The following is a 51,639-nucleotide window of genomic DNA, read 5'->3' on the forward strand; positions in this document are numbered from 1 at the left end:
TTGTTCACCTCCACCTTGTGGTGCCTTGACTCATTGGCAAAAAAGGCCATTGCTGTCTGCTGCTCCCCTAGGCAGATGCCAACTGCTTTGCCAGAAATATATACTCCTCCCATGTCTGGCTTCTTCAGGGACTGCTTCAAGGTAGATTGATGAGTAGTGGGTGAGTGAGTGGCTTAAAAAGAGCCACCACTAGCTGCTTTCCCTGCTCAACAGCAGGAGATTCTTGCAGTGGCAGTGGCTGCTTTCGCCCGCTCCACCTGCTCTGGGTAGTCCTAGCTGTTCTTTCCATCCCTCACCATCTACAGACTCATCAAGGAGAGGAGAAGGGCATTGCTTGGAGCCTGTGATAGCAGCTCCTACAGGGCGTCCTGGATGCCTGGATTCCAAGCAGCTCTGGGATGCTGGAGAAAAAATTGTGTCCCTGAGTTTGTCATGCCAAACAGGGGAAAAGGAAGAATATTCTCTGGATTACAATCCTTAGTTTATGTTCCCTCTAGCACAGAACCATTTGGGATTAGGGATGAGTCTGAACCAAAGCCCAGGATCCAGATGAGATGGGGTGAATAACCCCTGCACTAGAACTGACAGGGTTAAGGAGCAACTCGGGGCCCAAGTGATCCTGCCAATGACACCTGCAGTGCCTGTTCCAGCTGGACATGGATCTTAAAAGGGAGCCAGACAGCTCAGAGGGGGCCTGACAAAATGGGGAGAAGGATCTGTCCTTAGAATGCCTGAAGAAAGATGCTTCAGAAACCTTCTCTGGTAGAGGAAGAGGCCTGCTGAGCCCAGAGGGGCTGAAGGGGCAGTCGGTACCTTTTCTCTTATGACCTTGTGACTGGCTGCAAGACTTTGACAATGATGGTGGTAGGCAGCCTTAAGATACTCCTTGGTGCTAGACATTTGGTAACCCTTATAGGCTCTGGGCTGGAGGCTGATGGAATGGGAAGGCCTGGTCTCCCCACCAAACCCTCACTTTCTGGACTCCTCCCTGGAGGGAAGGAAGGAAAGGATTAATACCTCTTGCACCCCCCAGCTGCAATCAGACAGTCATGGATGGAAGGAGGGGGATCCATAGCCAAACCCTTTATCCCCCAGAAACCCTGTCACACAGGAGGAAGATAGGACTGAGTGATAACCTAACTGGAGGGTCAAGGCAACCCCCAATAAAAGACAGATTAGCACCAGGGGAAGAGTCCAGGGGAAGAGTTAAGATATGGTAGCCAGGGGCCTAAACCCCTAATCACCAGGCATTGCCACCTGCCCATCACACCAAACACTGTGAACTTTGGATCTAACCCCTAACTCTAAGGGTTGAACCAATATCCTGGATCTGAACATCACCAAACCTTGAGAAAGTTCAGCTCTAGCTCTGAACTTTGAAGGTCAGGCTTGTCTTGCTCAGGCTATCTTGATCCTGGGTAATATAAGGGAAGTGTGGAGTATGGAAATGGAAATGAAAATGTTCTCTGTGCTTCGTAATGGGATTATTGTCACAGTTTTGCTTTAGTGGAACAATTTGATGAATCTATAGAATTTATGAATTCTGTTAGATGTTATGAGCTCTCTGTATGTTTATGCCTTTATTACTCCTGGGGAAATTCTGCACCACTGTGCATGCACAGAATTAATGTTTTCTGAAGATGTTTTCCCCCTATAGAAAATAGATTCTGCTGGGCTTTCACCAGCAGGGGCTGCTGTGGCACCAGAAGAGAGGCAGCTGGCTCATGGACAGGAGCGGCTAGCTGCGGATAGGGAGGGAGCAGTAGCTGCATTCCTCACAGTGCCCTGTCCACAGGGCCAGGTGAGGAGGCATGGGATATGTGGGGGGGACACAGCAGAATGGGGCACACGGGGCTGCTGGGGGGGTCACACAGACTGGAGTTCAGAAGGACTAATGTGGGTGGACAGACTGGAGTGGGGGCACAGGAGCTAGTGGGGTGATGCATTGAGCCAAAGATTGAATGGGAGTGGGGGTGCAGGGTCACATAGGGATGGGATGAGGAGGGTGCTGGGACACATGGGGACAGGGCAGTTGTGCTTAACTGACTGGGAGAGGCTAAGGGTCAGCCAGTATCTGCATGGGGAAGGTTCCCAACTCCCTAACAATCCCCTCCACAAAAAAACCCCAATCTGTTTCATACTTCTCCCACCCAAACCCAACAATCCTCCAAGTTCATTCCCAGCAATTACTTCCTTCATCCTCTGCTCCTCAATTACTCCTGACACACCCAAGCCTTTGTTCCGTTTCTGAGGGGTATAGTTATATTGTATATATTGTAGTTTAAATGAATTACTCAAAGTTCTGTATTAATGTGCCTAGCAAGGAATCTGTTTGTCAAAAACGTTTCCTGACTCTTTCTTGTTGTCTGTATTGTTACAGACATACTATACTGTGGACAGAATGTTTAATTTTTTGGTGCAGAATTTCCCCCAGAAGTACCCTATGACTTTATTATTGCATCACATTTCTTGTGCTCAGATGATGGGGAGTGTTACCTGGGTTTCTGTCTCTGAATGGGATCATCAACAACTGCACAGAGCTTTCCCTAGCAGAACAATGTGCGGGCTACAACCTAAGCAAAACTAGTTCTCTCCAGATTGTCTACAGAGGACAGAGTGAAAATCCCCTCAAAAGGGGAAAAAGACAGGTGTGGGTACAGGCCTTTAAAACCCCAGCATAGAAGATGGTCAAGGATTGAGACAAAGGGGCATGCTTTCTGAGCAAGAGAGAACCTTCAGCTGCTGCAGGGTTAAGGAGAATCAGTGACCTAGAAGAGAAGCCTGAGCTGGAGGAGTGAGGACACTAAAGGATACTGCCAAAAGAACCCTCAAGAGTGGTGAGGAAACTGAGGCAGGGAATGGTGTACAGGTGTTCATTGTTTTGACTACAGGTATCTCTCTTGCTCTGTCTAAAAGAGAAGAGTGTTTGTTTTGTGGAAACCCCTCTGCAAAGGCTGAGCCTTTTTTGCTTCAACTATCATGTATCCCTGAAGGGTTAAACTATAAATCACAGCATCCATGAGGGTGGAGCTCTGAGGAAGGTGTGCTTAAGCTAGTGGTGGGGTCTCATGGAGGGAGGGGGGAGTTCAGCACTGGTCTGAGACTTAAGGCACCTGGACCACAGGGTCTCCTGAAAAGGGGTACAAGACAGAGTTTGTGCACCCAAAACGTATGCAAAGGGGCTGGAGCCTGCTCTGACCGAGGGAAGCTTAAAAGCACATGAATCCTGCATCTGGATCCAAGCACAGCAGCCTGGTGAGTGTCTAACAAGTGGGAGCTCAGCCATGTCTGTGACAAAAGAATAAAAGGTGACTTTGAACTGTGGGCCCTTTGAAAGGAAGAAAACACAGCAAAAGAAAAATACCCCCCCCCCAACTTGTTACAAAAAAGTAATCAGAAAATTGAGCTACATCTAATCTTGTAACTTCTATGGCTCTTGTGTATTGCCATAGCAAGTAACTTGGACTGAGGTGGAGATGGACATAGGAGACGGAAGGGTGGAGAGTCTCTGGGTTAGGCTAAAAGGGGTAAAAAACACAGGTGATGTCGTGCTGGGAGTCTACTACAGGCCACCTAATCAGGTGGAAGAGGTGGATGAGGCTTTTTTCAAACAACTAACAAAATCATCCAAAGCCCAAGATTTGGTGGTGATGGGGGACTTCAACTATCCAGATATATGTTGGGAAAATAGCACCGCGGGGCACAGACTATCCAATAAGTTCCTGGACTGCATTGCAGACAACTTTTTATTTCAGAAAGTTGAAAAAGCCACTAGGGGGGAAGCTGTTCTAGACTTGATTTTAACCAATAGGGAGGAACTTGTTGAGAATTTAAAAGTAGAAGGAAGCTTGGGCGAAAGTGATCATGAAATCATAGAATTTGCAATTCTAAGGAAGGGTAGAAAGGAGTACAGCAGAATAGAGACAATGGATTTCAGGAAGGCGGATTTTGGTAAGCTCAGAGAGCTGATAGGCAAGGTCCCATGGGAATTAAGACTGAGGGGAAAAACAACTGAGGAAAGTTGGCAGTTTTTCAAAGGGACGCTATTAAGGGCCCAAAAGCAAGTTATTCCGATGGTTAGGAAAGATAGAAAATGTGGCAAAAGACCACCTTGGCTTACCCTTGAGATCTTGCGTGACCTACAAAATAAAAAGGCGTCATATAAAAAATGGAAACTAGGTCAGATCACGAAGGATGAATATAGGCAAATAACACAGGAATGCAGAGGCAAGATTAGAAAAGCAAAGGCACAAAATGAACTCAAACTAGCTATGGGAATAAAGGGAAACAAGAAGACTTTTTATCAATACATTAGAAGCAAGAGGAAGACTAAGGACAGGGTAGGCCCACTGCTCAATGAGGAGGGGGTAACAGTAACGGGAGACTTGGAAATGGCAGAGATGCTTAATGACTTCTTTGTTTCGGTTTTCACTGAGAAGTCTGAAGGAATGTCTAGTATAGTGAATGCTTACGGGAAGAGGGTAGGTTTAGAAGATAAAATAAAAAAAGAGCAAGTAAAAAATCACTTAGAAAAGTTAGATGCCTGCAAGTCACCAGGGCCTGATGAAATGCATCCTAGAATACTCAAGGAGTTAATAGAGGAGGTATCTGAGCCTCTAGCTATTATCTTTGGGAAATCATGGGAGACGGGGGAGATTCCAGAAGACTGGAAGGGGGCAAATATAGTGCCCATCTATAAAAAGGGAAATAAAAACAACCCAGGAAACTACAGACCAGTTAGTTTAACTTCTGTGCCAGGGAAGATAATGGAGCAGGTAATCAAAGAAATCATCTGCAAACACTTGGAAGGTGGTAAGGTGATAGGGAATAGCCAGCATGGATTTGTAAAGAACAAATCCTGTCAAACTAATCTGATAGCATTCTTTGATAGGATAACGAGCCTTGTGGATAAGGGAGAAGCGGTGGATGTGATATACCTAGACTTTAGTAAGGCATTTGATACAGTTTCGCATGATATTCTTATAGATAAGCTAGGAAAGTACAATTTAGATGGGGCTACTATAAGGTGGGTGCATAACTGGCTGGATAACCATACTCAGAGAGTAGTTGTTAATGGCTCCCAATCCTGCTGGAAAGGTATAACAAGTGGGGTTCCGCAGGGGTCTGTTTTGGGACCGGTTCTGTTCAATATCTTCATCAACGATTTAGATGTTGGCATAGAAAGTACGCTTATTAAGTTTGCGGACGATACCAAACTGGGAGGGATTGCAACTGCTCTGGAGGACAGGGTCAAAATTCAAAATGATCTGGACAAATTGGAGAAATGGTCTGAGGTAAACAGGATGAAGTTCAATAAAGATAAATGCAAAGTGCTCCACTTAGGAAGGAACAATCAGTTTCACACATACAGAATGGGAAGAGACTGTCTAGGAAGGAGTAAGGCAGAAAGAGATCTAGGGGTCATAGTGGACCACAAGCTTAATATGAGTGAACAGTGTGATACTGTTGCAAAAAAAGCAAACATGATTCTGGGATGCATTAACAGGTGTGTTGTAAACAAGACACGAGAAGTCATTCTTCCGCTTTACTCTGCGCTGGTTAGGCCTCAACTGGAGTATTGTGTCCAGTTCTGGGCACCGCATTTCAAGAAAGATGTGGAGAAATTGGAGAGGGTCCAGAGAAGAGCAACAAGAATGATTAAAGGTCTTGAGAACATGACCTATGAAGGAAGGCTGAAGGAATTGGGTTGTTTAGTTTGGAAAAGAGAAGACTGAGAGGGGACCTGATATCAGTTTTCAGGTATCTAAAAGGGTGTCATCAGGAGGAGGGAGAAAACTTGTTCACCTTGGCCTCCAATGGTAGAACAAGAAGCAATGGGCTTAAACTGCAGCAAGGGAGATTTAGGTTGGACGTTAGGAAAAAGTTCCTAACTGTCAGGGTAGTTAAACACTGGAATAGATTGCCTAGGGAAGTTGTGGAATCTCCATCGCTGGAGATATTTAAGAGTAGGTTAGATAAATGTCTATCAGGGATGGTCTAGACGGTATTTGGTCCTGCCATGAGGGCAGGGGACTGGACTCGATGACCTCTCGAGGTCCCTTCCAGTCCTAGAGTCTATGAGTCTATGAGTCTATAACCATAGTCACCAATTTAACCTTTATTTGTGCACCATGGAGAACAGAATCCAGAACCTGATCCTCAAATTCGTAACAGCTAAGCTAGGAGTATCTTCATTCGTTATCACCAATATATTCTCTCTTAAGCTGATCCTGAATAAACGATGGCAAATCATTTAAAGCCACATCTGTATAGGCCAGATTGCTAAGGGTTTGAAAGATATTTGGATATGGTGTTACAATACATGGTATTTGTCCCTTTCATGCACATAGTTGCTGAAAGTTGTGCAGTTACCTATCCGGAGTAAATCTTTAAGCCAAAGCTATTTTGGCTGTTCTTCAAAAAACAAACAAACAAACAAACAACAAAAAAAAACCTCCTATACACCTCTCTTTGAAAAACAAGATATAACCAGTAGGTTTTATTTCTGTTGCGCCAGTAATATTAAAATGTAAAGCATTTTTAAACAAGAAAATCCTTTGTTTGAACAGAGCAGCAGGAAAAAAGGAGGTTAATTTTCTTTCTGCTTTCTTTAAGTCTGGAGAACTTCCCAAGATTTCCTTTCAAAGAGGAATATAATGAGAATTGAGATGTGTGGGGGAATTTTAAATCTTGAAGAATCAATGGATAAATAAGGGAAGAGAAGGACACCACTTTGCTGACAGAAATCCAGTTTAAATGACTAAAGAGAAATTCTTGTGTTTGTCTTATGATGGTGTGAAGATTAATTTTCTGGACAGTTAGACCTGCAGCTGCTGTTCAGTTCAGCACTTCACAATATCAAGTAGCAAGTTTCCAGATATAAAATTCATTGGTGCACGCTTCCTGGAAGGAGGGTGAAATCAGTCTATATAACGTCCAGAAGCCTAGCTGATTTGGATCTCTGCCAGAGCAATGTGTGACTTTTTGGAAGAGTTCTTGTGCTGGTGGTCACCTTTACTAGCAACACTAATAAATCATACTTTTCAGGGCTTCAGATCACAGCTGATAAATTTAGATAGCAATGTTTTTATAGCAAAAATATTCTTAGAGCATAACTTTGCCTTTCTATAGGCTTTTGCGAACTGCTGGAATTAGCAGTAAGAATGAATGGTATCTGCTATGACAGCTGCTGAGATTGACCACTTTTAATTTATCTTATGTTTCTAGAGTGATTTTAGTACTGGTGAAAGGTCCTGCTTCATCACCCAAGAGGACAAAGTCCCTTATTTAGCCACAGAGCTGTTACAGTGGTGGTAGCAACAGACTTCTACCCATACCACCCATCCCCAACAATGTGCCTTCCGCATGAGGGACCACCACTAGGGGAGGGAAAAAGTAGTTGCCTCTGCTAAAAGAGTCTTTTGTGATAGTATTGTTTGTGACATGGATAGGGTCACTGTGAGTGGTTCCATTCACTGCCATAGCACCCCCAGATGTCAGAGCATAGCATTCCAGGGGGTTCACCTCCTATGGACCACTTCTTTGGCCCTGCCATGGCCGGTTTCTGTCTACATCTTCCATGGCCAAGCCCTCCAGCCAGGTCATCTCTTTCCAGTTCTGTCCCCTTCTGAGTAACAAGAGTCCCACTAAAGAATCCACACCAACATCCAAACAGAAGATCCTTCTGCCCCTCTCAGGGAACATTGACGTTTACTGCTCTTCACTCTCCACTTCCAGGGACTACAGATTTTCTTCTTCACTTCCTTGGCTGTGCACTGCTATCTATGGCACTTTTCCTGGAACAGGAGGCCCTTCTTGCTAGCAGGTTTCCCCACTGTCTTACCTGCTCAGAAATTCTGGCAGCTTTTTCCAGAGACCTCCTTGCTCCTTCCAGGCCCTGTGTCAAGGCTTCCCACAGGAGCCTGACCTGCTCTTCAGCCTGGCTTCACAAGGCCTTTCCCAGAGAGAGGGAGGGCATGCCCCATGCTTCTCATTCCTGGGTCTACTCCTTACTGAGTTCTCCCTGACCTTTCATAACAGGGCTCATTAATTGTAATTGGGTAACTGTAACATTTTGGGGGATCACTCGGACTAGCATAAGGTTCTGTCATTGCCTGCCCTGTGAGCTTAGGTGCCTTAATGCTGTGCTGCTATGGGTCAGAGCCCTAACACCAGTAGCCAGCCTATAAGCATAAAGGTCCTGAGTCTCCCCAAACCCATCTACCCCAAGTATTTAACTACTAGACACTTTTCCCCTTTGGTTTGTGACCTCCCAAAGGAGTGAAACATGCCCTCAGTTATCAGTTCACTTGGGCACATGCACACTTCACACAGTTTGCACTATAGCAACCTGCCTGAGGCAATAATAAAGAAAAGGTTTATTTTATAGAAAAATCAGATTCAGAGATGAAATAGTAAGTTACACAGAAAATGAACATGAAGACAAAATTTCAGGCTTCACATTTCTATATTAGCTAAATTCCCTTTTCTAACATGTTACCTATTGCCTCTGAAGAGTTTCTCCGCATACCCGCATCACAGAGGGGCTTCAGCATTTCACAGAAAGCACCCTGCCTAGATACTGCCTCTCAGTTTCTGGATGTCCTTCATTTTCAACTCCTTCTTTTCTAAGGGTTTGCATTTTTTTTTCTTTCTCTGACACTGTAATGATTCATAGTGGGGGAAATTCTTTCCTCTTAATTTTTCAAGACAGGGTTTTTCTTTTCAGTTTCAAGTTGATTCAGTGTTTTTCCATTGATTCTAGTGGTCCACCATTATCTCTTTCTGGCTGGACAATGGATAGGTATTTGAAGTTAGTCTCATGTAAACAACTGGCTTGGGAGTTCCTCTCTCCGTGCAGTGACGTGCACTTGAAATTATAATACCAGTTATGAGCATACTAGTCTATGTACACAAACACATCATTCATAACCACAGTCTGTGTACATATCTCATAATGACCGTAACATTCAGATCATTACAAACTTTCACAAAAGCCCTTACTTGATACACTTTCATAGTACAAGAACATTGTATACAATCAGTTGAGTCAGCTGTTACTCTTTGGGTTTCAGACCCCCTGTTCTGCCCTTGGTTTGTCTGGATCCTGATTGACATAGACACCCAGTCAGGATCAGCTGGGGGTCTAACTGTTTGTGACATACCAGGGTAAAGGCAGACTAATTAATAGCTGTGTTATGCCTGCCCTCTATCTTGGAATGCCCTTTACACTGCTTTGCTGCAGTAGCCTCCAGCCTGGACTGCTCACAAGCAGCGTCCAGATGTAAGTCACTCCCAGCTCTGTCTCTTACCAGCCTGGGTTGTACTTCAGGGTGACCCCAACACACCCTAGTCTCAGATTTTCCTCCAGATATGTATATCCTGTACTGCCCGGCCCCCTCCTGGACAAGAAAAGTGTCCATAAAAGTCCATTATTTCTTTAATAAAATAATATGCACACAACTTTCCACCCCAAATGGAGATTCCCAAATACTTCAATTTAAACACCTCAGATTAGATTAAACAAAAGTTTAACTACAAAGAGATTTTAAGTGAGTACATGTAATGATGCATATATGTCAGGAATGGTTACAAGAAAATAAAGTTAAAATGTTATTGATACTTAACTTAAAAGTGTATCAGATTCAAGCAAAGTTTCTGCTTTCAGTGGTCTTATTGACCCAAATCTCTAGGTCAGGATCCCTTCCCCAGAAACCAATGAAGGCTTCTTCTGTTGTTTCAGATCCAGAGAATTAATAGGCAGGAAGAAAGGGGATGTCTTGGGTGTTCTCCCCCCTTTTTATAGTTTCAGTCCTCCTTTTGAAAAATACTTCCTGCTGGGTACTAGGAGACACAAGTCTATGTGGTAGGCTGTTCCCTGCTACTTTTTACTCACTTATTTGAGCTTCATTTTTCTCCCCTTCCTGCGTGATGACTCTATTTATTTATTAGATGCAAATTAAGCAGAGCACACATTCCTTTGTTTGAGATAGACTTGTTTGCCAAGTTCTGTTTGGATCATGTGTTAATAACACCATAGAGTGGAAGCTTATAACTTCACATACAGTGTTGCCCCACACATTATATTTTATCAGGACAATATTGACCAGCAAATTATGACTTTGCAAATGATATACTTTGTACAAAGATTATTACAGTGGTGTGTAGGGTGAGGACCTAGGGGTACATTCTGTCACACCGCTACTGAACAGACAAGGCTGAGACTGACTCTCTTTAAAGGGCCAACTATCCTGTAACAGTCATCAATGCACAAGGGGTGGGGAGGATGCACGGGGCTCTTTATAGTTGTGGGTGGGATCCCTTCCTTCCCCATTTAGCCAGCCCAGAAAACCCAAATACTCCATTGCAGCTTTCCAAACACACCCCAGTTTCTACCCACTTACAAGTATCCTGACTCCCCATACTGTCTCAGCTACAATGATTCTCCACAATCCACATTGACAAGCAAGTGATAGCTGCTCATGCACCTCTTCCCAGCTGTCAAAACTCACTCTGACATGCCCCACCAACATCAAGCACCCTTCTCCAGTTTCCCCAAACCCTCTGATTCTTCTCCACTGGCAAACACCCCAGCAAACTTCCCACTTAAACCTGTCCCAAACCCTACATACCAATGAGATGCCCTCTCACTCTCTTCCAACCTTCCTGCTTTGCCTCCCAAACTCTGACTCCTGTCCCAAGTGCCTTCTTTCCCATCAAGTTCCCTCTCACGAGAAGCAGCCCAACCACCCCCAGCTTCCTAAAACTACTCTAGTTCCCACTGACAAGCACTCAATGCACTCCATTCCTCTTGTATCCCATTTCCAACTGCCTAAACCCTTGGATTGCCCCCAAATGTCCCATCCACACACCACAGTTGTGAAAACCTTCTATTAAACCCCGAAGTACTTTATTCTATATCCCCTGACTATAACCCTTGTCTGTAACCTCCCTCTTTTCCATCCACCCACAAAACTGTTCCAACCTTTTTTCCTGATGCCTAAATCCTCAACAGCTAAAAACTGGAAGCTATTAACAATATTGTTTATATACCACATGTGCCTCTTGCTGAACTTGTGTAAATGAATTATTGTAACTCAGTTTTCAATTGTTATCAACATTCTATTTGATAAAGTGTTGATTGACTGATTTAGCAACACTCCTCACAAATGACAAGATACAGTACAATATGGTATATGTAGATAACTTTTCCTGCCAATGAAATATAAACACTTCGAAAGATGAGATGCAGCAACCATTCTATTCTAGCAACACTTCCCAACATATCTGAAGATGGAGAGAATAACTTATTCTGTTGAACAAAAGGAAGAATTTAGGGAACGAGTGTAATCATCCAAGTTGGAATTTTCAGGACAATGTTGCTATCACCTCCACTTTTCTGAGAAACACCATGAGATCTTTAATGTCTCGTCTGTGGTGAAAAAGACAGAAGAGGTTAATATTGTATATTTGTGTCTTTTTCTTTAAAAATGAGATCATGTTCAGTGTATTTGTATCCTTGTATTATTATTGCCATAGTAAATATCAGTGTTTTTGTGAATACTGTCAAATACAATCGAGTATAAGGCAGCATTCTATTTTCCTCCTGAGTTGAGCTTATAGTTAGAACTATTTGTTAAAATGTTAGATTGATCTAGAGGGTCTAACGACTCATTTATTGGGCAGGAGGAGGGAGAAAAGAGAATCCGAACTTGAGACAAAACTTTTTTAAAAGGGCAATGGTTAAAAACCCAAAGAATAAAGTTATAGGCTTCATCCTTTCCCCACTGAAGCAAATGGCAAAAAGTCAGTTGATTTTCAAGTGAAATTAAGATAAAGTTCTGTAGCTCCAAATGCTGTGCTTAACTTTCATTTAGCATCAGTGCTTTAGGTTTTAAAGTAGCACATTATACACCAGTATGTATTAACTTAATCAATGGCTGGACTGTGAGTTGGACTATGTATTCACACAGGTGCATAAAGGAGAATACATTTCCCTCTCATGCAGGGGCAGCTCTGTGTTTTTGCCGCCCCAAGCACAGCAGTCAGGCAGCCTTCGGCAGTGTTTCTGCAGGAGGTCCACCGGTCACGCGGAGTCGGTGGCGGCTCTGCAGATGATTTGCCAGTCCTGCGCCTTCAGCATACCCGCTGCCAAATTCCCGCCAAAACCGGAGACTGGTGGCCCTCCCGCAGAAACGCCACCGAAGGTTGCCTGCCTGCTGCCCTCCCCCTTCCCGTTCCCAGCTTGCCAACCCAGGCATGCGCTTGCTGTGCTGTGCTGGTGCCTGGAGCCACCTCTGCTCTCATGCCCTTGGACAGACTACATTGGCCTGGGCACACAGGCATTAACAAGAACAGTATTCCTGTTATTAGCCATCCCCTGTCAGTTGTTAGGCCTAGTGACTTTTGACTCAGCAGATTGTATAGATTTTGGTGATCAAAGTCTCTGAAACCATAGGCTCATGAACTAAGGGTGTGGGGGGTGCTGCAACACACCCCAGAGTCCCAGCTGCCAGCCCAGCACCTGGCATTCTGGCTGCCATCCTGCGTGCCCAGAGACCCGGCTGCCGGCCTCTTGCGCCCGGCCCCAGCTCTGGGGGTAGGGGTGGATAGGGGTTAGGGAACTGGCTTTCAGCATCCCCACTATTTAAAATGTTCCAGTGTCACTAACTGAGGCTCAGGTGAACTCAACCTAAGCTTTTGGGAACTCTCCGAGTTTCTCCTCAGTGTGTTTCTGTGGGAACTAACCTGTTTAGATTTAGTTTGTTTTTCTTTATTTGTTTATGTATAAATGTGAAGATAATGTATTTGGATGATAAAGTAGCCATGTTATGGTGTAGACATTAAGGTGTGTTTTTTGTTAATTATTAGTTAATTAATTAATTTATATTATGTTGTTTCTTTATCATATGATTTCATAAAGTTGGTTCTCAAGAATTAATTCCTTTTTGGGACTTGAATGTGGGGAGATTGACCCTGAGCAATCCTTGTTGAAAATCCTTATAGACCACATTCTGGGTCTCCAGGTGCTTTTCTATGGGAGTTGAGGTGGGAGGGGTTAAGCACTGGAGAAGGGCAATGAAGTAAACTCTAGCCCAGCCAAAGGTTACACTTGCTTCTTATGATGAGTTTGGAGGGGTTATGGGGGTTGTTTGAAGGCCAGAAGAGGAAGTTCAGGAAAGATTTCTTTCAGGGTGGATTCCCCATTGCGCATGGTTGTCGATAGTTGATGATACCTGTTATGGGTTCCAGTGTGGGATGTAGGTGACAACTAGGGGTGTGCAGTGCGGAGGAGGGTATTTTGGTATTGAAGTAGGTTCTCTCAGGATATTTGTGTGGCCCGTTCTACTTCATGGTCTATTTCTCTGGTGCAGTGTCCTAATTTGGTGAAAGCGGTTTTGTGTGTGTTGAGCTATGTATCCCAGTCTTGCTCCTCAGAGCCTGTTCTGTGCTATCTGAGTGCCTGGCTATAGATAACAGATTTATGGGCATGTCTGGGGTGGTTACTGGCTCAATGAAGGTAGGTGTGGTGATCCCTGGGTTTCTTGTATGTAGTTGTCTGTAGTGTTCCATTAATGGTCCACTTCACCTTGTATAGTCCCTTGAAATACGTGTTAATAATTTATGCAAAAAAATCTGTTCCACCTTCTATTTAGCTGTAACATTCTGAGTAAATTTCCCAGACCTGAAGAAGAGCTCCGTGTAAGCTCGAAATCTTGTCTCTCACACCAACCAGAAGTTAGCTGAATAAAAGATACTACCTCACCCACCTTGTCTCTCTAATATCCTGGAACTGACACAACTACAACAACACTACATACAAGAAAGAAATTGTCAGACACAACACAAGTCACTGGTAATCAGAAAAAAGAGGCAGGATTGGTATATACTGGCTGATGATATAAAAAACACAGATGAAATCCTACTGACTAGCAACAAAGCTAAGCAGCTAATGTAATTACTTGACAAGTTTTGAAGTTTCTTTTTGTGCATGTGCAGATTTACTAAAACTTTGTGAAATTAATTAAGCACTCTCTCAGGAACTTGTTCAATTAATCCTTTTATTTTAGCAGGCTAAATATAGCAAGAACAAAATGTAATGAAATAAATGATTTGTTTATATCCTGTTCATGCCAATCAAACATATTACAAATCCACAGTAAAGAGATACTATGACTCCTAACTACCAAGGCTAACTTTATCTTAGGGTATGTCTACACTGCCAGAATTACAGCGCTGGCATTTACAGTCCTGCTCACAGAGCGCTGAAGGGAAACCGCTGTTTGTGTTCACTCTGTCAGCTGCTTGTGCAATAGAATATTCACACTTACGGCACTTGCAGGATATTCAGAGCAGTGCTCTCTGGGCAGCTATCCCACAGAGCATCTCTTCCTCTTCTGCCACTTAAGAGTTGTGGGAAGGCTAAGGGGGTCGCGGTACATTCTGGGTCCTGTCCCAATGCCCTGTGATGCATTTTTTCACATCCCAGCAAACCTTGTGCTTCCATCCGCATTTGGAGCCATCTTTCAACAGTTTGTTTAGTGTGCACTTTGTCTCTTTGGGCTGCAGGAATGGATCCTGGACTGTTGACCAATATGCTGCTCGCTCTCACTAACACATCACGAGTGGCAATGGAGTTATTCTTTAAACTATAAAGGCAAGAGGAGTTTGACACTGATCTTGCCACTCATAGTAGCTACAACACAAGATTGCTTGTGGCATTCATGGAGATGCTGACCACAGTGGAATGCTGCTTTTGGGATCACATCATCATGCACATCTGGGATGATGAGCAGTGGCTGCAGAACTTTTGGATGAGGAAAGCCACATTCATGTGACTGTGTGATGAGCTCTCTCCAGCCCTGTAGCGCAAGGACATGAGAATGAGAGCTGCCCTGTTGTTGGAGAAGCTCATGGTCTCAGTGTCCCACCACTCCTTCAATTCTTGTTTTCGGCCATGGAGCGCATCATGACATCATGCAGAAAGTCCTCTTTAGTTCTTCACGGCCACTTTCTAATTCTGTGCTGCTGTTCATCCAGCAATAACAAAGAGGGAAGCTGGGCTCCCAAGGTTATATCTGTGAAGCCAAAATGCAGCATTTTACAGAAACAGGATCGTTTGTGACACACAGACCACTGATTCAGTGATTTAAAACACAGCCACTATTCACATACCTGTCCCTAACTGGCTGATCCCAGGCAAGCACACATGAGCCACAAGACCCCCAAAATGGTGAGTAACCACAGGGGTGGGGGAAATCTGTGTTCCTAGACCCTGCTGTACACTGGGCATGTGGCTCTTGGGGAGAGCCAGCACTGGGGGGAGGGGAGGCTTATAATCGTTTCTATCCCCACATTTTCCACAGGCTATGTTCATTATGGAAGATATCTTGCTGTTGAGGGTGAGCAGGGAATCAAGGGAGGGTCTTCTCCAACACTGCGGCTTCTGCCCTGGCCGTTATGCAGCTCACCTGTGTCCAGCATTGTTCCCCCTCCCCGCTCCGTGATGGCAGAGTAGCGAGGGAAAGTTACCCTTAATAGGGCAAGAAACAAAGCAGCTCTGCCAAAGAACCTGCAGCAGCAGATTGCCCAGTATCTCCATGAGAGTTTCCTGGAGATCTCTGAGGCAGATTCCTGTGAAGTGAGGGAGTCAGTCAACACCCTGTTCCGCTGCTCAGACTAGGCATGCGGTGGTACGCACATCATACAGACACAAGCCTGCTTTCTGCAACCCTTCTGCCCCCAACAACTCGCTTCAGCAGTTCCCAAAATCCAAGCCACTTACCAGGGGCCTCCTCTGCTGTTTACGCTTCGCCAAGCTCCTACCGCTGTGACTAGCTAGCGTCCTTCAGGGTAGAGAAGAGCTCCTGGCTGCATGCATCTCTGACCTCCGAGTCATCCTCTGCCTCATCCCTCCACATCCTCGTCCAAGATTTCCTCCTTCTGGCTCAGTCCACTCTTGACTGGCATGCGAATCAGCAAATTATCCACAGTGGCCTTCGCAGTGGAGGTGGGGTTGTCACCGAGTCATCAGTTTGAACTCTACTGTCCTGCCCTCAGGCGAGAACAGGCATTGTGGAACCCCTCCTGGAGGCCACTTGCTGTGCTGTAAATGACCAGGGTATCTACACTGGGGTGAGCTCATCACACAGTCCCATGAATGTGGCTTTCCTCATCCGAAAGTTCTGCAGCCAATGCTTGTCAGCCCAGACTTGCATCACAATGTGATCCCACCACTCAGTACTTGTTTGCCGAGCCCAAAAGCGGTGTTCCACTGTGGTCAGCACCTCCATGGAGGTGGATTGTTTAGAGTGTTGGGAGATCTCTCGCCTAGCATATGCCGTGACTACACAAGCCATGTTAAAGTGCTGCTGCTGCAGCACTGCCATGGTAGCGCTTTAACATTGCCAGTGAAGATATGCCCTATCACAGCCCTCTCTGTCCCCCATCCCCAGCTGCTTCCCCACCCCCCTCTTCCTTTCCTCCATAGGGACTGGAGAGGTATTACTGGGGCCACTTCACTTTGAATGGTCCCCTTGTATATGCGTTAATTACTTATGCTAAACAATCTGTTCAAACCTTGTATGTAGCTGTGACACTCTGAGTATGCTCCCCAGACCTGAAGAAGCGCTCTGTGTAAGGGCACATTTTAATGTGGCTTGAGTAGTCGCAGTAGAGCCAGCGCTATAAAAAAAACATCTCTATGAGGGGAATAGCTACCAACACTGGTGCACTGTCTACACTGGCACTTTACAGCACTGAAACTTGCAGCGCTTGGGGTGTGTTTTTTCACATCCCTGAGCGAGAAAGTTGAAGTGCTGAAAAGTGGCTGTGTAGACAAGGCCTTAAAAAGCTATGTTTCTCTTGAAGATTTCTTTTTTTTTTTTTTCAAATATCTGAAATTCTGGCACAGAACAAATACCCAGTAGTTGCCAGTCGCTTAGCAATCAATTTTGAAAATCACATTAAATAAATAATGACAATTAGGTGGAATGCAGCCCAGATAGGATTAAAGAAATAAGTTTTTTAAAAACAGACTTGATATATATTTGGTTCTACTTGTAATGTTTCATAAGCACTCAGGAGTCAGGTTGGTAGACAGAAGCTTTATTTAAAAGTGCACTAACTTTCAGTTCATTTGAGTTTTCTTAGGCTTCTGTGACTATTTAGCTGACATTGGGCATGCTCAGAGGCTTAACACAGTTTTTTAGCATAGTCAGTCTCTAGCTAATTCTAACTCAACTTATTTGCATAATCGCTTGCAGAACTAATAATGTGATACCTATCAGCAAATTACTGAAACCTTCAAAATTGATGAAAAAAGTACATGCACCAGAATTCTTTCTGCAAGGAAATTAGTATGTCTTTCACAGCAAGACACAAGCAAAGCTAGACACAGCATCAAACAGGCTTCTGTTACTTTTACTTTGATACTTTTATTACTAGTGCCATTTCATGAAATATCAGGTTTTCTAGCAAATCTAACCTCTTTATAGGTAGGGCACCAATCATTACAGTATATAGGTACTGCAAATAGAGAAAATGGGAGGTATGAAGATGAGCTACATTCTTGCTGTCCTGATGATTCACTGTTTAAACATTTTAAGATTTCCTTCAATGAAAACAAAAACAAATTCCGGATCAAATATCCTCTAGAAAAATATCATATAGTCTATTAAAGAGCGAAGACATTTTCAGCAAAATGTTTTGTGGCATTTGAGTACCGGCTGCCTGACCTCATTTGACCCCAGCCACACACACATGCTCTCACTTCCCCCTGAGGTAAACTCAGGGTTGTGGTGGAGAATAGCAGGAATGGTGGGCTTTAATTGACTTCTGCATTCATCATTTATCCTGCCTTGCATAATTGTTTCACTTTTCTGAGGACTTGTGAGACTCTGCTAAGTGGTGCAAATTTCCTGGCAAAGCAGCCAGTTAGTAGCTTATTTACAGCACAAATGGCAAGGTAAGAGAGGGAACCCTATGTTTCTTCATATTTGTATATGTCTAAGACCAAATCCTCCACTCGACTCTACAGGCTGATGCCACGTCTGCATTGTGGCATCCAGCCTGGCAGCCAGAAGGAATGCTGATTTCTGCCAAGATGATAGATCTGGTTGGTTAAGAGAGGTTTAAAATAACACAGTTAACTGTAAATCCAGCAACAACAACCTGAAGAGGATCAGGGTCCAGTGGTCTCAACTGTCATACAGGAAGTGCCAGTTCTAATCTTAGCTGTGTGGCTTGGGACAAGTTGCTTAACCCACGTCTCCTCTTGAAATAAAGGGATTTTAATTTATTTGTATAGCACATATTGTTCCAGCAAATAGCTCTCCAGTCTCAAAATTACAGTGAGCCATCTGTAAAAGATGGAAAATAATACTCCTTTTTTCTTACACTTTGTTTAGTCTAAATAGACTGAAGTCTCCAGGAAGAGACACAGTGTGTATGTTGTAGAGTATGTGGGTCCATCGTCAAGGGTGTCTGGGATTACTTAACTGTTCAACTCAAAATAAATTAGTTTGATAGAATGGTTAAGCAATTTTGTGTCTTACACTAGAGGGGTGCTGAGGTAAGCTATGGACTTGCATCGAGGTGAGGCTCTCGAGGCATTTCCTTAATTTCTTGCCTAGTAACAATCATGAGTTAATATGAGTGAGAAGGGCTGACAAGTTGCTAATTATTTTTAAATAAATGAATTGTGGGTCCCAGTCCATCACCCAGAGTAGAACCTGTTGCCAGTCTCTCCAGCAGGAGCCCCACATATGTCCTGGTTTGGTACTCTTGGAAGGAGCCCCCAGTCCTTTGGTCACCACAGTGGATCTTGCAAGACTGAAATTTCCATTATGACTGAAAACCTAGAGACTGCCAAAGCATAGGAGGCGAGTTATATGGGCCTGTGGTGCCTGTGCTCCACCAATATTCAGAAATGTGGGCCCCGACTCCACCACTGTTGGGCTTATATTTTTGAGCTGTCCGTCCATAAGATGGACCAAGGCAACCTCCCCGTGCTTTTGGGGGCCCCGTGCTTCAGGGGGACATAGGGTCCAGGGTGGCCTGGGAGGTTATCAGGGGGCCTGGCACCGGCAGCAGCGCGTGACCCGACCCCAGCCTGCCCTGCCTTTTCCCCACCCTGCCACCCACGGCCAGCTTTAACAAGTGTGGGGCCCGATCTGTACTCACCCGGCGGCACTCCAGGTGTTTTCAGTGGCACTTTGGCAGCGGGTCCTTCACTCGCTCTGGATCTTCTTTGGCACTCAACGACACGCCGTCGAAATGCCGCTGAAGACCTGGAGCGAGTGAAGAGCCCGCCGCCGAAGACCCCTGGAGTGCCGCTGGATGAGGTAAAAATTAAAAAGGCACCGGTGCAGGGCCCTCTTAGGCACAGGGCCCAATTCAGGGGAATTGGGTGAATCGGCCTAAAGCCGGCCCTGTCGCCCCCCACTCCACCCCCTTCCCCTAAAGCCGCCACCCTGTCTCTTCCAGCTTCTGCCCCCTCCCCCGAGCAACACCGGATCCAGCAGTGTGGAGTGGAGCGGGGCAGGCTGAGGCTGGGGCTGGGTTTTGCTTGCTGCTGCTGCTGGTGCCAGGCCCCCCGCTAACCTCCCAGACCACCCTGGACCCCCACATCCCCCTGAACCATGGGCCCCCAAAAACACAGGGCCTAGGCTGGTTACCCTAGTCTGTCCTATGGATGGGATGGCTCTGCTTGGACTTGTTCGGGGCATCACCAAAAATTATATAAACCTGACGCCCATGTGCCAAAGCCTTGGGGGTACAACAATGATATCTAGTATACAGGGACCATCTAACTAGCCTTTGAAGATACAATGGTGGCCCCTGAGGTGAAGTGAATGAGATACTGACCCCTATAAAAATTAACACCATGAAAATTAAATGTCTCTCTCTCGAGATATTAGCAACACCAGACACTCCATGCCCCTGGCCTCCTTTGTCCATGCCCCTTGTCCAAGCCATCCAGAGAAGATGAGGTGAAAGACCTAGGCCTTTGGTCATGCCATCCTGACCAGTCTGCAACCAAATGAGACTCCCCATATACACACACACACACCGGGTGCCTAATCTTGTTCACGGCAAGTTTACGTAACATAGTACTTGAAATATTAGAGTCTTCTAGCACCTTATCCACACTAGCTCCCTTACACTTTCTATCACTGTTGCTGCTCCACCACTGGCAGAATTTTTAGCAGTAAATTTTAACAAGAATTTCTTAGGCCAAGTCTACACTGCAAAGTTTTGCTGAAGCAATTGCATTGGCATATGGCCCCCAAAGTTAGCATATTGCTTTGTGCAGGTATACCTGGCTCCTTGCATCAGTGCTGCATGTACTCACCAGAAGTGCTTGTGTGGGTGCACCACGGGTAGTGTGATGAGGCAAGGCCAGATGGCTACAGTAAAGTAGTAAGGAACAGGTATGTTAGCCCCAGGCTAACCAAATCTCTAGGACCATAGTAACCAAATGGCAGTTGCTCCAGGTTAATCAAGACACCTGGGGCCAATTAAGATCTTTCTAGAAGGCAGTGGAGATAGCGACATTGATTGGGCCACCTGAAGCCAATCAAGGCTGGCTGGAACTAGTTAAAAGCCTCCCAGTTAGTCAGTGAGATTTGGGTGTGGGTGTGCTGCTGCTGGAGAACTAAGGAGTACAAGTGTTATCAGACACCAGGAGGAAGGTCCTGTGGTGAGAATAAAGAAGGTGTTTGGAGGAGGCCATGGGGAAGTAGTCCAGGGAGTTGTAGCTATCATGCAGCTGTTACAGGAGGCACTATAGACAGCTGTGATCCACAGGGCCATGGGCTGGAACCTGGAGTAGAGGGCAGGCCTGGGTTCCTCCCAACTCCTAATCAGACACAGGAGTTGACCCAGACTGTGGGTTCCACAAGAGGGGAAGATCACTGAGGTGAGCAAATCTGCCAATAAGCGCAGGACCCACCAAGGTAGAGGAGGAACTTTGTCACAGTAGGTATCCCACTGTGCAACCTGCCACTGTTCAGTCTTTTTGGGTAGTTTTGATAATGCATGATGGTGCAGAAATGAGTCACAAAGGGGTGGTTAGGAGCAAGGGGTCAACTTCCCATGATGCAATGTTGTCCATCCCATAATATCATCTATAGCCCATAATTTTCTAGACACAGACATTGTTCTTTGACTGACCAAGGAAGTAGCAGTCTTCTATGATGGCCAGATACATTGGAATTGAAAAAGATACAGAAAAGGGCAACAAAGATGACTAGGGGTATGGAACAGCTTCCATATGAAGAGAGATTAATAAAACTGGGACTTTTCAGCTTGAAAGAGACAACTAAGAGGGGGATCTGATAGAGGTCTATAAAATCATGACTGGTGTGGAGAAAGCAAATAAAGTGTTGCTTACTGCTTCTCATAACACAAGAACTAGGGGTTATCAAATGAAATTAATAGGCAGCAAGTTTAAAACAAACAGAAGTATTTCTGCACACAGTCAAGCTGTAGAACTCCTTGCCAGAGGATGTTGTGAAAGCCAAGGCTGTAGCAGTGCTCAAAAAAGAACTAGGTAAGTTCATGGAGGATACTGCATCAATGGCTGTTAGCCAGGATGGGTAGGGATGCAAAACCATGCTCTGAAGTGGCCCTAGACTGTTTGCCAGAAGCTGGACTAGGTGACGGGATGGATCACTTGATCATTACCTGTTCTGTTCATTCCCTCTGATGCACCTGACACTGGTTGCTGTCAGAAGACAGGATACTGGGCTAGATGAACCATAGGTCTGACTCAGAATGGCTGTTCTTATGCTTTTATCTCCAGGCAAAAGGATAATAGGAGCTAGTGAGGGCCAAATTCATAGGAAAGGCTAAACTGATGCAAGATTTTCCCCTCCACCCCCAGCCCTTACTATGCAGATTATCATCAACCCTAGTTCCTTGAGACTTACAGCCACTTAGCAACTGTAACTCTCGCCACACACTCAGTACCTTTACACTGATTGACTGTCTAGAGTTGCTTTCTGTGACGTTCATCTTGGTGTGTGTTTAATTTTCTCTATTTCTGTAAAATTCCCAGTTAAGATTTTAGTTTGTCTTAAAGCAAAGAACTGTTGGCTGGGTGCACAAAAGAGTTAAGTGCTGAGTTGCTGAACATCATTGTGCCTAACTTTTAGGCATGTAAGAAAACACTGATTCACAAAGCCTGAGTTAAGCACATAGGCTCTTTTGACTGCAATTTACAAAAGACTGTATGCTAGCCAGGAAGCCACCTAAACTGTCCAGGAGATGCTGACCAGAGAGGTGTGTGCTAAGCCTGCCCCTCTATAGTGATAGTTGCTTATCTCTGCTAGAGATTTTTCAACTGTGAACCCTCTCCTGGAACCAGGTGCTTATGCTGTTTTAGCAAAAAGCCAAGGGCAGGGAAGGGAGGCAAGGACCTCTCAACTTTTAGCCCAGTGGTTAGGGTATTTAGCTGGGATGTGGGAGAACTCCAGTTCAAGTCCCTCTCTACTTGACAGGGAGAGGGGTTTTAAAATGGGACCTTGTCATGGTATAAATCCCCACTTTGAACCTTAGCATCCAAAAGATGGATACCAGCATGAATCCCCCTAAGCTTAATTACCAGCTTAGATATTGTAGTGCTGCCACCAACCAGGACTTACAGTGCCTGGTACACTCTGGTCCCCCAAAACCTTCTCAGAGGACCCCAAGACCCAGACCCCCTGGATCTTACACAAGGAAAGTAAACCCTTTCCCTCACTGTTGCTTCTCCCAAGCTTTCCCTCCCTGGAAGATCACTGTGATTCAAACTCCTTGAATCTACAGACAGAGAGGAGTGCACCTTGCCCCCTCCTCTTCCCCCCTCCCCAAGAGGTAATACAGATTCAAGCTCCGTGAATCTAAAACAAAGGGATTCTACCTTTCCCCCCTTCCTTCTCTCTCCGTGTCTCCCACCAATTCCCTGGTGAGTACAGACTTAATTCCCTTGAGCCTCAACAAGGGGAAGAAATCAATCAGGTCTTAAAAAGCAAAACTTTTAAGAAAGGGAAAAAAAAAAAGTAAAAGTTGTCACTAATTTAGATGGTAATTATTACAGGGTCTTTCACCTTATAGACACTAGAGATGAGTCTTCCCCCTCAGCACAAATACACATTAAAATCATTTCAGCAAAATACACATTTGCAAATAAAGAAAACAATCAAAAAGACTAAACCGCCTTCTACTGTTACTTACTATTTGAATAGAAAATTAGAGAGCCTGTAGGTACATCTGGTTACCCTCTCAGAACCCAGAGAACAACAGATAAAGAAAACACACAAAGACTTCCCTCCACTGAGATTTGAAATAATCTTGTCTTTTGATTGGTCCTCTGGTCAGGTGATCCAGGTTCACTGCTTGTAACCCTTTACAAGTAAGAGACATTAACCCTTAACTATCTGTTTATGACAGACCTGCCCCACACCAGGGCCCCGTGCCTTAGGCACCTTTTTTATTTTTTTACTCTCCCGGCGGTGGTCCGCTCCGGGGTTTTGGCGGCTTTTCAGCGGCGGGGAGTCCTTCACTGCCGTGGAAGACCCAAAGCAGACTCCCCACTGCCAAAGTGCTGCCGAAGCCCCGGACCGCCGCCAGGTATTCGAATTGGGCCTGTCAAGGTTTTTTCTCCCCACTTTGAACTTTAGCATCCAAAAAGTGGGGACCTGCATGATCACTTTTAAGCTTAATTACCAGCTTAAATTTGGTACGCTGCCACCAGCCAAAAATAGTGTTTGGCACACTTCCTGTTCCCCAAAACCTTCCCTGGGGAACCCAAGACCCAAACCCCTTGGATCTGAACACAAGGAGAAATTAACCTTCCCACCCCCTTCTTTTTTCCCCTCAGACTTTCCCCTCCCTGGGTTATCCTGAGAGGCTACACTGATCCAAATTCCTTGGATCTTAAAACAAAGAGAAACTAACCTTCCCCCCCTCCTTTTCCCCCCACCAATTCCCTTGGGTCTTAAAACAAGGGGAAAAAAATCAATCAGGTTCTTAAAAAGAAAGCTTTTAATTAAAGAAAAGATAATTTTTATCTCTGTAAAATCAGGATGGAAAATGTTTTACAGGGTATTCAGATTCATATAGCCTAGAGGGACCTCCCCCTGCCCCCTTTAGCCTGAGATTCAAAGTTACAGCAAACAGAGGTAAAAATCCTTCCAGCAAAAGACACATTTACAAGTTAAGAAAACAAACATAAGACTAATCCGCCTTGCCTGGCTATTACTTACTATTTTGAAACATGAGAGACTGATTCAGAAACATTGGAGAAAACCTGGGTGTACATCTGGTCCCTCTTAGCCCCAAGAGCGAACAACGAACAAAAAAACAGCACAAACAAAGATTTCCCTCCACCAAGATTTGAAAGTATCTTGTCCCCCCATTGGTCCTCTGGTCAGGTGTCAGCCAGGTTCACTGAGCTTCTTAACCCTGTACAGGTAAAAGAGACATTAACCCTTGACCATCTGTTTATGACAGGGCCCCACAGTTAATAAAGCCGGCCCTGCCTACATGGACACTTTTTCCAGGACACTCTTATTCCAGAATAAGATGGCACAAAAGAAGGCTTCTTGAAGTAGTGTATGCTTAACTGTACGTTTTACAAGGTTTATAAATAAGACAGCAACACCTAACCTATCACTAATCAAGACTAATGCTGATGGGCATTGTTGCACTGGCTGTGCTTTGTAAGCAAATAACCCAATCAACATGCATCACGCGTAGGTCTGTATTAAAATTGTTCTTTATTGTAAACAAGGTATAAAGTACAACATAAGTATTGTGCAAAATTTTAAAGTCATAAAAGATTATCTAGCACACTATAATCCAACTGTTTAGTTGTCTATATTTGTGTATTCAACATAATAAGATACAACAGAAATATGGTTAGTGAAAGTTGATGCATTATTTGTCACAAAATCTACAGTATTAATTCAAGGCTGGTGTCTTTACTGCCTTATGTTTACTTTACAAATAATTCCTAACATTCTAATTTAATACAGCATAGATTATATCCTTGTTACATAAAGACCATTTATCTCTAATAGAAATCTTCAAAAGTCACCTCCACATCAAGTAGCTTAGCATAACATACTCGTTCTTGCCTTCTTAGTAAACCCACGTAATTTATTATTCTTATAGTTACATTAAAAAAAATACTGTCTCAGTGTTTACGAAAAATGCAGTGGTATGGAATTTTGAAAGGTATAAAGGAAAACATAAGCAACTGGAAAGCAGGAGCATCATAGGATGCCTATATATAACCAATTGTAATAATCATGAGCTTTCAAGAGGAATAGCAAAAATAGTATTAGCGTTCTATAGTATAAAAAATTAATGGGGATTTAGGTACTTTTGGCTCTCTCTAGCCACATGGCAGCACTTAATCTATTCCATATTTGGACAGTAATGTAAAACTGGCACGACTGATATACTTGATACATTAAATACTGTATCAAGAGGTGCTGAGCCTCAATGCCCATCTCTCGTACAGATGCATTTCTGATCTACAAGTCTGTACCATACATTGATATTTCTCTCTAGTCTATGCTCTACTGAAAACTCATTACATCTCTGAAAGCTGTAATTTCAGTTGGTTTCAAGCATTAACATCAGCCAACAGCTCTGCATGACTTATATCTGACCACTCTATAATACACACAAGTAATCTGCATAAATTCAAAACCCTTTGCTACCTGTGCTGCTCTGCTCTCAAACCTTCAACCTCTTTCTCTTTTCACCAAGTTGAAAAGAACCGGACATTCCATTGTTAGCTGCTGGTTCTCTCAGTAGCATTTCCTGTGACCAAGCACTGACTGCCTTTCCCTCTCTGCTGTAGTGCCATCAACAGCTGGCACTGAAGAACTACAGGCCTGGAGTAGGAGCTTTTATACATCACTGGTGGTACATAGTGACAACAGTTAGTTCCAGTAACTTTTCAGGAGTTCTTTCACTGCGCAGGTGTAGATGCAGGTGGCACAACAATGTCATTTAGCTTGCTCACTTCCATTTGCCAGTTTGGTAGCTTCTTAGCTGACAAATGCCGCCGTGCATGCTTTGTTAAATGGTCACTCCTCATGAACCGCCGATCACACATTGGGCAAGCAAACTTCTTCTCACCGGTATGCGTTCTGCGATGCCGAGACAGTTCGTCAGATCGTGCAAATCTCCTGTCACAGCCTTTCCAACTACAGCTAAAAGGCTTTTCTCCTAAAACAAAATAGAGACAAGTATTTATTTAGCAACAATTTTGCTTTTGATTGGTAATATGTTTGACTTTTTTAGAATCAATTTCTACTGTGCCAATCAAGACACAAACCAACAAACCCAGAGACACAGAATATTAAGATGGGTTTGACTGAGCTAACTCGAAGAATCAGCATCACCAGGTAGCCAGCTGTACAAAGGGTCACTGCACTAGTCTTTCGTCACTGGAAAGCAGAGTTCAGCTTGTGCTTTATGTTTCAAAACAGTTTTATTCCTATCCTTATCTTCATTTATATACATTATAAAACCATGACAGCTTTGCATGACCAGCACCCACTGCTGAAAATGCTGTCTGTACTAAAAACAGGAGGGATGTTACATGACAAGGTGAAGTGCGCTAGTAGAGTTGTGTAAACATATATAGCCCCTTATCCTTTGCTAGTGTGATTAGATTCACTACAGGTTTTTTTAAGAACTGCCAGACACCAGAAGGAACGACTTTCTGGGGTGTTAATGTTGAAAGTGAGAGTGCTAGTCACCTCTTCTTTTTGAGGCATCCTATCAAAAGATCATGCCATGTATTAACACCTACTGGCAAAAGCAAGCAATAGCACTCTGGGACTGCCCCACAATGCTAGATTATGTTCAGTCAAGACCAAAAAAAAACAACAAAAACTTTTGTACAATATTAAGATAGCTTTGATTCAGGTAACCAGGAGGGTCACCATTATCAGGAAGCCAGCTGTACAAAGGATTAGTGCACTAGCCTTTCACTTCTGGAAAGCAGCAAACACAAACAAAATCACAACTCACTAGAACGTTGATAAATATTAGCATAAATATACATGAAAAGCTTTCTTTGAAATTCCTGCTATCCACTGATTAATGACTTACCTGTGTGTATTCTCACATGGGCCTTCAAATGAGAGCTCTTGAAGTAAGTCTTTCCACATCCTGGATAGTTGCAAATGTGGCTTCTTATTCTTGACGAGTCAATTGGTGGAGTGATTTTTGCTGCAGGTGGTGTAAAACCTGGAGCAGGAGCAATAGGAGAGAGTCTAGTGCCATTTGGACTAATGACTGGAGCCTTTGTGTTCTGCACAACCGGCTGGGGAACAACAAACATAACGGCACCTTTAGGAACTTGAGTTCCCATGAACACCATAGGCTGGCAAAGGGTTGATTGTTGGCTAGAAGCAGTGTTGGGCACTATTGCTGTCACAACAGAGTTGTTAGTAGACAGAGGAACCATCTGGCAAATTACTGGCACAGGTGAAACACGATTCGCTTTCACAGCGGGTGAAGATACTATCATCGATGACTGCTGTACTGATCCAGGAACAGGCTGAGGTTTACTGGTTGAAGTCTGGATCAGGGATAATGGACTGGCAGCTAGTGCTGTACTTGTTTTTTCTTCAAAAACTGGCAGTTTGTCACTTTTGTAAGGTGCTCTGTTTGATGACACAATTGCACAAGGTGGATTTTGTTTTGCAGTTCCATTATTCTGTATATTTGTTTCCCCTGAAAGATTGTCCTGATACTTCAATACACTAGCTGCTCTCACTGGACATGTTCTGTGATTACAAAGCTGAGCATCAGCTGTATGGCGAATAACACTTGTTGCTTGAGCTTTCATTGGTCTTGATGCTGGAAACTTTTCAGTCTCTTTAAAAGTTGCTGAAGGAACAGGCTTTGAAATATCAGAGAATAATCTGCATTGTACAGCAGATGGCGCTGCTGCTGGCAGATGAATTACTTGAGACATCTCAAAATCAGAAGGGCTGTAGGGTGGGGTCAAGCACTAAAACGGGAAAAAAGATGCAAGTAATGAGACATCTGTTCAGCACGATTATTTCTCACAGTTAATGTGATCTAAAAAACTTTAATAAGGCATATACAATAATAGAATAAAGCTTACAAATGCTGGTATTGCATGAAAGTCAGCTGCACCAGGTAGCAGGTTATCATCAGTTTCTTCTGACATATCAGATGCTGGTGTTATAGGTCTCAGTTCGGCATATTTTTTGAAGTCTGATTTCCAGTTGCAGCTCATAGACATAAGGGCTTCTACAGCTTCAAAATCACTCTTTTCAGCGGTACTGTTCCAGGAATGTCTATTACTGTTTTGCTTTTCGGTAATCATCTTTATTCCTTCCTCCTGAAAGGAAAAAAGGAATATTTTTCAGTTTAATGTTAAATTAACTAATTAACAGTTCCTTATTTAAAGAAAAATCACAAAAATTAAATGCAACCTGTAAAATATATCATACTTCACAGAGCGGAGTCAATATTTTAAAAGAAGCTCTACATTCCTCTTTCTACTCCTATTATATAACTTTCATTAAAAGATTAATATGAAATAGGGAATCAGACTATCTGATGAATATTGTGTCTGCACAGTTGCCTAGTGAAATTATTTGGAACAAATACAAAACAGTTTTTGAAAAGCAACAGTAAGTTAGTCCCTTACTGCAAGTTTTGAATGACTGAAAGAGAGCATGTTCCTTAAACTTTGCTTTGAGTTATTTTGTACTTGCTGTTCCTTTATTCCACCCTAAAAGGATTTTAGTTAGGGTATGGTAATTTTTTTTAATAAACTGAAAAGGGACAATACTGAGGTTGAGGCACAAAATTTGACTGACTTGAACTGTGATCTGATAGTTTGTCAGGTAATATGGAAAGTGTTTGTTGTTTTATGCTGTATGAGTGTGTGTATATATACATACACACACACACTCATATCATCTGAGTATTACACAAAATAGTGGTTGCTAAGTTTTTTTAACTGGAGCATGGGCAGGGAATGTTTTGGATTCGACACGATCAAATAGTAGCCACCATTGCTGAAGCCATTGATTTTAGAGTCTGCGTGCCTGAGCTGGTTGGTGGGTGTCCTCAGTGGACAATTTACACCTCAGAAAGCTGTGCCTAAAGCTTACCAGGGCCCAAACTAGAGGAGCTTCAGCATGCACTAAGACGGAGCTCTTTGATCAAGCTTTTAACCAGCCTCTGGATTATGCTTAGGGGCAGGACAAGTAAGCTTTTATAGATACTTTTTAAAGGCCTCGGTTTTGCAGATTTTTAATTTTATAAATACAAGAACATATGGAACACGCAATACTCAGAAGATGGGCCTTGGGAGAGCTAGGGAAAGGTTGTCGTCATTGGATTATATAAGGAACTGGCCTATACTAAGGGAGACATGATCAGCTAGCAAAAGCAACGCAGGAAAAACCTGCCTCTGGCTCACAAGGGAGGCAGCAGAGGCTCAGGGAGATCCTCACTGGCAGACAGTTCCTGCGTTTGAGCCACGTTCACCTCAGTGAACCTCTGTGAGTCACTCTCTCCACCGGTGCACTCAAACCACGCAGTACCGCCCCCGCCTCTCGCCCATTGGTCGCTAAGGTCAGGCACCTCGGCAGCCGAATGGCTGACACTGGGCCAAGGCGAGATTGGGGCGGAGGCATGTGAACAAAGCGTGATCAGCGGCTGGTTCCAGGCAGTCGCGAAACGTGGTGAACTGGGGACTGCAGCTCGGCGACCTTTCCCCTACTTGCGCTGCGTGCAGTCTCCCGCCCCAGCGGGCGGGGGCTGAGCCAGGGCCCGCCGCCAGGCAGGCAGGAAGGGAGCCCGCCTGCTGCAGCGCTGGGCAAGGCTGACAGCCAGCCAGCCACATGCTTCCTCGCAGCTCCCGCCCGGCCACAGCCGCACAGGCGGGGGGCGGCCTCAGTCCACCCCCGCGGCTCCCAGGAGAACACGGCGGAAACAGCCCCTCCTCTCGAAGCGTTGGGGCCGAGAGGTTCAGCACCACCACACCCGACGCTTTCCCGCGCCGCAGCTGGGTTACCAAAGCGAGCCCTCGGAGGGGGCACGGCTGCGGCTGTGAAGGGAACGGAGACAGGGCGCTCCCTGCCCCCGGGCTGCACAAGAACCATTCACCCAACAGGCACAAGCCCTGCCCGGGGACTCTGGCATGGCAGGAGCTGGCTACGGACTCGCTCGCCCGCCTAGCCTCTCCCGCCGCCTTCAGCCAGACTCGTCTCGCCCACCCCCCGGCTGACCTCCAGCCCCCGCAGCCTCAACCCTCGCTGAGCCTCGCCCACCGCCTTCCTCCACCCCCCCCCCACAGGGAATCCCCCAGCATCGCCTGCGGCCAGCCCCCACCCACCCGTCGCTTTCTCTTACAGGCCCCCTCAGTCCTCTACCGTAACCCCACTGCAGTCCGCCCCCTACCAAACCCTACCCACCCCTCCGTCACCCGCGCACCCACCTCCCCGCCTTCCAGACAGGGCTTCCCCCCACCTGCTCTCATTCCAGCGGCGTGCGCCCATAGCGCCGGTACACACCACGGGCCCCCCAACAACCTCTCCCCGCCAGCGCCCGCAGACTGACGCCCTCTGACATCCCGCTCCCCAGTAACCTCCCCCGACTGCCTCCCTCTCTGCCATCCCCTCTCCGCAGATCACCACAGGTTCCCCCCCCCGACTGCCTCCCTCTGCAGATCACCACAGGTTCCCCAATAACATTCCCCCAATCCCTCCCCCTTTCTGCAGGCCAGACTCCCCAATATCCTATCCCAGCCCTCCCCAGACTGTCTCCCTCTCTGCAGGTCAGGCTCTCCAATAACCTACCCCAGCCCCCCACTGCCTCGCTGCAGGTCAGGCTCCCCAATAACCTACCCCAGCTCCCCACTGCCTCTGGTCAGGCTCCCCAATAATCTACCCCAGCCCCCCCGCTTGCCTCTACCTCAGAATCAGGCTCCCCAATAACCTACCCCAGCCCCACACTGCCCCTCTCTGTAGATCAGGCTCTCCAATAACCTACCCCCCACCCCGACTGCCTCCGTCTCTGCGGATCAGGCTCCCCAATAACCTACCCCAGCTCCCCCCGCCTCTCTCTTTCTCTACAAATCAGGCTCCCCGATAACCTACCCCAGCTGCTCCCCTGCCGACTGCGCCCCTCTCTGCAGCGCAGGCTCCCCAACAACCTTCCCCCAAGACCCCGATTCCTCCTTTGCCACCACAGGATTCCCAGCAACTCCTCCCCGCAGCTCCCCAAGGGAATTCCTTGTTCTCAGGGCTCCCTCCCCAGAAAGGTGGCATCGTACCCCAGGCATCTCCCCCCCTCCATCCTCCCCAGGCTGAGCCCGCCTCACGGCCCGTAACCACCTCTCCCCAGGTGCAGCTGATGCGGGGAGGGCTCGCTGGGCACCAACCCCCCAGGACTAGGAAGCTGGAAGAGCCGCACTTACAGCTGGCTGGTAGAGGGAAGCTGCGAAATTCAGCATGGCCCTGCTGGGAGTTGCTCCGCTCCTGCTGCAGCGATTGACAAGAGCCTTCACCCCAGGCGCTCTCTCGCCGCTGCCTTGATTTTCCTCTTTTTGTTCGCAGCTGCCCATTCAGCTGGCGGTTCCACCAGCTCGGCGTAGGGGGAGACCGGAGCTGGCCGCAGCCAATCCGCTGCAAAGGTGTGTGAGGCGGCGGCCAATGGCGAGCGGGGGCACGCGTGATCAGCGGCTGCCCAGCGGCATGGAGAGCGTGTCAGCTCTGCGTGTGCACTAGCCCCGGCAGCGTGTTCCCGGCGCAGCCCTTGGGTAAGTCCCGATGCGGGCTGAGTCAGTGTCACGTCTCCTCTCTGTCTCCCTTTCCGGATCCATGTGGGAGAGGCGCGCCCGAGCGGGGGAGGGGATAGCAAGATACTTCCTGTCAAATGAGATCATACCGCTGGGGGAGGGGAGGGCATGGCATAGATCATGTCCCCGCATCTCCCGTCTCATCGACCAGCCGGGGCTTGTCCTTGCGCCTCCATCGAGGTCAGGTTTTGTCCAGTTGTTTTTGGAGGAAGGAGTCCAAATGGCTATACCTGAGTGACATCAAATGGAGCAGTTTACAGCCACCAGTAATAGCTGCTATTTATTATTTTAGTTGTGGCCTCCCTGTGCACAAATATTAACCGACTTTTCACTGCAATAAGCCTGTGAGGTATGCAAGTATTATCTTAATGTTACAGAGAGGGATCTGAGGCACGGAAAGATTTTTGACCCTGCGATAAGTGTGGCAGAGCCTGAAAGGGATCTCATTCCCAGCCTTAACAGAACCATCTGATACCAGCCCACTCAGATGATAAGAGTCAGTGTGATCCATGGAGGCTCCAAGTTCCAATATTCATTGTTCCTAGGGGGCCTTCAGTGCAGTCAGAGGAAACAGCTGCTCAGGCTCCTACGTGTGTATGTCACTGCTCTAAATCCAGCCAAGGTTTGAGTACCAATGAGTTTGCAGTTTGTAGTGTAGAACATGAATGACCTTAATCATCTGTAGAAGCCAGCTAAAACCTCAGCCTTATCCTAGGCTTTAGCTTGCTAATGGAACACTCTATACTAACTGTGTCAGAGGATAGCCTTGGTGTAGCTAGGTTCATTCAGCTGTCTTCCTAGTGGCTGGGCCCTTAATGAACTCCCATTCAAGGCAAGCTCTACTGGTCCTAGCTCCCTTACTATTATTGAGACTCAATGGGGAAGATAACTCAATGTTTTACGCACATGCTTGTTGGGAGAAGGCCTTGAGAAAAGGCAACTCATGGCTTGATTTCTTCTACTGGGAAGTTGGGACATAAACTGTAAGGCCAGCCTCATCTTAGGCCTGGTCCACACTACACAGTTAAATCGATTTAAACAGCGTTAAATCGATTTAACTCTGTACCCGTCCACACTACAAGGCACTTTAAATCGATTTTAAGGACTCTTAAAATCAATTTCTGTTCTCTTCCCCAACGAGAGGAGTAACCCTAAAATCGATATAACTATATTGATTTAGGGTTAGTGTGGACGGAAATCGAAGTTATTGGTCTCATTCCTTTAATGTAGCTACCCAGAGTGCACCGCTCCGGAAATCGATGGTAGCCTAGGACCATGGACGCACACCACCGAATTAATGTGCCCTAGTGTGGATGCATAAAATCGATTTTATAATATCGGTTTTATAAAACCGGTTTTAGTAATTTCGATTTTATGCTGTAGTGTAGATGTAGCCTTAATCAGAGTGGTGTAGTTTATGTGGCTGTTAGTATCTATTTTACAGGTTCTTATATTGTTACCAAAATTGTGGTATCTGAGTGCCTTGCATATATTAATGTATCCTCATAACACCAGTTATTTAGGAAAGTATTATTATAAGTCTTTTACAGATGGGCACAAAAGAGATTAAGTGACTTTGCCAAGATGACACAGGAGATCTGTGGCAGAACTGGGAACTGAAACTAGATCTAGTCCCTGTCTAATACCTTAACCACAGCATGTGCTGCTCTGCCTTGATCTGAGAAAACGACCCTTGCTTGGATCAAGTTGGAGTCTCTCTCTCAGGCTAGGACCTGTTGTCCCCACTGACTATAATTCTAAATCAAAGATGTAGATGACTGAGGGTCATACTGTTGCAGTCAGTTGGCTGTGTTTTATAAACGTACCGTGCATTGGTCCCTATATATCTCAGCGATTACACTGCTTTACTGTAACTTAGTGATTCTCAAACTTTTGTACTGGTGACTCATTTACACAGCAAGCCTCTGAGTGTGACCCCCCCCCCTTATACATTAAAAACACTTTTTATATATTTAACACCATTATAAATGCTAGCTGCAAAGCAGGGTTTGGGGTGGAGGCTGACAGCTTGCGACCCTCCATATAATAACCTCGTGACCCCAGGAGGGGTCCCGACCCCCAGTTTGAGAACTCCTGCTGTAACTGTTAGGGGGGAGGACTTAGTAGTTAAATTTTTTTACACTCTGTTTCCCTGTGGAGCTGGCTAGAAACTTGAGTGAAGTGACATCTAACCTTTAAATTTTACACTCGTCAAACTTTATTCCTTTCTTTGTGTTTATTAAAAGAGCTGAAGTCAGCACTGTTTTAAAATTAGTGTTCTATAGCATCTTTGTCCAAAACATTTTTGATAGTGATGCTGTAGAAAACAAATCTGGGTCTGACTTAACTTCCATTAAATTAACTGGAAGTTGGATTGGGATCAGTGACAGTTTAGATGCTAAATAACAAATGTTTTTTCTGCATTTCATAAAAAATTGGTACTGTTTTTCAATCCTTGGATGTTAAACTTTATTTCAGACATTATAATACTTTAAATCGCTCTAATTTCTTTCATTGTCATTTCATTCCAAAATACTTGGTTAACTATATACATCTAATACCAATGAAATGCAAGCCTGTCTTGGGTGGAGGCTAGCAGTCAACTGACACATTGCATAGCAACAAGGGGTGTGGGAATTTTGGCTAAGAACACTGGAGCAGAATCTCCTTCTTATGAAAAGTGCTGTGGGATCTTTAACTTTCACACACAACAAGCAGGATGCATCCTAAAAGCTCTAACACAAGCTACTTCTTTTATTGACTTTGGGAGGATGAAGAATTGCAGCTCATTTTTAGACAGATATGTATTTAGAATCCAGAGGGTGCCCCCATAATATATGTAATGATATAAATGCATTCTAAATATTGGGTTAAAATATTCAGTGTCCTTTTAATTAATTCTAAGGGTCTGATTCTCCACTTAGTTGCACGATTGTAAATCAGAAGTAACATAAAATATATCCAATGATGTCAGTGTAAAACTATTGTGACAGGAGAATCAAATCTTTTGTGCTTACTTTCTTTAGACAGCAACACACTGATTAATCATTTGGGCTCTAGGAAATGCACACAGAACAGTGCCAAATTCAGCATTCATTTACATTAAAGTAAATGTGGAGTCACTGTACGGAAGTTGATGGAGTAATCCATCCAGATTTACACCAGTGTATCTGAGAACAGAGTTTGAAACACATGATTTATGTTTCCCACCAAAAAAGAATAAATTATTTAATAATTACCTTTCTTCCCATGTTGGAGTATTACGGATCAGGTTTCAGCAACCATCCTTCCAGCCAACATGGACTGGACATGGACTCCTTTCACAGTCACTCCTGAGTCCTAATGTCTTCTAGAGAGGTTACTGTTGAGAAATGAATGTATCTTGTCCTCCTTGGCTATCTGTGTCTTTCCTCTCTGTGTGTCCTATCCTCCTGTGCACGTTGTGCTGCACTGAAGCAGTATAGCTTGACATAGCACCACTTAGAATGAGTGTTGTCAAATCTGAACTCAGCACTTAATAGGGGCTGCTGCATTCAGCTATGCCATTTCAGAGTGATATGTTGTCGTTAGGATAAGCAATAACTAACTGGTGTTTCAGATAGAGTTCCTGTTCTCTCTGTGGCATGTGGCAGGGTCTTCCTCTATCTGTTCTTATTTACCTCCAGCTCTTTGATGGAAATGCTAATCCAGCCTGAAGCCCTCAGGCTCTGGTGCTCTCTTTTCTTGCTGCCTTTTTTTTTTTAATTATAGTTTCTCATTATCATGGCAAAAAATGTATGGAGTACAGGTCACAAAAGAAGAGCACAAGTTAGGAGGATGAGAATGGTGGTTGAGTTTGGCAGCATCTGAGAAAGTATGGCCTCCTGCGAGGCTGTTACTTTGGTGGTTCAGTGCACCGTCTCATTTCGCCTGCATTGGGCCACTCCCCTAACTCCTGTTCTGCTCCTCCAGTAGCAGATCACCACCTGCAGATGGGAGCTGACAGCAAGTTGGTTGTATCCTGCTGTTTGCTTGGAAACATCACATAAAACTTTGCATATCTGAAGATGTGAAGTGCCATAATAACAGTGCACAAAACACTCTGGGATATTTCAGTCTGAAGGTAGAGTGAGGATACAAAGTGAAAGCTGAATGCACAAATTCACTGGACAAGAATAATTTAAAAAAATTCTTAAATTATTAATTTTTTTTTTTAGCCGAGAAGACACATTCTGGGGTGTTACCTTGATTCTGCAGTTGCCACTGACATTCTGTATATGGGGGTTCCTCTCAACACAACTGCTCATATTCATTTCCTTTTGGGCACTCCTTCCTACTGGGCCACTCCATGCCAGGCACCATTGATGTCCTTCTGTCTTTCCTCTGTTCTGTTCTATTCAGGTTATTTATACTGCTTTCATCACCATGGTATCTGAGAGACTCATTATCTCTGAAATGGGAGAGCCTAAGTATTTTGCCTTTTGGTTACATTATTTGGCTTGTAGCAATATTGAGGATCTGCTACTCTTTGGCTGGTTCTTTAAGACCTCTAATCTAATTGTAAGGAGCCCAATCGGCTGAAAAGCCCTTCTATAGAGTTCTTGAAAGAAATTTAGTATACGCTGAGCCTCATTCCCTAACAGCAGCAAACAGTTGTTCATAAACTAATCCTCTGGTTCCCACAACTCCAGTTATGCTTCAGCAGGAGAAATTGTATTAACTATTACTCATAGGGCTCTCAATCTTTCTCCCGCTGAATTCAGTGGGAGTCTTCATTGGGAACAGATCAAGCCCTTAATGTACTGTACTTCATCAAAAGGCTCAAAAAAATCCCTTTGGCATCCTCATAAGCACAGATTCCTCTAGCTGCTGCCCCAAGCCCCCACTCCCAGTTACATAAATAACTGTTATGGGATTGAGGCAGAATTTCACTCAGTGAAATTTTATTGCCTCTCTTGTAAAGGAGGTCAGACTAGATGATTGTAATAGTTCCTTCTGGCCTTAAAATCTATTAAATATTTCATTTACTAGTATGCTAGGGATTAATCCAGAATAATTATAACAAATAACAATTGTCTGTAAATGAAATGAGTACATTGTATGAAACACTTTCCCCCCCACTTTTTGTTGACTTACCCTCTGAGGCCCACTGCAATTACAGAAAGTTTTTGTTTTTTGGGGGATGTAATTTGGGCAGCCTCACCCCCATATACTAGGTTCATTTGTAAAATCCTGCTGCAGAGGAAGCTAACAGAAATACCCCTAGGAGATGTTTCCTTTCACTCCTTACAAGAGGGGAATGGCAGGCAAGAAAAATATGGAAGTTGCTGGTATGTTTACACTGCAGCTGGGAGCTAGCAGGGTCAAGCTAGCACACTAAAAATGGCAGCATGGACATTGCGGCTGGCAGCAGCTCAAGCTCTCAAGTCCACTTGACCCCCTTGGCTTGAGATCCCGAGCTGCTAGCTTAAGCAGAGCTAGTGTGAATATGTCTACCTGGCAGCAGTGTAAACAGACCCTCAGTCATCAGTGAAAGCTAGTGATCTACAGTACTCTCCTAGTCGAGGGGAAAGAAACTACTCAGAGAAATTATATCGTTATGTTCATACATAGGTCAAAAACAGAATATTTTTTTAGTTTATCTATATTGAGGATTGATTGAGTGCTCACTGAAGTCAATTTACAGACTTCCATTGATTTCAGTGGGCATTGGATCAGGCCCTTAAATTATATGCACTTTGGGGCAAGGACTGTGTCTTTGTATTTATACAGCACCAAACATGATGGGACACCAAATCTGGTTGGAGTCTCTGGGCACTTCTGTAGTATAAATATTAAATCCTAACAAGGGCTCATTCACATTCTCAGATGGCCTTTCTAAGTCAGTTTTTCCTTTTCTGCTCTTTCTTCCTCTTTTGCTCCCTTCCCCTTTTCTTTCTTCACTGCACTTCGTTAGTCTCACACATTTATTCCTCTTAATGCTTTCTTTCTGACTCACCCCTTTTTTGTTGCCTGCTCAAAGGGTGACCTGCTGCTGTTGCTACACCATCTTCAGATATCCACTATTTACCCACTGCTTTCTAACTACCACCCCAATTAACCCCTCCTAACCTGGCCCCTCCCAAGTGCCATTTTCATCTGGCCCTTCATAATTTGCCCTCTCCTAAATGTTCTCAGATGCTCCTTCCCATCCATCATTTCCAAACTGCCTTCTCCCAGTGTGCTGTATCCCACACAGCCCCCTTCCAACTGTCATTCCCAACACGCCCCCTTCCAACCTGCCCTGTAACAACTGTCATTCTCAACCCTCTGCCTTTTTCAGTTAAATTCTCCCAACCTGTCCCTTGCCAACAGTCATTTCCAGCTGCCCTCTTCAATGGTGTTTCCCATCCTGTACCTCCCAACTGCCATTTTAAACCTACCCCTTGCAAATGAAATTCCCAGCTGACAACTTCTCACCTGCCATTCTCACTTGCGCCACCTAACCTACTAGTTGCACTCTAATTTCCAGATGAAACTTTCCCAACTGATAATCTCAACTGCCCCTCTGAGCTGTCATGCCCAAGCTGACCCTTGGCTACTATCATTCTCACTTACCCCTCCCAACTGTCAGTCTTGTCTGTCCCCTCCCTGTTGTCTATTTTCAGATGCCATGGCACCTTCAGAGTCCAGCATGCCATTCCATCTCTTGTTCAAGGGACAGCATCCAAAACACTGTGCATGCTGCTTGAACATCAATATAGAATAGAATATCACCCTATCAGACTCCTGTTACAATTCTTCTTCGATCCTTTGGGCTAGATTTCAAATGAGTTCTGGCCAGCGGCACAAAGGGGCTAAGTTTGAGCTGCAATGGCCAGCAGGGAGTTTTCCTGGTGTAGAGGAACTCCATGCTGGCATAAAGCTGACACACCTGAGCCCTATGCCAGCTGCTCCTGAATCCCGCAGTGGGTTTAAATCAAGGGAAAAGGGAGGAGAAGAAGCATTGTGGAGTAGAATTTTACGACACCTATCATCCACTGACAGAGACTCCCTTAAGGACCCTATGTCAGTGACAGACTTTTCAGGGCTGGGATTGATGTTGACCAGCCCCTCGGCATGAGGGAGTTGCAACCAGCTCGGTGACACCCCTGCCGTTATCCTAAGGAAAGCTGTGTCTCAAAAGACTCTGGTCCTTTCTGTGTACTCAGAACTTTCTATTGGTCTAAACCGAGTGGCTGGTGTATGTTGTATTGTCGTTTCCCCCTACTCTGCATGTTGCTCCCAGGCTATTAGAGAGAGGAGGTGGGTGAGGTAGTATCTTTTATTGGACCAACTTCTGTTGGTGAGAGAGGGAAGCTTGCAAGCTGCACCGAGCTCTCAGTTCAGTTCAGAGTGCTGCTCAGAAATACTGTCCCTGCTTGCTTCTGAGAGAGGAAAATGTGACAGCTTCATTTTCACACCTAGAGCAGAGCTGTGGGTGTCTGAGGCATAGAAGTTTGAGGGGGTGGGAAGGGATGCACAGTGCTGAAGCAGCAGAAGGGTGTTGAACAGTCAGGGAACAGGAGAGGAGAGAAGTGGGAGGAAAGGGAACAAACTAGAAAGTGAGGAGGGGAAAGGAAGGAAGGAGACAAAGGGGAGGTCAAAGTGGGCCAGTACGTGGCTGTTGAAGGGATAGATATATTTCCCCCCTGCCTCTAGTCTGACTTGAGGAAAAATGAATTGAAGCGGCATTCATTTCAGAAGTGTTTTGTTGGTGGGGGGCAGATGACAAGGGGTGCAAAGGAGGGGACAGTGTAGGGTGACCAGATGCCCTGATTTTATAGGGACAGTCCTGATTTTCTTATGTAGGCTCCTATTAGCCCCCCTAAATTGTAATGAATATAAAGGGGAGTCTTTAAGGGTCTGGAGACAGGCAGCTCCCTGTAGTTTCTTCTAGCAGCCTGACTCCCAAACTAACCAAGAACTGTTTGGCTGACAATATTTTTTTGTTCCTTCCCCATTTTACATCACATAATCTATAGTAATTAAATGTAGCTACTGTGTATGTGCATTTCACAGAATACCCCTCATAGCTTAGGGCCTCTTGTCTAGAAGCACTTGTGGCTGGTCCTGAGTCATCACTGCTCCAGTTTTGCCTCTCCTGATTGGTGCCTTTCAAGGGGAGGGGTCAGAAGAGTTTCATAACTGTGACATTTTCACTCCTGCTGGTGGGAGACCAAGGCTGCCAGGAAGGGCACTGACTCTGACTCCCCTGATGATCCTTCCTGAAGCCTAAACAGAGCAAGAGAAACTATTTGTGCTATCAAATAGACTGTTTTCAATAAATCTGTTTTTTTTTTCAGTATAGCCATTGGAAGCATTTGAACTATCACAGTAAGCTGAAACTTAGCTATGCTTCTCACTCACTTTCCCAAACATGTTAACTACATTCATGTTTCTAAGAGAAAACTTGTAAAGAGTTTGCAAGTATGACTTCTTTAGCACTTGTGCTGGGGTTATCTCATTTGTATATGCCTGTTGCACTGGATTGCATATCTCTTATGCTGAATTTCCCAGAAAGCCTGCAGCCAGGAAGTACAGCCTGCAGGTCATATTTTGTTGATGCCGAAAAGTGAAATACCATGGAATTGTGAAGTTAAACTGGGAGGATAAATGGCAGCATGTTAGGTTTCAGGTGGGGAGTTCCCGGGATTGGGAGGGGGATCCCCCGTCCCAGCCATGCACCTCTGCACAAACATCAACCCTCCCTTCTAGGGGGGTCAGAGTTAACCTGAGGAACAAGCACCTCACTTAACTATTGAAGAACAGTTCTATCTATCCCAGGCAAAGCCAGGAATAGACCCATGCGAGGATCTCTAGCAGGGCTTACACAGACTCCCTTGTCTCTGACACAACATATAGAAAAACAGCACCCCTTTCTCCCCGCTTCCCCTAACGACTGGCTAGACACGCACAAGATCTCTGCTCCACACCAATTAACTCTCCCCCTCCCTTCGCTCCTTGGGTCAGTACAACCTGTCTGTGCGCTCTGATGCTGGCATGTGGTGTGAGCTCAGAGTGGTGTGTCCTGTTGTGTGAGCTCAGCTGTTCTGTCAGCTCCAGGCTAGGCATTTATAAGAATCCCCTTTTGCAAACACCTGGCTTTCCTCCAAGCAACTCCCTCGCTGCTGTAGCTGAGGGTTTCTGCTTCCTGCACTTGCTTCTTCCTTGTTTTCTCTCTGAATTTTCCCAGGCTTGTTCCTGTCTGTGCATTCACTCAAACCCTGGCTGAGTTCAGAGTTAGTTCTGTGCTCTTAGTTTGGAAAATTCCTGGCCCTCCCCCACCCACCAATCAGGTTTGTGCAGAGTATCAGGAGGTGGGAGAGAGGAAGGAAGAGAGGAGCTTTCTGCTTAGCCTCACACCTCCCACCATGTAACACACGTCACCAGGTAGGCATGCCCTGTAGCTTGGTCACCCTCACTATTGCTATAGCAGTCGGGTCGGGGGAAACCCCTCCCCTCTCATTTGGCCTATGAGAACTGCAGGGTCCTCTGCCTCAGTTGCTCTGTTCCCTCCCTTACCCCAGTGTCAGACTTGGGTCCCTCCTCCATGCTCTGCTCTTGCCTGCCTTGAGGCCTGGACCAGGGTCTGGGGCTTCTGGTGGGGATTTCCCCCCTGCATGTGATCCACCCCACAAGTGGGAGCACATTGACTCCTTCTGGCCCTGTCTCTCAGGTCCTGGGACTTGGATCTGTTCCCCCATACGCTCTTTTGTGACTCAGGCTCGAAGTGGCAAGGCCTAAGCATGTTGTGGTGGTCCGGGTCCTCCAGTCTATCCACAGACTCTGCTTGGATCTTGTATCCTGGCCGTATGGGGTATGGGATCCCACAGACAATGCATGACTTGGGACTCCAGGCTGGATCCAGTTTGGAGCACCTCTGCTGCTTAAGTAGGACCAGATCCCCCAGCACCAGTGGCCTAGCACCAGCAAGTCTGTCATAAATCTGTTTCTGCCTGTCTCGGTCATGGCCTATCTTAGTGGCCACAGTCTGGCCTGCTTCCCAGAGGCATTGGTGATGCTCATGGACCAATGTCCCCTGGTTCCCCTAGGTGGCTGCCCAGGGTCATGTCAGTTGGCTGCTGGCCATGCCTGCTGAAAACCAGGAATTAGAGGGTGTATTTTTGGGGCAGAGTGCACTGCACTGTTACACATGTAGGTCAGTTCCAGCAGGTGGGAAGGCCAGTGTCTCTGCCTCATTTCTGACAAGGGCCTCAGCCCTGCTAGCAGTGTCTGCTTGGCTCATTTGCGGGTGATAGGATGTCATCCTTAGCTTGTGACTGCCATATAGAGAGCACAGTTCTTTGAATATCTGTGACTTGAAGGGCTTGCCTTTGTCTGTGAGCACCTTGGTAGGATAGCCATAGGGCTGGACAAAAGCACTGGAAGGCTTCTGTGGTTGCTCTGGATGTGATCTCCCTGAGGGGTATGGTGACCAGGAATTTGGTATAATCTACCATGGTCAGGATGTAGGATGCACTGCTCTGGTTTATTTCCATCTTCAAGGGGTCCAACACTGCTGACTCCAAGGGTGTGCTGATCTCTGTTAGCTGAAGGGTTTCTCCATTCCTGGGTTTCTTCCGCTGATGCTGACCGAACAGTTGTCACAACATTCCTGCATGGCTTGGGCTATCCCCACCCAATAGAACATCCTGCAAGTGTTTATCTCAGACTTTTGGGGGCCAGAATGTCCCATAGCATCATGATAGGCTTGGGACACGGTCTCGGCTGCTGTCTGGGGCAGCACCGTCTAGATATTTCTTCATTAGTCTCTGGGTCTTGTGTACCAATCTGCCCACTTCTTCACATAGATAGGTAACATCTCTAAATCCTTGTGGTCATCTGGTGCTTCTGGTTCCAGTGTTGTTGGAGCCTTGATAGGGCTTCAGCATTGATGTTGCTCCAGCCAGATCAGAATTACATGGAGAAGCTGTAATTGGCCAGTCATGATGCCCAGCATTGATCTAGTGCTCCAGGCAGGAGGGGAGCAGGGAGGAAAGGAACTTTCTGCTCAGCCTCACAATGGCAAATCACAGAACTTTTAGCCATTCAGCTGAATCTGAGCCATTTTAAATACTTCTGGTTCTTATAGTGCAGCCTAAGTGCTCATCCTGTAGTCTCTACTCACTGCCAGATTTAGTTTTCTCCTTTGGTGGTAGAAACATATCAGTGTCACACAAATTTGTGTACTAGATGGTATCGTTTAGACACAGGTCTGTACAAGTGGGTGTCTGGCTAGTGGGTCTTGCCCACATGCTCAGGGTCTAACTGATCGCCATATTTGGGGTTGAGAAGGAATTCCCCCTGGGTCAGATTGGCAGAGACCCAGGGTAGGGGGAGATGTGCCTTCATCTGCAGCATGAGGCATGGGTCTCTTGCAGGTTTAAACTAGTGTAAATAGTGGATTCTCTATAACTTGAAGTCTTTAACCCATGATTTCAGGATTCAGTAACTCAGCCAGAGGTTGTGAGTCTATTACAGGAGTGGGTGGGTGAGTTTCTGTAGCCTGCAATGTGCAGGAGGTCAGGCTAGATAATCTTATCCTTAAATCATGATTATGTCATGAAGAACACAGATTCCGTGACTTTCAGAGACCTCCATGACATTTTCCAGCCCTGGCATTGTGGGCCAGAGCTGTCAGATGGCGGTGGGCCCCTGCTCCTTATGGGCGATGGGCACCTGTAACAAGCGGGTGGTATAGGTGGTGAGTGCTGAACCTCTTCCGCAGGGCAGGTTGGGCTCTCATTTCCCCCCCTTCCCCCACAACCACCCCACTTGGGCCAGAAAATGTGACTGGATGACAGGGGTGGATCACTTGATAAATTGCCCTGTTCTGATCATTCCTGATGAAGCATCTGGCACTGGCCACTGTTGAAAGACAGGATGCTGGGCTAGACAGATCATTGTTCTGGCCCAAGATGGCTGTTTTTGTGAGATCCAAACCAAAACTGGTGCCACTCTTAATTATTACATTCACAAACAAGCTATATTATAGTTTATGAATAGGGTCCTACCAAATTCATGATCCATTTTGGTCAATTTCACGCTCATAGGATTTTAAAAATCATAAAATTCATGATTTCAGGTATTTAAATATGAAATTTCATGGTGTTGTAACCATGGGGATCCCAACCCAAAAGGGGGCAGAAGGGGAGAATCACAAGGCTATTGTAGGGGAGGGTTGAAGTACTGTACCCCTTACTTTTGCATGGCTGCTGGCGGCAGCGCTGCCTTCAGAGCTGGGCTCCCAGCCAGCAGCTGCAGAGCTACCTGCAGCTGGGGGAGGTTCCCAGAGATGAGTCTGACCCAGCCCTGGGAGCAGCCACTGCAGAGCAGGACCAGCCTTACCATGAGGCGAACTGAGGTGGCCGCCTCAGGTACCAGACTGTGGAGGGGGTGCCACTGGGACCCAGATCATGATTAAAGTAGCCCATGTGTCTAGAATTAAGAAGATCAATCTTCCAACCCAGGCAAAACTAAGGGCTGCTGTGTACTGGCCCCACACATTCTATAATTTTCCTACAGTGTTGTTAGAAACATTGGGTTAGTGTGCACTACTTTAGTTAGATTGTTTGTTTGTTGTCCTAACTACTTCACATTTAGAACTGCAGGTAGTGCACACAGATTCAGAATTAGCTTTTCCCCCTCACTGCCACCCAAATCAATGACGCTGTATTCTTGAGCTTAAGCTCTTTATAGGATGATGATAATTTGCATCTACCCCATAAATGCAAAACCTTCAGTCTTGATCTGAGATGATAGTTGCCCTGGTTTTCTCAAACCAATTGACTGCTGCCCAGAATAGCTGCATTAGGGGCCAGCTTCAAATGCAATGTATTGGTGAAGCAGCCTTCTGCCCACACTTACGGGAAATAGCTCCTTATGTTGGTTCCATTCTGTTTGGGGTTAAAGATGAGTAGGAGTACCTGTATATAATACAAGCACTACATCTGTTTGTAAGAATTGCTGTGTCAAATGGGTACTGCTAAATGTATGCCCTCTGACTATCTTCCACAATAGTTTTTTGTTCTGAAGCCCAAGGTTCACAATCTGGAGTATAGTCTTGGAAATGTTTAGATGGCCTTTTGGGTCTAATCAGCCCAGGTGAGAGATCCACAAAGGAGTGTTCTCACATGAGGGTATATGGCATGTGAAAAATGGGGGGGATAGGACACAGACCCTTGGCAGGAGCAGAATAGTGGACCCTGGTATGAGGGTGAAGGGGGCACAGAATCCTTGGTATGGAGGGGAGGATTTAGGGAGGGAGCAATCAGGGGAGCAACAGCCCCTGGTATGGGAGAGGGAGGAAGGGGAACACATACAGAGCCCCTGATATGGGTGGGGGGAGGGATGGGGAGTACACAGAGACCCAGGTGAGGGAAGAATAGGGGACCCTGGTGCGAGAGGTGGGATGCAGAGGTACACAGTGCCCTGGCATGAAGGAGGTGGTGGGAGAACATGTAGGGAGTCTCTGAAATGGAGAGAGATGGGAGGGTGGCACACAAGGAAGGAGTTTGTGGGAGGAATTGAGGGATGTGAGGAGCTCCTGGTATATGTGCAACCTGGTCCATCTACAGAAGCAACAAAGTTACAATCTTCTAGTCAAACTGGCAGATAGGGAAGCTGAATCTCTCTCTGCCCCATTGCTTTGAACTGTCATTCTGGGGAATTGCCTTGCCAGGGAAATGAAGCACATATATATGGGCCAACTCTTTCCCATACCACACTGCAAAAACTCCTGTAAGAGCCAAAGGAATGTTTGTCTTCACTAAAATAATGCAGCCAACTAGAGGTAAAGGAAGACTTTGCAACCTTTGGAGGTCTAATCTAAACCTTTCACCTACTCTCCCTTCTTCAAATGTTATCTGTTTAGATAAACACTTGCACTCCCAGATATTTGTAGCCTTTAGGGTTCAATCACATTAGAAGTTAATTATGGATTGATTAGCTGATTGATTCCCTATAGGCAGTGTTTCAAATTCCTCCATGTTTATCTAGAAACTGAATATGGCACTGTTCTAGCCCTACATTGAATGGAGTTGCCAGTTTCAGTTAGGGATACCAAAATATCAAGAAGTAGTCAAACTTGTGTTCATATTCCACTCCAGGGGGAATTCTGTGCCAAAAAACTAAAAAGTCTGTGCATAATTTAAAATTCTGCTAAAAACACTATAATCATACCAGTTTGAATTATTTTGGTAATTTATTTCAAAATACTTTTCAGCAAGTAGGTCTGTAGCAGTACAGATAAAAAAAAATCTTTATTTGTCAAAAAAAATTATTACTAGGCATATTAATACAGAATGTTGAGTAATTAATTTAAACTACAATACAGAAATGTATTGCCTGTGTTCCCTCAGAAGCAGAGCAAAGGCTTGGAAGAGTCAGAGGTGACAGAGGAGCTGAGGAAGAGAGAAGGAGCCTGGGAGTGAACCTAGAGGGTTGTTGGATGTGAGTGGGAGCAGTATGGAACTGTTGGGTTTTTGGGGGGCGGGGAGTGGGAGGGATTGTAAGAGAGTTGGGGAGCCTCCCCTATGCAGATTGTGGTTGACCCCTAGCCTCTCCCATTCAGTCAAGCACATTTACCACCTGTCCCAGTGTGACCCTGCATCCCATCCTCATGTGGCCCTACAGCCCCCATCCCATTCAGCCCCTGGCTCAGTGCTGTCACCTCACTAGCTCCTGAGCTCATGCTCCAGTCTGAGGCCTCCCTCCCCCTCAGCAGCTCCTTGTGCCCTGCTCTGTCCATCCCGGGTCTCCTCATCTAGCCCCCTTGTGAGGAACACATCCTTTTTGGCTGGCTGCCCTCTCTTCTGGTGCCACAGCAACCTCTGGTGGGCAAAAGGTATTACTGTAGTGCCTCTCCAGCAGAATCTATATTCTGTGGTGGGGAAAAAAGGTTGAGGGGGAGAGGACATGATTTTGCGCATGTGCAGTGGTACAGAATTCCCACAGGAGTAATGCATATCTTGCTTCACTGAGTATAAACTGCTAGTGGTTCTATAAATAGGACAAATAAGGGTAGGGACAATGGGCAGTCTTGTCAGGTCCCGCATCATAACTCACCAAGTTCTAAATCTATCCCATTTAAGAATGTCTTTGGATAGTTACAAAAACATTCGATAGAAGTCATAAATTATTGGATGAAGTTAAATTACTTTTTTGCAGTACTTGAAAAATCTCATAACCTAAGTTCCCTGTAAGCTGCGTGGTTGGGCGGCTGCCCAGCAGGCTATCAAGTGCCACACAGTTCAGGGGTCCCTCCCCGCACTGCTGTGTGTTGCTTCTGCCTTGGAGCTGCTCCCAGGAGCCTCCTGCTTGCTGTGCAGAGTAGGGGGGAGAGGAGTGCTGATGTCAAGATGTTCCCCTCCCACCATCCCTGTACCCCATCTCCACAGAGCAGGAATATGACAGGGCTCAGAATGCAGGGAGCTTGCTGGCAGCTGCTGCTTTGTCTGAACTTGCTGATGTACTTAAAAGGGTCACTTAAAGTAGGGTCAGCGTACTTAAAGGAGCAATGTGCATCTCTCTCTCTCTCTCTCTCACTCACTCACACACACACACACACACACACACACACACACACACACACACACACACGTCTCTCACACTCACCTCCCAACACATACAACATGTTGTTGTTACTTCTTTCAAAGTGTGTTTTAGTTTTTTGGCTGCTCTATGTATTTCATAATTTTTATTTCTCTCTTGCGCTTAAATTTAATTCTTTGAGCAGTGAGTTCTAAAATGCCTAACCTATCCTGGATGGAGTAATTATCCCTATGGTAACTCTTAAAAAATATGTATTATATCTAAGTTTTTGGTTTCCACTGGTGGCGCACATCTGCACATACCTCAATATGGTGCACATAACAGAATTCATCTTGCACATGGATGGAAAAAATTACAGGGAACACTGCTCATAATACACAATCAGAAATGTTTTTGTCATGGAAGGATAAAAGAAGCCTGTATGTTGTATCCTTTGGAGTGGTGTAGGACATTCAGAAGTCTCCTGCTATAATGATTTGTTGATCTGCCATATCTAAAGCCCACTTGATCAATGTGAATTAGGGCTTGATCTTGCCAACACTAATAGCTGAGTTGTCAGCCACCTTGGCTGAAATACAACAGCCTTTAAGCATGACAGAGTGATGGGCTTTCATTGAACACAACACCATCTGTCTATACTGTGATCAAATAAGCAAATTTCTTGGCAAAGCGCTAGATGCAAACTCTGTTTTTAATATCAAAACCACAATTTATTTGTGATATAGGTGACTTAATCACTGCTATTCTTGACAGCTCGTTTAGTGATCTAAATGCTACAATTGGCATATTGATATGGATTCAAATCCTAGCAGAGACAATTCAGCCTTTCATCCTCCTAAGGCAGATAAATAGACTATTGTCTAGCTACTCTGTTTGTTTGGCTACTCTGTTTATAAATGTGTCTTTTGAGGTCTTAAAATGAAGGGCCTGTCTTCCCTCTTTACCCTAGTGTCCTTGATTTTCACCTCTCCGCCTTGGAGGCATGCAGTATGCTGCACATCACGCCAGAGATGATTGCATATCAGTGGCATTGTGTGTGTATAAGCCCTGATCCTGCAGTAGTATCACCGTATGTGAACCTCTGCGCCTATGTAAAGCCCTGCTGACTTCATTGTCAGGCACCAGTGTCTGCTTCTGTGGATCCTGTTGCCCCTTTTTGACCTGAGGGGCTAGTCACGTTTTGGGGCCCTGAGGTTGTTTCAATTAGAAATAGAAATTGATGGTGTGTGGTATTTTTCTTTGATGCTATCTTGTTTAGTTACAAGGAATGTACAAAGTCCTGCATCAACAAATGCAAAAGAAATCAAAAGCAAAAGGAGCACTTCTTAGCTTCCATCCCCAAGCCTCTTTAGCCAACAGCCTCTAAAGGTCTCTCTGTAGCTTTTCCCAGGGTCAGACTGTGCTTGCAGGTTACTGCTTGGCTTGCTTGCTTTTTGTCTTTCACCTGCTCTCTGTTCTTGTCTGTTCTTCGTTTCTGTGCGTTCTCTCACATGTCCATTTGGTCACAGTACCCGGTGGAACTCCTGCCCACATGTTGCTAGTTTCTAGGAAGACTCTATTAGGCCTTGTTTTTGGTGTGGCCCCTTAACTGACTCTGACAGCTATCTTAGAATGCTTTTATTAAGACAATTGACATCCAGCTTTGTTTGTGAGCTGTCAAAATCCTATTTAGTGAGAATACTTGTTTACTTGTATGATTACTTTGTTAAATCTTCCTGGAATTAATTGTTACAAGATGTATTATCTTAGCTCCCAGTATTTGCATTTATCCATTTCAGTTTTTTATTTTTATATTGTTTAATGGTTAGGTTGTGTAAACAAATCCTAGTTTTATTAAGATGTACATGTATAGTAATATTAGTTTTTATCTTTCAAATGGCTCTTTGTGTCAGTGGAATGGCACTATCTAAATTTAACCACCTGTTTCTATAGCAATGATAGGACAAAGTGACTGTTGTACAAACCCATTTCACCTCACTTCAACCTAAGAACAAGGAAAAGTTGGTGATGGTGTTTGTGGTATGTGCAGAGGGCCTGATCCTGCAGTTCTGCTCAGAAGTTTTCTTGAGCAAGACCCCCTGTGGCTGAGAGGGGCAGGCAGAGCCTGGAAGGAAGAGGCGGAGTGAGGGTGGGGGCCTTGAGGGAAGAGGTGTAGAGGGAGGGAAGGGAGGCTGGTGGCTCCCCCACTTCTAGGGAGCTACTTCTGGAACTACCAAGGTGATGGGCGGGTGCATCTGTGGCATTTGCCCTCCTGCATAACCAGCCTTTTTTTTTGGTGGGGAGGTTTAGCCTCCCCAAGCCTCTTGTACATGCTGCCCACACACTTGTGACACAAGCCCTTTGTTCTTAGAGACCCTTTGTGAACTGGTTTTCTTTCAGAAAGTGCTGTCAATTTGTGCTTGCAGTGCAAACGCTTGTGTGTGAGGTTGATGGTTTCTAGATAAATGGATTTTGTGCATGTTCAGTCTATGACCTGTGTTTGCAGGTATTAGTGCTAGAAAAGTGCACTTGTAATTTTACACATACAAACACAAGCAAGTTCACAAAAGGAGGGTGGGTTGGAGCCCTTTGAAATTCAGACCTTTGATCTCCCTTGCCTTGAGGAAGCTTTGAGGTCAGACTTAAACTCAGATCAGTTTTGTGACAACAGAAGGCACTTTGTGCAGGGTGACATGTAATGCTCTAGAGCAGGAAACATCAGTGAATCCTTTCCACCCAAACATGCTTTGTCTGTTTTCTCTCTTCTGTGGAAAAGCAAATACTGGAATCCCTGAAGTTCCAGAAGTCCACGTGAGTGCTGTTTTGTGAGTGAATTTGCTGGGGTTACCCATAACCTTGTGAACTGAGCTGTGTTGTGTTTGGTATGCCCAGTGGCAGATTATCCAATAAGCCCATGCCCAGTGGCCTTTGCCAATTGGGGAGCCCCAGAAAAATGGGAGCTCCAGCAGAAATCTGTTGTGGGATGGCAGAAGCCCAGAGCCTTGGCAGAAGCCCTTGGACGGGCAGGGGAAGCCCCAGTGCCTTGACCCAGGGCCCCTACAGAAGTGCCAGGTGGGTGGGATGGGGGAAGCCTCAGCATCCAGAGGCTGGCTGTGGCCCCAGGACTGGAGTAGCTCTCACTCCCGGCTCTGTCCTTCCACCAATTGCGGGGGGCCCCCAGAAAGTGAGTGCACTTCCCCAGCAGACAAGCACCAGGGTGGAGCAGAAGAAGCCCCTGACCCCACTCTGCTCCCTGGCAGCAGTGCCAGGCAAATGGGGCAGGGTGGGGGAAGCCCCAGTGCGTGGACCCTTGGTCCGGCCCTGGGACTTGAGAAGCTCTTGCTCCCTACTGTGGCCTCAGGGCTGGGGGAGCTCTCACTCCGCGCTGCAGCCCCAGGGCCATGGCAGAGGTACAGTGCTTCTCTTGTCTTGGGGTCACAGTGGGTGCGGGGGCAGAAAGGCACAAACTGGAGGTCTACAGTGGGGGGAAAGGGTGGAACGGGGGCAGGACCGCAGATGGAAGGTGTGGGGAGGGGACTTCCCACTTTTCCTGGCCCAGGCCTCACGGAACCTTAATCTGCCTCTGGGTATGCCATCAGTTTGAGGTCACAGTTTGTATTGTTTCCTTCTGTGCAGTGAATGAAAGGTGATGATGTTTATATTGCCTTTTGAGAGCAGCGGTAGGCTTTGTGGATGGACGACATGCTGTCATAGCTATACTAATACATCATCTAAGTTAAAGAATTTGCAGGAGGTGGGGTAGAGAAACAAAAGAATGTATAAATTGAAGTTACAATTGGGATTTCTTAAGGTCCCAGAGGGGTTTGTAATTACTTCAATGAAACAACAGCTAAAGAGGGATTTTTTTTTTTACCATTTTACCACAAAAGCATGTACTTGAAGATGCTTCTTATAACATGAGACTACAGTCCTCTTGAGCGCCTATAATTCTTTATCTTAACACATTATGTATGTTAAGGATGCTATCTCTGCTATTGTAGTGGGTTCTGTAGCTCTACTGCTATGTTCTACCAAGTCTCATTCATATATAGCATGTGTGTACGTGTGTGTGTGTGTGTATATATATATTATATATATATATAATAACTGTTTGAACAGAGTTTGGCTCTGCTCATGCCAGCCAGCCTTGGAGGGAGCTGTGTTCAACTAAATTGAACAGCTGTGGAATGCAGCTTCTACAGCATGGATTGGAATTATTATGGGTTATGCCTTGTATGTGATTCTATACATGT

The 51,639-nt window shown here is 45.5% G+C and overlaps 1 protein-coding gene across 1 annotated transcript; it reads right to left on the minus strand.

Moving 5' to 3' along the window:
* Positions 1-24,742: 24,742 nt before the first annotated feature.
* On the minus strand, positions 24,743-31,636 carry KLF10 (Kruppel like factor 10). Its single transcript, XM_030553627.1, has 4 exons — positions 31,475-31,636; positions 28,142-28,381; positions 27,118-28,024; positions 24,743-26,226 (listed from the first exon to the last, which is right to left on the minus strand). The coding sequence occupies exons 1-4, from the start codon at positions 31,619-31,621 to the stop codon at positions 25,967-25,969; spliced, it is 1,554 nt and encodes a 517-aa protein (XP_030409487.1). The 5' UTR covers positions 31,622-31,636; the 3' UTR covers positions 24,743-25,966.
* Positions 31,637-51,639: the final 20,003 nt, after the last annotated feature.

This window comes from Gopherus evgoodei, chromosome 2 (assembly GCF_007399415.2).
Source record: "Gopherus evgoodei ecotype Sinaloan lineage chromosome 2, rGopEvg1_v1.p, whole genome shotgun sequence".
NCBI classification, from domain to species: domain Eukaryota; kingdom Metazoa; phylum Chordata; order Testudines; family Testudinidae; genus Gopherus; species Gopherus evgoodei.

Excerpts from the sequence above, each read along its gene's own strand:
- KLF10 (XM_030553627.1), bottom strand. The coding sequence starts at position 31,621 with ATGGGCAGCTGCGAACAAAAAGAGGAAAATCAAGGCAGCGGCGAGAGA. Across the intron at positions 28,382-31,474 it reads CTTCCCTCTACCAGCCAGCT|GAGGAAGGAATAAAGATGAT; the intron begins GTAAGTGCGGCT and ends TTTTCCTTTCAG. Across the intron at positions 26,227-27,117 it reads CCATGTGAGAATACACACAG|GAGAAAAGCCTTTTAGCTGT; the intron begins GTAAGTCATTAA and ends ATTTTGTTTTAG.